Source organism: Muscardinus avellanarius (genome assembly GCF_963383645.1).
Source record: "Muscardinus avellanarius genome assembly, chromosome: 14".
Taxonomy (NCBI): domain Eukaryota; kingdom Metazoa; phylum Chordata; class Mammalia; order Rodentia; family Gliridae; genus Muscardinus; species Muscardinus avellanarius.
The window spans coordinates 52,440,817-52,512,905 of record NC_137800.1 but is presented as its reverse complement, the minus strand read 5'-3'; positions in this window follow the sequence as shown (position 1 = coordinate 52,512,905).

The window sequence follows — 72,089 nt, the reverse complement described above, 5'->3', positions numbered from 1 at the left end:
GATCCCGGCCTCGGAGGCCCCAGCACTGGCCTAGCCTCAAGGCAGGCTCCGATCCCGGACTCGCTGGCCCCAGCATCGGCCTAACCCCTTGGCAATCTCCGATCCCAGCCTCAGAGGCTCCAGTAGCGGCCTTGCCTCCTGTCAGGCCGTTGGCCCCAGCATCGACCTAACCCCTTGGTAGGCTCCAATCCTGGCCTCGGAGGCCCCAGCACCAGCCTTGCCTCATGGTGAGCTCTGAACCCAGCCTTGCTGGCCCCAACACCAGCATAACACCTCGGCAGGCATTGATCCTGGTATCGGAGACCTCAGTAGTGGCCTTGCCTCATGGAAGGCTCCAATGCCAGCCGCTGACCCCGGCACTGGCCTAACACCTTGGCAGGCTCTTATCATGGCCTCGGAGGCCCCAGCACTGGCCTTGCCTCACAGCAGACTCCGATGCTGGCCTCGCTGGCCTCAGCACCGGCTTAACCCCTTGGCAAGCTCCGATCCCGGCCTCAGAGACCTCAGTAGTGGCCTTGCCTCACGGAAGGCTCCCATGCCAGCCGCTGGCCCCAGCACCAGCCTAACCCCTCGGCAGGCTCCAATCCCAGCCTCGGAGGCCCCAGCACCGGCCTTGCCTCATGGTGAGCTTCAATCCCGACCACGCTGGCCCTGGCACTGGCCTAACCCCTTGGCAGGCTCCAATCCTGGCCTTGGAGGCCCCAGCACTGGCCTTGCCTCACAGCAGGCTCCAATACTGGACATTGGCCCTGGCACCAGCCTTGTCTCACGGCAGACTCCGATTCTGGCCTCGCTGGCCCCAGCACTGGCCTAACCCCTCGCCAGGCTCCGATCCTGGCCTCGGAGGCCTCAGTAGCGGCCTTGCCTCACGGAAGGCTCCGATGGTGGCCACTGGCCCCGGCATCAGCCTAACCCCTCGGCAGGCTCCAATCCAGGCCTCAGAGGCCCCAGCACTGGCCTTTCCTCATGGTGAGCTCCGATCCTGGCCACGCTGGCCCTGGCACGAGCCTAACCCTTTGGCAGGCTCCTATCCTGGCCTTGAAGGCCCCAGCACCAGATTGCCTCATAGCAGGCTCCAATCCTCGCCTCACTGGCCCCAGCATCAGCCTAACCCCTTGGCAGGCTCCAATCTTGGCCTCGGAGGCCCCAGTAGTGGCCTTGCTTCACAGCACACTCCAATGTCAGCCATTGGCCCCAGCACCGGCCTAACCCCTCAGCAGGCTCTGAACACTGTCTCAAAGCTCCAGCACCAGCCTTGCCTCATGGCAGGCTTCGATCCCGGCCTCACTGGCCCCAGCACTGGCCTAACCCCTCGGCAGGCTCCGATCCCAGCCTCGGAGGCTCCAGCACTGGCCTTGCCTCACGGCAGGCTCCAATCCCAGCTTTGCTGTGTCTGTTGCTGGCCTCACCCCTCAGCAGGCTCCAATCTGAGCACCCTCTTCAACCAACCAATTGTCTCACATTCTCAAGAGTGCGTGGTGGTATCATTCTGCCTCTGGGGTTATTATTTAAAAGGTTCCAGTTGTAATGCATCAGATCTCTGCCTCCCCTGAGTACTGGCCACTGCCATTGGCACTGCCTCCACCATTTCAAATCCTTCCCAAGCTCTTTTTCCACTCTGAATGTCGTCCAGTGTTCCTAAGCATGGGTTATGGTAGCATTTGACATTTGGTGTAATTTCTCCAAAAAAATAAGGTTGGTAGGATCCAATTTCTGCTTCTCCTGAATACAAGTCTCCACCACCATTGTGGAGACCGCTTTCAGCACCGCCTTTCTCCTTGGTCTCCACTAAACTTTCTCCTTACAAGTGATGTCCAAGATTCTTAACAATATTGAGAAACAGCAGTCTTCCTTCACAGGGAATTTTTCCATAAGTTTCAGTGCATTTGGATAAGTTTTGTCTGCATCTCCAGTGTCCTGGCATCTGACACAGCCTTCTTAACCCCTCTCCAATATTTTTCCTTTTTCTTTTTCTTTACCTTTTTTTTTAATAAGAGAAGACAGTATATGTGGTTTGAGGAGGTAGTGTAATCAGGCACTCAGTAGCACTGTGACCCGGTCAGTTTCCCCATGGGTCCAGCGTGTTCCGCGCTACTCCACCTGGGGCCCAGATTCCTGCAACCTGGGCCCCAGCTGTTCTGGGGTCCAGCGTGCCCTGCCTGGGCCCAGGGTCTTACTGGGCCTGGTTTCTCCAGGGTTCTGCTATGCGTGGTCCAGCCTGGGGCCCAGAGTCCCATGACCCGGGCCCCAGCTGGCGTGCCCTGTGCAACCCCTTCCCAGGACCCAGCGTCGTACTGTGGCCAGCTTCTTCAGGGGTCTGCGTTGGGTGTTTTAGAATATGCTGCTTTCTTTGCTTCTCATAATCCTGCAAAAAAACTGTTCTCTTGGGTCCATTTTAACAGAAGATAAATCATCAATGACAAACAATGGTAAATTGTAGTATTTAAATGTAAATCCAAGTTTATTCAAAATCAAATCTTTGTTTGCTAGCACATGATTTTTGCTATGTTTAAAACTAAATGAGATACTTGAAAATACAGCTATGTTTTATTTCACAGGGTACAAAACCATCTGCAAATCCTCAACTTGCTTTTGTGAGTGAAAAACATGAAAAACTCAACTATTTCAAGAAACCATCCAGGAAATGAAGTGGTAGAAGTTAGGTGAAAAAAGCCTATATTTAAATTAGGCAATTAAGAAGATGGCGACTGAGAAAAGTGGAGCTTAAGAGCCCTGCTAACAACAAATCTCCATTACCACAAAATCAGCACCTTTCATAGCCAGAAAACACCATCACCAGTGAAACAAAAAATCACCAGGCTCCAGAGAGAAAGTAGACTGAGAACAGAGCCACAGAGAAGATACACCGGCCTCACGCCCGAGGACGCAGCAGACGCGGCAGCAGCGCCATACTGCCGGCGGCACCGGCGAATTCACGGGACGGCTACAGCAAGCCGAGGTGAGCCACTGTGGAACAGCCAGGCAGGATTTCTCCGCGCAGAGAGCATCTAAAGCTCCCAGTGGCCGAGCTCAGCACACGCTGCAGGGATTCAGAGTGGAAATAAAAAACCAAGAAGAAATAAGCCAGCCCCACAGCCGAGGGCATAGCAGCAGCGCCATATTGCCACCGGCGGCAGCAGCACCGAATTCAGCGAGGCCAGTACAGCTACATCTGCTAACTCAAGAACAGTGAGTCAAATTGCAGGCCACAGAGGATAAATCCCAGTACTGTACTCCCTGGGACTTGACCCAGTGGGGGAGGAGCGGTGGCCGAGATATCACACCATTGGAGAACGTGCAACCTGGCACCCCCCACAGTCTAAAGCAGCCTCTATCGACTCTCTGGGTCGGTGACTCTGTGCTACAACCCAGTAAAGGAGTAGTGGGGTCTGAGATACTACAGACTCGAGATCCAGAACACCTTAAGTGAAGTCATAGTGACCCAAGGGAAGAACCCAGAGAAGGCAAAAACTTCCGAAATCATGGGAAAGAGGAATAATACTGGAGCAATAAATGCCCACAACCCCACAACATCAGAACCCGATAAAACAGAAAATCAGAGATTTCTAGAAGATCAAATCAGAAAAATAACTGTAGAAATAATAGAAGTGCTTCGAAAAGAACTCAGAGAGAGCCAAAAAGAGATAAAGGATGCAATTAATGAAGTAAAGGCCTCAATTCAAAGCACAAACAACCGATTAGAACACATGGAGAACAGAATCTCGCTCTTAGAAGATGAGCAATCCAAAAATGAACGCATAGTTTCTAATCTAGAAAAAAATATCCGACAGCAGGAATCTGATATTGAAGAAATATGGGCCCATTTTAAGAGAGCTAACCTAAGAATAATTGGAATAGAGGAGGGAAAAGAAAGTGAAACCAAAGGGATCAACAATCTCTTCAAAGAAGTAATAGCAGAAAATTTTCCAAACATAGAGCAAGAGGTCGATACACAGGTCCAGGAAACGTATAGAACTCCCTTTAGACAGGATCGGAGAAGAGGATCCCCACGCCACATAATTGTCAAAATGACCAATGTGGAAGCCAAGCAGAGAATCTTAAAGGCAACAAAGCAAAGGGCCAAGTGACATTTAGAGGCAAACCAATTAGAATCACTCCAGACTTCCCAAACCAAGTCATGAGAGCCAGAAGGGCATGGGGTAACATACTCCAAACTCTGAAAGAAAACAACTTCCAGCCAAAAATTTCCTACCCAGCAAAACTTTATATCAAATTAGATGGGGAAATAAGAAGCTTCCATGACAAACAGTAACTGAAGGAATTTATGTCTTCAAAACCAGCACTAGAGAAAATACTCAAAGAGATTAACTACAAAGAAGAAATAGGTAACACACTCCAGAACTAGAGAAACAAGATTTTCCATCCAACAGACAACTAAGATTGGTTATCTGTGGAGATTCATTATTTATGTTAGTCTTTTCCCTATCTCTAAAGGGTATTGTTTGCCTTTATTGTTGTTAATTTTTAGGATTTCTAGTTGGAATATTAATATACCTTCAGATATAGCAATTGGAAATATTTTATCCCATTCTATTAGTAACTGTTAACTCTGTTTACATTGTCTTTGGATATACAATATTTTTTTTTATTTTTTAGGGAGTTTGTATACTCCTCTGTTGCCTGTGCCATTGAAATCATAACCAAGAAATCACTGCCAATTTCAGTGTTGTGAAGTTTTATGACCCAGATTTTCTCCTAAAAGTTTATAGTCTTAAGATTTATATTTAGGTCTATTATCTATTTTGAGTTAATATTTGTATATGGGATTAGGTAAGGGTCCAATTTTATTCTTTTCCATGTAATCATTATTTTTAACAATATTTAGTTAAAAGATTAATATTTCCACCACCAAATGTTCGTGGAAACCTTGTCAAAAATAACTTGACAATATAGGGAAGAATTTAGCTCTAGGCTTTTATTTATCTCCAATGGTTTATCTATCTGCCTTAAGAATAGTACTACACTGTTTCAATTATTGTAGCTTTATATGGTTTGAAATCAGAAAATATATATCTTCTAGCTTTGTTCTTTTTCAAGATCGTTTTGGGTACCTAGAATCCATATTCCACATTCGGATAGATTTTTTTCTGAAAAATAAATATAAAAATATATGATAGTTTCACCTAAAAAATAGAAAAAAAAATATTCTCTGGTAAGAAAGGAAGTAAAAAGAAATATTGAAATGTTATCTTTAAGTCATCAAAAGCTTGGTATCAGACAAATGAAACTGTTATGTGATATTATCATTTTTAATTTTAGATAAATTGCCATAATACTAGATGTCAACTACTAAGCCAAACATGGGAGGGAGGGATAGGGAGAGAATGGGGTGGGGATTGGATGGGGGCTGACTGGGAAAAGTGTGCATGTATGTCTACAAAGTATGTATCCTACTATGATGTATGAATACAGTGCACCAACAAAAAAATAAAAAGAAAAAAAAAGAAAAAAGAAAATAAAAATAAATAAATAAATTAGGCAATTAAAAGGAAAATTTTATTCTTCAGCTTTATCTGGAAGGACCCAAAATAATCGGGTTATGAAGCTGTATCCCTTCCAGGCAGAGAGGCACAATAAAAGAGCCAGCATAGAGTTAGGATATGTCATCCTGTCTTCTTTCTAACTCTTTGAGTTTATAGTGCAGTAAGCCTTTAACTGCAGTGATCTAATGCTGTTCAGTGCAATTCCTGTTCAGTGCAATTCCATGTTGCTTCATGTTTACCCTTGACATCTTTTTTTATTTTTATATAATTTTAATTAGTCCATTATGATCTAAAGTGAGAGAATTGCCAAATAGTTGAATTCTCATTTCCCATTCAAGGCCATGATTGTTGGCCATTAAGTAGTTTGCCTTCTAATGATAGCAGGACTTTCATCTGGCCTGATGTTATGGCTTGTTCAATTAAGAGCACTGAAGCAGTGTGCACTTATTTATTCAACAGCACAGCTGTTTCCTTGGACAAGATTCAATTATGTGTGTGCTGATGATATTGGGAGAGTCCAGAATACACTGGGTGTGGTGGTGCATGCTTGTAATCCCCATGCTTGGGAGGTAGAAACAGGAGGATTTCACAGGTTCAAAGTCAGCCGCACTGGCTTAAGAGACCCTGTTTCCAAATAAAAAGTATAAAATAGGTCTAGGTCTGGGAGTGTAGTCTGGAGGTAGAAGGGATTCCAGGAATCCCAGTACCACCAATAAATAAATAAATAAATAAATAAATAAATAAATAAATAAATAAATAAATAAATAAATAGACAAACAAATAAATAAATGTCCAGAATACAATTTCCATTACAACTACAGTTCCTATTCTCCTTTCCAGTCCAGAAAACTATGGAATACTGACTCTGTTGTGTGAAATGATAATTTATCATTGTTAAAACTTTCAGAAATGCCTTGTGAAGCTTTTTAGGAAACAGACATCTAAAGTCATGGAGAAGACATTTTATATGTCACAAACACTATTATAATATTCTGTTATTTGTACTCTATGGCCATGCTGAAACAGGCCATCTCTCCTTTTCTATATGGTCTTTTTAGTTTGCTCTTATCTTGTTTTAGTTTGTCTCAAGTTTTATATTAACCAGATTTACTCTGGGAAAATATATTCAGGAGGAAAGCTTTAATACTAAGAGATATTCTGAACAAGCAGAGATAACCCAAGCTCATATATTTGGCCACATATTCCACTAAATTGATGTTATTCCCATGAAAAACAAAGTACTCACTAATGGTAACAATTAGCATTATACTAAATTAAATGCAATGGGCAGGCAAAAACTTTTGCTGGAATGGCTAAAAGAGCCAATGCTGATTGAGACCAGTATATCACAAGATTCACTAATTATGTCATTTTGTGTTATTATGGATTACAAAGTAAATTCTGTGACAAAGACAAATTAAAGAAATTTTTACCAGTTTTTTTTAAGTCAACCTATATCTTCCCTCTGAATTTAAATATAATCTCTCTAATATCTCTTGAGTACACATATTTAAACAATTGAGAACCACTTGCTTACATTACATATTTGCTAAAAGGGTCATTCCACTTATAGAAAAAAACTCCTATTTAATTATTTGTTGTTTTTATTTATTTTAAAATATAAAAAGTTAGTAAGTAGATTAGAAATTTCTACATGCATATTTACAAATGTGGGTCCACCACAGAAAAGCAGTTGGCTTAAGTATAAGAGAAATGCATGTGGCATAAAATGTGTGATTGTGTTATACAAGTCAAAAATGAGAGTAGTGAGAATACTAACTTGCAGAGCAGACAGTTGGAAGAATAGAGATTTGGGGAAAAAATTAGAAGACAAGAAACTAGAGGTTTTGAAAACATTAAGAAACTCGCAGATGAGTGTTATGTAAACTTCGGGGCAAAGAGATAATAACATGGATTGATTCAGACAAGAAAAATAAAATGATCTGATATATGTAGTATGAAAATGTAACTGAAAGCAGATGGAGAGATGGCAGCCGACCACACACACACAAAATGAGGACAATGAAGTCCCTTGGTCTTGTGAATGGAAGGTCAATTTTTATTGTATGAATAAAGATGGGGATATGAGGCAATAGAGATGGTGACAAGGAAATGCAAGATGGAATAATTTGCTGTCTCAGAGGCCCAGTGTTCATTCCAGGTGGAGCAGGAATTTACAGAGATAGATGTTTAGGCAAAAGACTTCGTTTTCTTAAGTACAAAGAAATTAAGAATAAAATTAGAAACAATACAACAAAATTAATTTAAAAACAGATGCATTCTGAAAATAAGTAAACACCAAAAATTTTAATTTGATTGTTTATTGCAGTGGTGGTACTGGGGATTAGACCCAGAGGTGACCAACTTTAAAACATTGTCTCAATAAGTTATCAGATGCTGGCCCAAAATCTGAGACTCTCTTGTAACAGCCTCCCAAATACTAGCACTAGGAAGTGTGCCACCACACCCAGCCCTACATTTTCTTCTTTATTTTGAAAAAGTTTTCTCTAAGTTGCAGAAGACCTCACTAAGTAGCTGAGGCTGACCATGAACCTGTGACTGGGATGAAAAGCATGTATCAAACCGGGCATGGCGGCCAATGCTTGTAAACCCAGCACTTGGGAGGCTGAGACAGGAGGATTGCACAGGTTTGAAGCCAGCTTCATCTACTTAGTGAGGCCCTTTGCAACTGAATGAGACCATGTTTCAAAATATAGAATTGCATTTTCACTTGAAGGTAGATTGCCCCTGGGTTCCATCCCAGTACTGAAAAAAAAAAAAAAGCATTCATCACCTTGCCAAGCATAATATTTTTTTTAATTGGAGAAAAGTTAAAACTAAATTAGAAAAAAACATTTTGAATAGTTTGTTTTAATTTCTATTCTGATTATACATATATACCTAGGGGTTATTAATTGATATTAGAAAAATTTTCTTTGTTTTAATTGTTTAATATTCTTTTTTAATTTTTTATTGGTGCATTATATTTATACATCATATTGGGGTAAAACTTGTGTGTACATACATATACACATACTGATTTAATCCCTAACCAATTCCCAGCCCATTCCCTCCCCATTCCTCCTTCCCTTGCTTGGCTCAGTGGTTGACTTCGATATGTTTATGTACATTGTGTGTTTTAGAGATTTTCCTTCTTCCCCCCTCCTTTCTACTCCTTCATGTTGTCTTGTTTGCTCCTCTATAGGATTTCCTTTTTCATCTACAGTTTCTCCTATGACCTATTTCTCCTTAGCTCTCACATATTAGGGAAAGCATCTGATTTCTTATTTTTTGTGACTGACTAATCTCACTTAGCATAATGTCATCCAGTTCCATTCATTTCCCTGAAAATGATGTAATTGAGTTTTTTCTTAATGGCTGAGTAAAATTCCATTGTATACATATCCCACATTTTTGTAATCCATTCATCTGTTGATGGACATCTTGGCTGGTTCCAGAGTTTGGCTATGGTGAATTGTGCAGCTATGAACATAGATACACATACATTAGTTTGGTAGTTTGGTTTTCTTTCTTTTGGGTAGATACCCAGAAGTGGTACTGCTGGATCAAATGGTAGATTTGTTCCCATTTTTCTGAGGATTCTCCATACTCTTTTCCAAAGTGGTTGCAATAATTTACAATCCCACCAAAAATGTTTTAGAGTTCCCACTTCTCCACATACTTGCCAGGATCTTTTGTAGTTGTGTTTTGAATGATGGCCATTCTAGATGGAGTTAGGTAAAATCTCAGGGTAGTTTTGATTTGCATCTCTCTGATTGCCAATGACGTTGAGCATTGTTTCATGCATTTATTGGCCATTTGAATTTTTTTCTTTCATGAAGTGTCTATTTAGTTCGCTTGCCCATTTTGTTATTGGATGCTTTGTTTTCTTAGTGTTGAGTTTCTTGAGTTCTCTGTATATTCTAGATGTTAGTCCTCTATCAGAGGTGTAGGTGGCAAAAATCTCCCATTTTGTTGGCTCTCGATTGAGGTTCTTGACAGTATCCTTTGATGAACAGAAGCTCTTCAGTTTCATGCAATCCCACGTATTTATTTACCTTTAAATTTGTTGTGCCTTTGGGATCTTGTTGATAAATTGTTTACCTGTGCCTATGTGTTGCAGTGTTGTACTTATGCTCTCTTCAAGGAGCTTCAAGGTCTCTGGTTTAATTTCCAAGTCTGATTCATCTTGAATTGACTCTTGTACAGGGTGAGAAAGTGGGATTAATTTCCAATTTTCTGCATATGGTTAACCAGTTTTGCCAACACCATTTGTTGCAGAGGCTATCTTTCTTTCATTGTATGTTTTTGACCCCTTTGTCAAAAATCAACTGGCTGAAAGTGTGTGGACTTGTTTCTGGGTCTTCTATTCTTCGCCATTAGTCTATGTATCTCTTTTTGTGCCAGTACCTAGCTGTTTTTATTAAAATGGCTTCATAGTATAATTTAAACTCAGTATTGTGATTCCTCCTGTATGGTTTTTGTTGGTGAGAACTACTTTGGCTATTCTGGGCTTTTTGTTATTCCAAATAAATTTAAGGACTGATTTTTCTATGTCTGTGAGAAATGATTTTGGTAGTTTAATGTGCATTGCATTAAATCTGTAGAGCACTTTTGGAAGGATGGCAATTTTAATGATATTTAGTATGCCAATCCATGAACATGGAAGATTGTCTTCAATTTCTTTTTTAGTGCTTTATAGTTTTCTTTGTAGAGAATTTTACATCCTTACTTAAGTTTGATCCTAAATATTTTATTTTTTTGTGGAAGATCCTGAATGGAAGAGTATTCTGAATTTATTTTTTAGTGAATTTATGGCTAGTGTACAGGGAAGCTTCTGATTTTTTTTATTAATTAATTTATTTATTTTTATTGGTGCATTATATTCATACAACTTATTGGGGTAAAAAACTTGTGTGTACAAACATGTACTCATCGCTGATTTAACCCCTACCCAAATCCCACCCCATTCCCTCCCAGTCCCTCCCTCCCTTGCTTGGCTTAGTGATTGACTTCGATATGTTTAAGTACATTGTGTGCTTTAGAGATTTTCCTCTTCCCCCCTCATTTCTCCTCCTTTAGGTTGACTTGTTTGCTCCTCTTTTCTCCCTAACTCTCACATATTAGGGAAAGCATCTAATTTCTTATTTTTTGTGACTGACTAATCTCACTTAGCATAATGTCCTCCAGTTCCATCCATTTCCCTGAAAATGATGTAATTGAGTTTTTTTTATGGCTGAGTAAAATTCCATTGTGTACATATCCCACAGTTTTGTAATCCATTCATCTGTTGATGGACATCTTGGCTGGTTCCATAGTTTGGCTATGATGAATTGTGCAGCTATGAACATAGATACACATGCATTAGTTTGGTAGTTTGGTTTCTTTTCTTTTGGGTAGATACCCAACAGTGGTATTGCTGGATCAAATGGTAGATTTGTTCCCATTCTTCTGAGGATTCTCCATACTGTTTTCCAAAGTGCTTGCACTAATTTGCAATCCCACTAACAATGTCTTAGAGTTCCCACTTCTCGACATCCTCGCCAGCATCTGTTGTTGTTTGTGTTTTGAATGATGGCCATTCTAATTGGAGTTAGGTGAAATCTCAGGGTAGTTTTGATTTGCATCTCTCTGATTGCCAGTGATGTTGAGCATTTTTTCATGCATTTATTGGCCATTTGAATTTCTTCTTTTGTGAAGTGTCTATTTAGTTCGCTTGCCCATTTTGTTATTGGATGCTTTGTTTTCTTAGTGTTGAGTTTCTTGAGTTCTCTGTATATTCTAGATATTAGTCCTCTATCAGTGGTGTAGGTGGCAAAAAATCTTCTCCCATTCTGTTGGCTCTCGATTGAGATTCTTAATAGTTTCCTTTGCTGAACAGAAGCTCTTCAGTTTCATGCAATCCCATGTATTGATTCTCCTTTTAATTTGCTGTGCCTTTGGGGTCTTGTTGAGGAAATGTTTGTCTGTGCCTATGTGTTGTAGTGTTGGACCTATGCCCTCTTCAAGGAGCTTCAAAGTCTCTGGTTTAATTTCCAAGTCTTTGATCCATCGTGAGTTGACTTTTGTACAAGGTGAAAAAGTGGGATTAACATCCAATTTTCTGCATATGGTTAACCAGTTTTGCCAACACCATTTGTTGAAGAGGCTATCTTTTTTCCAGTGTATGTTTTTGGCCTCTTTGTCAAAAATCAATTGGCTGAAAGTGTGTGGACTTGTTTCTGGGTCTTCTATTCTGCTCCATTGGTCTATATATCTGTTCTTTTGCCAGTACCATGCTGTTTTTATTACAATGGCTTTGTAGTATAGTTTAAAATCAGGTGTTGTGATTCCTCCTGCATGATTTTTGTTGCTGAGAACTACCTTGGCTATTCTGGGCTTTTTGTTATTCCAGATAAATTTAAGGACTGATTTTTTTTATGTCTGTGAGGAATGATCTTGGTAGTTTAATGGGCATTGCATTAAATCTGTAGATCACTTTTGGGAGGATGGCCATTTTAATGATATTTATTCTGCCAATCCATGAACATGGAAGGTCTTTCCACCTTCTAAGGTCTTCTTCGATTTCTTTTTTCAGTGTTTTATAATTTTCTTTGTAGAGATCTTTTACCTCCTTGGTCAAGTTTATTCCTAGGTATTTTACTTTTTTGTGGGAGATCCTGAGTGGAAGTGTTTTCTGAATTTCTTTTTCAGTGGATTTATGGTTGGTGTACAGGAAAGCTTCTGATTTTTTAAGATTGATTTTGTATCCAGATACCTTGCTGAATTTGTTGATCAGTTCTATAAGCCTTTTGGTTGAGTTTGTTGGGTTTTCTAAATATAGTATCATGTCGTCTACAAATAGTGAAAGCTTAAGTTCTTCTTTTCCTATTTGTACTCCTTTGATTTCCTTTTCTTGCCTTATTGCTCTGGCTAGAGTCTCTAGTACTATATTGAAGAGAAGTGGTGATAGTGGACATCCTTGTCTCGTTCCAGTTTTTAGGGGAAATTCTTGAAGTTTTTCCCCATTTAATATGATGTTGGCAGTGGGCTTATTGTAGATTGCCTTAATAATGTTGAGATATGTTCCTTCTATTCCAATTCTCTGCAGTGTTTTTATCATAAATGGATGTTGAATTTTATCAAATGCTTTTTCAGCATCTATTGAGATGATCATGTGGTTTTTGTCTTTGATTCTGTTTATATGATGAATTACATGGATTGTTTTTCGTATATTGAACCAGCCTTGCATCCCTGGGATGAACCCTACCTGGTCATGGTGAATGATTTTCTTGATGTGGTTTTGAATGCGTGTTGCTAGTATTTTGTTTAATAGTTTTGCATCCAAATTCATCAGAGATATAGGCCTGTAGTTTTCCTTCCTTGAACTGTCTTTATTCGGTTTGGGTATTAGTGTGATGTTGGCTTCATAGAATGTATTTGGGAGAGTCCCGGTTTTTTCTATTTCCCGAAATAGTTTGAGTAGTATTGGGATTAGTTCTCCAATAAAGGATTTATAGAATTCACTTGAGAAACCATCTGGTCCTGGGCTTCTCTTTGATGGTAAGCTCTTTATTGCTATTTCAATCTCTTTGATTGTTATTGGTTGGTTTATGTGTTCTATATCTTCTTGACTCAGTTTAGGAAGGTTGTATTTATCTAGGAAGTTGTCGATTTCCTCCAGATTTTCCATTTTGTTGGAGTATAGTTTTTCAAAGTAGTTACTGATAATCCTCTGGATTTCTATGCTGTCAGTAGTAATGTCTCCTTTTTCATCCCTTATCTTCATAATTTGGGTTGATTCTCTCTTTTTTTTAGGGAGGTTGGCTAGTGGTTTATCAATCTTGTTAATTTTTTCAAGAAACCAGCTTTTGGTTTTGTTGATTTTCTGTATTGTTTTTTTATTCTCTATTTCGTTAATTTCCGCTCTAATTTTAATAATTTCCCATCTTCTGCTGGCTTTGGGGTTCAATTGTTCCTGCTTTTCAAGGGCTTTGAGGTGTGTCATAAGGCTATTTATTTGAAGATTTTCTGTTTTTCTTATGTGAGCACTCAGTGCTATAAATTTTCCTCTTAATACTGCCTTCAAAGTGTCCCAGAGGTTTTGATATGTTGTATCTTTATTTTCATTTGTTTCTAGAAATTTCTTGATTTCACCTCTTACATCTTCTATGACCCATTCTTCATTCAAAAGTGTGGTGTTCAGTCTCCACATGTTTATGTTGTTTCTCTGGGTCTTCTTATAGTTGATTTCTAGTTTCATTCCATTATGGTCTGAAATGACACAGGGAAGTATGTAACATTTTTTAAATTTGTTAGAGCTCATTTTGTGTCCCAGGATGTGATCTATTTTGGAGAAGGTTCCATGAGCAGCTGAGAAAAATGTAAACTCTGCTGTAGTTGGGTGAAATATTCTATATGTGTTCAACAGGTCCATTTGGTTAATGGTGTTCTTTAGTTCTGAGACATCTTTACTGACCCTTTGTCTGGAAGATCGGTCTAGTATTGTGAGAGGTGTGTTGAAGTCTCCCAGTATTATTGTGTTGGGATTTATGTGTGACTTCATATCACAGAGTTTGATTTATGAAAGTAGCTGCCCCTATGTTTGGGGCATAGATGTTGATTATTGTTATTTCCTCTTGCTGGACTATTCCTTTTACCAGTAAAATGTGACCTTCTTTGTCTCTTCTAATAAGTTTGGGTTTGAAGTCTAATTTGTCTGATATCATAGTTGCTACTCCTGCTTGTCTTCGAGTACCATTAGCATGGATTACCTTGCTCCAGCACTTTACCTTGAGTTTGTTCCTATCTTTGCTTGTAAGGTGTGTTTCTTGTAAGCAGCAGATGGATGGATTCTGGCTTTTAATCCATTTTGCCACTTTATGTCTTTTTATTGGGGAGTTGAGGCCGTTTACATTCAGTGTGATTATAGAGAGATAATTTTTAATTCCCAACATGTTAAGATCTTATTTCTATTTGAGATACTGTTTATTCTTCTTTGCTTAGTTGTCTGCTGGATGGGAATTCTTGTTTCTTTGGTTCTGGCGTGTATTACCCATTTCCTCTTTGCAGTTAATCTCCTTGAGTATTTTCTCTAGCGCTGGTTTTGAAGACATAAATTCCTTCAGTTGCTGTTTGTCATGGAAGCTTCTTATTTCCCCATCTAATTTGATGGATAGTTTTGCTGGGTAGGAAATTTTTGGCTGGAAGTTGTTTTCTTTCAAAGTTTGGAATATGTTACTCCAAGCCCTTCTGGCTTTCATAACTTGGTTTGGGAAGTCTGGAGTGATTCTAATTGGTTTGCCTCTGAATATCACGTGGCCTTTTGTTTTTGTTGCCTTTAAGATTCTCTCCTTTGCTTCCACATTAGTCATTTTGACAATTATGTGGCGTGGGAATCCTCTTCTCCGATCCTGTCTAAAGGGAGTTCTATAAGTTTCCTGGACCTGTGTATCGACTTCTTGCTCTATGTTTGGAAAATTTTCTGCTATTACTTCCTTGAAAAGATTGTTGATCCCTTTGGTTTCACCTTCTTTTCCATCCTCTATTCCAATTATTCTTAGGTTAGCTCTCTTGAAATGGGCCCATATTTCTTCAATGTCAGATTCCTGCTGTCGGTTTTTTTTTTTTTTTCTAAATTAGAAACTATGCGTTCATTTTTGGAATGATCATCTTCAAGAAGCGAGATTCTATTCTCCATGTGGTCTAATCTGTTGTTTATACTTTGAATTGAAGCCTTTACTTCATTAATTGCATCCTTTATCTCTTTTTGACTCTCTCTAAATTATTTTCAAAAGTCCTCTATTATTTCTAAAGTTATTTTCCTAATTTGATCTTCTAGAGATCTTTGGATTTCTGTGTTATCAGATTCTGATGTTGTGGGGTTGTTGGCATTCACTGCTCCATTGTTATTTCTCTTTCCCATGATTTTGGAAGTTTGTGCCTTCTCTGGGTTCTTCCCTGAGTCACTACGAGTTCACTTAAGATGCTCTGGATCTCATGTCTCTGGTATCTCAGTCACCACTACTCCTTTACTGGGTTGTATCACAAAGTCTCAGACCCAGGGAGTCAATCAAGGCTGCTTAGACCGTTGGGGGTGCCAAGTTGGGCGTTCTCCAGTGGGGAGTTGTGACTATGGTATGATATCTCTGCCACTGCCACTCCCCCACTGGGCTGTACTGCTAAAATCTCCGACCCAGGGAGACTATCTGGGCAAGTCCCTGGGAATGCAGTACTGTGATTTCTTCCCTAGGGGCCACAATTTGACTCACTTTTGTTGAGTGCGCTGATGGAGCTGTAGTGAACTCGGTGGATTCGCTGCTGCCGCCACTGGCAATATGGCACCACTGCCACGCCCTCGGCCATGATGTGGCATATTTCTTCTCTGGTTTTGAACTCTGCTCTGAGTCCTTGCCAGTTGTGCTGTGCCCGGCCCTTGGGAGCTTTAGCTATTCCCTGCACCAACAAAACTGCTGACTGCTGCCCGGCTGTTCAGCACCTGCTCACCTCGGCTCACTGTCCACCCCTCCTCTCAGGTGCCTGGTGGCTGGTTGAGTGGGTTGGTCTAGGGCTGTCCGGTGAACTCACCGCTGCTGCCAGCAGTAAGATGCTGCTTCTGCATCCTAGGCCATGAGGCCAGAGTACCTACTCTCTGGATTTGATCTCTGTTTTGAGTCTCCCTCCTCTCTGGAGCCTGGTGCTGCTAGGGGAGATGTAGGCCGCGCCGCTCCGACCGCTCTGCACCGAGGCTCTGGATTCTCTACACTGCGGGTCTGGCCACTCCGGCTGTTCCGCGACGCAGCTCTGGCTGCTCTGGCTGCTCTAGCCGCTCTGTTCGGCTGCCCAGGCTGCTCCGCTCCGGCTGCTCCAGCTGCTCCACTCCGTGGCTCCAGCCTCTCCGCGCCGCCGCTCCAGCCAATCCGCGCTGCAGCTGTGGCTGCTCTGGCTCTTCTGGCCGCTCCGCTCCGCTGCTCTGAACCGCGGCTTCGGCTGCTCTGCACCGCAGGTCTGGCCACTCCAGCCACTCAGGCAGTTCCGCGACACGGCTCTGGCTGCTCCGGCTGCTCAAGCCGCTCCGCTCCGCGACTCCCCCCAATCTGCGCTGTGGCTCTGGCCACTCCAGCTGCTCAGGCTGCTCCGCTCCGCGGCTCCCCCAAATCTGTGCTGCGGCTCTGGCAGCTCCGCGCCGCGTGGGCGCGGCACTTCGGGCTGTTTTTTTTTCCGGTGTCTTGATTTTCCAGCCCTTTTTCTCTGTCCCTTTTATTTACCGTTTTAATTTCTTTGCTGGTGGTGTTTTCTGGCTCTGAAAGGCGCTGGTTTTGTGGTAGTAGAGTTGGATTGTTACCGGGACTTGTAAGTGCCGCTTTCCTCCGTCGCCATCTTCCCAGAAGTGGAAGCTTCTGATTTTTCAAGATTGATTTTGTATCCAGATGCTTTGCTGAATGTATTGATCAGTTCTATAAGCTTGTTGGGTATGGTTGAGTTTGTTGGGTTTTCTAAATATAGTATTATGTCATCTACAAATAGTGAAAGTTTGAGTTCTTATTTTCCTCTTTGTACTCCTTTGATTTCCTTTTCTTGCTTATTGATTGGGCTAGAGTCTCTAGTACTATATTGAAGAGAAGTGATGATAATGGACATCCTTGTTTCATTCCTGTTTTTAGGGAAAATTCTTGAAGTTGTTTCCCCATTTAATATGTTGTTTGTGGTGGGCTTATTATAGATTGCCTTTAATATGTTGACATATGTTCCTTCTATTCCAATTCTCTCCAGTGTTTGTTTTTTTTTATCATAAATGGATGTTGGATTTTATTAAATGCTTTTTCAGCATCTGTTGGAATGATCATGTGATTTTTGTCTTTGATTCTGTTTATATGGTGAATTACATGGATTGATTTTTGTATGTTGAACCAGCCTTGAATCCTTGGGATGAACCCTACCTGGTCATGGTGTATGATTTTTTTTTATGTGTTTTGAATGCGTGTTGCTAGTATTTTGTTTAATAGTTTTGTATCCAAGTTCATCAGAGATATAGGCCTGTAGTTTCCTTCCTTGAACTGTTTTTATTTGGTTTGGGTATTAGTGTGATGTTGGCTTCATAGAATGTATTTGGGAGAGTCCCTGTTTTTTCTATTTCACAAAATAATTTGAGGAGTATTGGTGTTAGCTATTCTATAAGGTTTCATAGAATTTACTTGTGAAACCATCTGGTCCTGGGCTTTTCTTTGATGGTAATCTCTTTATTGTTGTTTCAATCTCTTTGATTGTTATTGGTTGGTTTATGTGTTCTATATCTTCTTGACTCAGTTTAGGAAGGTTGTATTTATCTAGGAAGTTGTCAATTTCCTCCAGATTTTCCATTTTGTTGGAGTATAGTTCTTCAAAGTAGTTTCTGATAATCCTCTGGATTTCTATGCTGTCAGTAGTAATGTCTCCTTTTTCATCTCATATCTTCATAATTTGGGTTGATTCTCTCTTTTTTTTTTAGGTAGGTTGGCTAGTGATTTATCTATCTTGCTAATTTCTTCAAAAAACCAACATTTGGTTTTGTTGATTTTCTGTATTTTTTTCTTCTCCATTTCGTTGATTTCTGTTCTAATTTTAATAATTTTATGTCTTCTCCTGGCTTTGGCATTCAATTGTTCCTGCTTTTCAAGGGCTTTGAGGTGTGTCATTAGGTTATTTATTTGAAGATTTTCTGTTTTTCTTATGAGAGCACTCAGTGCTATAAATTTTCCTCTTAATACTAACTTCAAAGTGTCCCAGAGGTTTTGATATGTTGTATCTTTATTTTCATTTGTTTCTAGAAATTTCTTGATTTCACCTCTAATACCTTCTATGACCCATTCTTCATTCAGAAGTGTGGTCTTCAGTCTCCACATGTTTATGTTGTTTCTCTGGGTCTTCTTATAATTGATTTCTAGTTTCATCCCATTATGGTGTGAAATGACACAGGGAAGTATGTAACATTTTTTTAAATTTGTTAGTGCTCATTTTGTGTCCCAGGATGTGATCTATTTTGGAAAAGGTTCCTTGAGCACCTGAGAAAAATGTAAACTCCGCTTTTGATGAGTGAAATATTCTATACGTGTCCAACAGGTCCATTTGGTTAATGGTGTTCTTTAGTTCTGAGGCATCTTTACTAATCTTTTGTCTGGAAGATCAGTCTAATGCTGTGAGAGTTGTATTGAAGTCTCCTAGTATTATTGTATTGGGATTTATTTATGACTTCATGTCACAAAGAGTTTGATTTACGAAAATAGTTGCAACTATGTTTGGGGCATAGATGTTGATTATTGTTATTTCCTCTTGCTGAATTATTTATTTTACCAGTAAGATATGACCTTCTTTGTTTTCCTAATAAGTTTGGGTTTGAAGTCTAACTTGTCTGATATCATAGTTGCTACTCCTGCTCGCTTTCGAGTTCTGTAAGCATGGATTACCTTGCTCCAGCCCTTTACCTTGAGTTTGTTCTTATCTTTACTTGTAAGGTGTGTTTCTTGTAAGTAGCTGATGGATGGATTCTGGTTTTTAATTCATTTTGCCATTTTGTGTCTTGTTAAGATTTTATTTTTGTTTGAGATACTTTTTATTTTTCCTGTTTAGTTGTCTGCTGGATGAGAAATCTTGTTTCTTTGGTTCTGGTGTGTATTACCTATTTCTTCTTTGTAGTTAATCTCTATGAGTATTTTCTCTAGCGCCTGTTTTGAAAACATAAATTCCTTCAGTTTCTGTTTGTCATGGAAGCTTCTTATTTCCCCGTCTATGATAGATAGTTTTGCTGGGTAGGAAATTTTTGGCTGGAAGTTGTTTTCTTTCAGAGTTTGGAATATGTTACTCCAAGCCCTTCTGGCTTTCATGACTTGTTTTGGGAAGTCTGGAGTGATTCTAATTAGTTTGCCTCTGAATGTCACTTGGCCTTTTGTTTTTGTTGCCTTTAAGATTCTCTCCTTGGCTTCCACATTAGTCATTTTGACAATTATGTGGTATAGAGAACCTCCTCTCCGATCCTGTCTAAAGGGAGCTCTATAAGTTTTCTGGACCTGTGTATTGACCTCTTGCTCTATGTTTGGAAAATGTTCTGCTATTACCTCCTTCAAGTGATTATTGATTTCTTTGGTTTCACCTTCTTTTCCCTCCTCTATTCCAATTATTCTTAGGTTAGATCTCTTAAAATGGGCTCATATTTCTTCAGTGTCAAATTCCTGCTGTTGAATTTTCTAAATTATAAACTCTGCATTCATTTTGGAGTGATCTTCTAGCAGTGAGATTCTATTCTCCATATGGTCTAATTGATTGTTTATACTTTGAATTGAGGCCTATTACTTCAATGATTGCATCCTTTATTTCTTTTAGACTCTCTCTGAATTATTTTTGAAGATCCTGCATTATTTCTACAGTTATTTTTCTGATTTGATGTTGTAGAGATCTCTGAATTTCTGTGTTATCAGATTCTGATATTGTGGGGTTGTGGGCATTCGTTGCTTCATTGTTATTCCTCTTTCCCATGATATCATCTGTTTATGCCTTCTCTGGGTTCTTCCCTGGGTCACTACAACTTCACTTAGGGTGCTCTGGATTTCAAGTTTGTGGCAATCTCAGATGCCACTACTCCTGTACTGGGTTGTATTGCAAAATCTCAGATCTAGGGAGTTAATATAGGCTGCTTGAGACCATGGGGGTGCCAGGCTAGGTGTTTTCCCATGAGGAGCTGTGACTAGGGTATAATATCTCTGCCACAGCTACTTCTTCACTGGGTTGAACTTCAAAATCTCAGGCCCCGGGAGATTATCAAAGCTGTGCAAGTCCCTGGTGGTGCAGTACTGGGATTTCTCCTTTAGGGGCCGCAATTTGACTCTTGGTTGTTGAGTGCACTGATCTGTAGCTGTCATGGATTTGGTGAAATTGATGTTGTCGCTGCTGGCAATATGGTGCCACTGCCATGCCCCAAGTTGTGAGGCTGGATTATTTCTTTTCTGGTTTTGAGCTCCATTCTGAGCCCCTTGAGAGCATGCTGAGCCTTGCCCCTGGAAGTTTTAGATGCTCCTTGCACTGAAAAAACTGCTGAATTTCACCCCGTTGTTCTGAAGCTGCTCACCTAAGCTCCCTGTCCACCCCTCCTCTCTGGAGCCTGGTGGGTTGTTGAGTGGGCTGATTTGGAGCCATCACAGGCCCTGTGAATTTGCTGCAGCCACTGGCAGTATGCCGCTGTTGCTGCACCCTCGGCCGTGAGGCCAGTTTATCTCCTCTCTGGTTTTGAGCTCCATTCTGAGTCCCCCTCCTCTCTGGAGCCTGGTGCTGTGAGGGAAGATCCTACCGGCATGGTTCCACCATGGCAATATGGGCTGGTTTATTTTCTGGTGTCTGGTTGTTCTTCTAGCCCTATTTTTCTCTTTCCCTTGTATTTATAGTTTTTATTTATCTGCTGATGGTGTTTTCTGGCTATTAAATGTGCTGATTTTGTGGTAATAGCAATTAATTGTTAGTGGAACTCACAAACACCACTTTTCTCCATTGCCATCTTCCTGGAAGTTGCAAAATTTCTATGGTCCTATATATGCATTACTGTTGTAAAATGTTATTTAAATACATGTATACATGAATCCACATAAACAGCAGTCTATAAAACTGAGATTTGAATTATCAATACATCTTTCAGAAATATATTTTAATCTTCTTAAAGGCTATATATTATTTTCCTCAATATTTTTTCTGATGTTTTATATCTGCATGAGTATCTGTAAGCAAAAGCTCAAAGTGTGACTCTATAAAAGAGAACATTGCAACTGTTCCAGAGATAAAGGGAGGGAGAGAGAAAAAGAGCAGGAATGAGAATTGTATGTGTAGGATATAAACACTGAGAAAATCTTGAAAAAGCAGGGATCATTATTAAATTTCCCAATTCTGCCAAGTGTAATGCTTGGTTGAAATAGTTCTAGTAATTCCCAATGTAGGCAGTTATCTTGAAAGATATCCCAAAGTAAGAATAAAGAGAGAAAAGCAGACAGTCTTTTAGGCTCAGTAAACTCTCTTCCAAAAACCATAAAAAAGTATGGGGATTCTTTGGCAAACCATAATTTAAAAGGAATTTACATGCTTAAGATTTGCTTGCTATGTGCTGACTAATTAAAGCAGGAGTGGATCCTCAGTCATCCTTCCCAGCATCTTGTAGTGGTAGCAAAATTGCCAATAAATACAAGAGGTAAAGGCTACCTTGGAGCAAGAGCACCTGCTACTACCTTCATAAACCCAGAAACCACACTAAAACCCACCATGATTCTGTTGAAGTAAACAGAAGTATCTCATTTAAATACAGCTATCCAGAGTCAGAAAATATTTGCCAGATGAGAAACTGAATCTTTACTCTTAACCCATCAACACCTTTAGGAGTTGCCTCTAAGAGATCTGTGAATTGCCAAGCAAAATTTTCATTAGGTACAAAGTTAAGAAAAAAAATCAAATGTTTGATTTTCTTTCTAGGCAAATATATGCCTATTTTAAAATTAGCTGCTTCTATAAATTTAAAGACTGTTGTAAATTTTGTAATTTTTGGAATAACAATGGGTTCCACTTCTTGGTCAGCATCAGGATTTGACCACATTTTGAGTAAGAAAAGCACTGCATTTACAAACTCACAGGTGTTCAATGTGAAGGTCATTAGGACAAATAGTATTGTGAGCAATACTTCTCTGCATGAGCAATGAGACACGCATTTCTGTGTTGCAAATGTATACTCACAATAATTAACTTATGGCTCTTTTTCCTCAGCTCGGGTGCCAAAATGTGCCCATATCCCTTCACCCAGAACACTTTCAACCCCAAGGTAAAGTTGGAGAATGGTTTTGCTTTTCAGTGAATCACTTCTCTTCTCCTTGGTACTTGAGGTGAGCTCTAGGAGGTTCATAAATTTTACCTATCCTGATGAGATACTTAATTCTTCAGCCCCTTTGTAAGGAATTGAATATTTATAGCCAAAAAAAGTCTACCAGATACTTTTCTGCAGAACGGTTGAGATTTTATTTAAATTATTATAGATATAAAGAATGGAAGGGGAGAGGATATAAATAAAAACTTCAAAATTTTTTCTTCAAAAAATGTGTAGGAAAGCTGGGGGTGGTGGCATATGCTTGTAAATCCTGTGCTTGGGAGACTCAGACAGGAGGATTACACAAGTTCAAAGCCAGCCTCAGCTTCTTAGTGAGACTCTCAGCAACTCAGTGAGACCCTGTTTCCAAATAAAATATAAAATAGGTCTGGGAGTATATCCCAGAGGTTGAAAGTCCCTGGGTTCCACCCCTAGTACCACAAAAAATAAAATGTAGGAAAACATTTGGTGTTTGGAGGGGGGGTGTTACAAATCATAATTTATGGGTTAGGGGACCAGAAAAGGAAGTATCTGGGAGTCTGTGGTTGTCTGTTTAATTTATTGAGCTTCTTTCCATCTTCAGGATTCTTGGTATCACTGAATTATCTCATAGATCTGGTGTTTCCTGTACATTTTAGCCCAGAGAAATTTGGAAAAAAAGAAACAGAAGAAATTAAGGGTGTCTGCCACTCATCCGAAGTATAAGTGATTGGCTTCTCATCTCACACAGCAGAGACACCCCCGCCCAGAGACTGGCTAGACCCTTTGGTAGCAAAAACCACACTCACCAGATCTTCCAGAGATCCAGAGTTGCACTCACCAATACCAAAAATGAACAAACCCTCCCCAAGAGAGACTCCCCAGTGTGGCCACAGGGTTTCAAGTCGTAAGCAGTAAACTCCCAGGGTCTGGAATTTGCAGTTCTACCGAAGGTGGAGTGGAGTCTGCTGTTGGACACAATAGAAGCACAGATTAGCAGACAGCCCCCAGGGCCAATCAGGCAAGCAGGTCTATGGTCTGCAAGTCTCAGAGCCCTGATAGGAAGAAAGTTTCTCACCCAAGTGTCCTCTCACATATAATCTAAAATGGAAAGGGCCCAACAGCTCCCTAACCTCTGACTAGATGTGAATACCACCCTGTTCTGTTGTAACTGCCATTTTCGTCAAGTTGGCAGGATTGCTTTAGCTTTTATCAGCAGCCTTCTCATCACGTCTCTATGAGAACAGCAGAAATCTGGGTGCAACAACAACAAAAAAGCTATGTTTGATTAATGCACAAAATAATGCACTTCCATTCTGCCAAAGACCCATTTTCAGCACTCAACATTCTATATTTTCAGCAAACCATATTCTACACAGCCATCCTCTTTGTAACTTGTCATACAAAAGAATCAATAGATTTCCTGTCAAGATGGCTTGTAAGCAAATATAATTACTCTCTTCTGCACATGGCTCAGGTCCTGCATCATGGTGCAGCAAGAAAGTCTAAATATTGTGATTTACTCATGCAGCAGTTGGTCTTTTAAAAAATGATTTACTTTTGTACTTACCTGAAGGCTTGGAAATGTTTGCAGTGGCTAAGTGGTAGTAAAATTATGAAAGCACAAGATCTTCATTTCAGTTAAGTGCTGCCACTGACAGTGAGCACCTGTAGCCTTGGAAGCTTCCATGTGGAGATATTCATTGAAGAAATCATTTTTATTTTTTAGGTTTTATGAGTGGAGACAGATTAGGCAATATGGTGAGTCACAGAGTATATGGGGGGATGGTAGCACAATTTACATCATTAGCATTTTGGGGGAAGGAGAGGAATGGGTTGAAGGGACCCATTCTTTTGGGGCATAATATTGAAGGTACTGAGCAAGTTCATGGAAGTTGGGTTTAACTACTTTGTGTATTGTATAGTGAACATGCCCCAATAGAAAAGGGAATGATGAATTCTAGGTAATGACTAAACATTGGAATTAGGGGAATAACTAGAAATTACTGGGCCTGATTATTTCTCCATTAACTACTGTAAGGAAAGTGGGATTCCTCTTTCTCCTTTTTTTTATTGGAGTTCAAAGCCACTTTCCAGGGTTGATGACAATATACCAGGTCCTAAATCTGATGTTCAAGTCATGTTCTCAATACATATAACATTTAAGCGATGAAAAAGGCCATCTTCTAAATACATACAAGATTTTTCTATGAGATGTAAAAGATCTGGACTTCTCTTCCCACCATCTAATTTCTGTGATAGAATATTAAAGATTGTTTCTAGAGAATGGTCAGATATTTGGTTCCTATATTTTTGTTGTTGACATAAACTCCTAACTTATAGATACTTAAGAAATAGAAGCTTTTTCTGCTTAGCCTGAATTTTTCTTTTTCTTTTTTCATTTTATTTATTTATTTATTTATTTATTTATTTATTTATTTATTTTGGTGGTATTGGGGTTTCTGGAAGCCCTTCTACCTCCGGGATACACTCCCAGACTTATTTTATTTTTTGGAAACAGGGTCTCCTAAGCCAGCGCGGCTGGCTTTGAACCTGCGCGATCCTCCTGTCTCCTCCTCCCAAGTGCGGGGATTACAAGTGTGTGCCACCATGCCCAGCTACCCTGAAGTTTTAAAATTGGGGTTCAGAGAATTTTAATCTAAATATGACCTCTAAAAATAAATCTCAACAATTTCAATTTTAGCATTTGATAAAGACTTCCACACTGATGAAACAAATAACCACTCAAATGTTTGTGTCTAGATGAAAATGAGATCTATTAGGTTAAATAATAACAATGCTAAGGAGAAAATGAGTCTTAACAGTAACTTTAAGATAAAGAAGGGGATACTTTATATTATCAAATAAGATGATCTGAGAGGATGGGAGAAAGGAAGAGGAAAATTCTCTAATGTTCATGATTTATATTAAAAACATATCAAAGTCAATCACTAAGCCAAACATGAAAAGAATGGAGGGGGAGGAAATTGGGTAAGAGCTAATTGGGCAATGTGTGTATGTATGCTTCCACCATCTTGCAGTTCATTGGGATATATGACTACAAGGCACAAATAAAAAGTTATAAAAATAATGATGCAATACATATTTCAGAAAAAAACGAAGGACTACCATATTCTACCCTCTTAATATGATTCCTTCTAGAAAATATGCTGGTCTAAGGTTCCTACTGACTTCTGAAATCACAGTCTGCTTAGAACAAGTCAACTTTCATTAAAAAACAATATTTATTTGCTGGGTGTGGTGGTGCATGCTTGTAATACCTGCGCTTGAGAGGCAGAGACAGGAGGATCAAGCAGGTTTGAAGCCAGCCACACTGGCTTAAGAGACCCTGTTTCCAAATAAAAATATAAAAAAATAGGTCTGGGAGTGTAACCTGGAGGTAGTAGGGTTCCATCCCCAGTACCCCCCAAAAAATATTTATTTATCCATTAAGTTATTTAAATTATAAGCTAACTCTTGACTGTCAGGCAATTGGTTACCTTGAAGGGGCATTTGTTTGTGGGAATTATCTTCTTGGCCACTGCATAGTGTAGAACATTCTATTTACAATCCACTGTGTTTTGTTCTTTGACTAGATTATAGATAGTGGGCTCACTGGGGAGTCTTCACTGACTAGCAGAGGAAGCTAGCAACATGAAGCTGGGGACGGGCCAGAAGCTAAAATCATATTCTGTAAAAGCCTGTCATCTAGAAAACATACACTTGAAAAGTCATTTCCAGTATATATATACCAACTTGCCTGGAATCAGAAGCAATCTAGCTTCTTTGGGAAAAGAAGCATAACGCACTTATGTATTCTACAGAACTGTGTGTGTGTGTGTGTGTGTGTGTGTGTGTGTGTGTGTGTGTGTGTGCGCGCGCGCATCTGTGCTGATTTAACCAAGCTTTTTTTAGGGGATCTTTTTTGCTGATACAACTGGGTACTTCAGGGGGATTTTATAGTAAATGTGTGACTTAAATTTGATCATGTAAGATAAAAAGGAACTATACAGATGTTGAAAAGAGGAGAAGAGAAAAGACAAAAGGCGAAGAGACACGGAGTAAACTTAAGGTACCTGAAAAAATATAATATAGCATTGCTTTATTCTATAATAGTTATATAAACACTGAAAGAGAAAAAAGGAATGAAAAAAGAAGGGATGAAGCAAACAAGGGAGAGAATGAGGGAAAAAGAAAGGATGAAGAAAGGCAGAAAAATTACAACTGTGTAAACAGAGAAACAAAGAAATTATTGAGGCTGTATAAGTTGAAGAGCTTTGTCTCATTATAGATTATAGACTCTAGTGAATATTACAATCTAAATAGCCCGTTATATTCTCCACAAGATTCCTTTACCTTAAAATTCTAAATCAGTCTCAGCAGGGTTTTCATGAAACAAGTTTATTTCTGCTAATGTTCTTGCACATGAATGTTCCTCTTTATCTAGAGAAAAAAAAACAAACAAACCACTTAATCTCCATTTCCTGTGTATAGTGATTTGGCTTAGTGTAGAATGGGAATAGAGTGCTTCCAATTCTATCTTTCTCTCCACTGTTTCTTAAATAAAGGTGTTTTTTTTTTCCCCACTCTAAAGAATTATCACCAAGTACCAATTGGGAGAAAAACATGTTTTATGTCTATTTACATTCTGAGAAGTGTTTTGAGAAAGAATTATCTAATAGCATATGATGTCAGAAGAGAGAATGATTCAATATACTGTGGTTTAAACTGGAAAGTCCTCCAAAAGCTCATGTTAGGCAATGCAGAAATGTTCAGAGGTGAATGGTTGAATCACAAGGCTCTGATCTCATTGGTGGGTTAATCCACTTGATGGATTAGTAATCTGAATAGACTACTGGAAAATGGTAAAAAAAAAAAATAGTAAGTGGGGTATGTATGGCAGAAATGGGTCACTGAAGGTGTGAATTTAGGGAAGTATCTCTTTCCAGTCTCTGTCTTCCTCTATTTGTTTCTTTATCTCTCTGTCTCTCTCTGATTTTGTCTCTGTCTTGCTCCTCCCTGCTTCCATGAATGGAACAGATTTCTTCTAATATGTTGTTCTGTCTCATTCTAAGCCCCCCAAATGGAGGTGATTAATCATGGACTCAAATCTTTGAAACCATCAGCCATAATAACCTAACTTCTACTTAATTGTCAGGTTTTTTGTTCATAGTTTTTTTTTTTGTTTTGTTTTTGTTTTTTTTTTTTTTTTTGGTGGTACTGGGGTTCCTGGAAGCCCTTCTACCTCCCGAATACACTCCCAGACCTATTTTTATACTTTTTTATTTGGAAACAGGGTCTCCTAAGCCAGAGTGGCTGGCTTCGAACCTGCGTGATCCTCCTGTCTCTGCCTCCCAAGCACTGGGATTACAAGCATGTGCCACCACACCCAGCATTGTTCATAGTTTTGAAAAGCTGATTAACTCTATACCTTCTTTCAAAATATAACCTTTACCTGTTTACTAAATATTTAAATTATATTGTTGAAAGTTGATGTGCTCAGTATTATTTTTGCTCCCTGTTACAACTTAATTATCTTAAAATCCAGTATACTTGAAGGGACACCCTACACTGTGAGAGAGGAATATGGGACCAGCTTGGCCAGAAAAAACTGCAATTTACAATTACACTTCTTTTTCTTATTGAGGCTCACTACCTTTTCATCTATGAAGTACAAATATTATCTTTTATGATTTCAAAATGTGAAATTCCAGAGAATACAGTGAATGTTAAGCTGTTATTGGTCAGTTTCATTTGATGTATAGTTGAGTCATTTTCTTGTGAGACAATTTGGTGAGACAGGAAAAATAAGAAATTCACATGTTTGATATGGAGACTAGTAAGGAAGGCATGAGTGACAAAACTGAAATGATTAAGAGTTCTAAGAAAAGTTTTGGTATAAATTCTTGCTGGTGTTATAGAAAAATAATATTTTAAAGTTAAATTTAATCCAAGTTTTATGCCAAAATCTCAGCTTACCAAACTGGAAAATTTCATTACCCTGTGTGCAATGCTTTAGGAGGAAAATTAAATTAATTTATTACAATTTAAAACTTTTTAAAAATCTATGCATATTGTCATACATCTTAATGAGATAAAAGATGGTAGATGCATACATGCACACATCACATATTTTTGTTGTTTTTCTTGTTTATTTTTAATGCTGGGAATAAAATCCAGGGATTCATACATGCTAGGTAAACACCTTGCTGCTAAACTATACCCCAAGTTTGAAATACTATATCATTGCCCTGTTTTACAACTATTTCTCTCAAGTGTCATATTTGAGAGAACATGCCAAGAAAAGTCACACCTTATTTATTTTCCAAGTAGAATTTATTGATTACAAGTCCACTTTGAATTATTAACTTTAGTTGAAAGGATTAGAAGCCAGATTAAGATTTCTCTTAAGAAGAGAATTCTTCTGTCACTATAAACTACATTATGATGTAAGACTAAAATGTACCAATAAAAGTATATTAAAAAAAAAAAAACACAAGGAGATATGACCATGGAAAGCAGCCTTATCTCTAGTCCAAAAGTTTCTAGTTATCCTTTCCATATACATTTTGGGCTTTTTTAGTCAGTTCCCTAAAATCATGTCATAAGATTCATTATGAAGACTCGCTATATAGCTATATTTGTATTTTTATATATTGTACTGGGCTTTTTCTCTGTTGGACCCATGCTTAATGTACTATTTATGTAAGCTTTAACTTATTGAATTAAAAGTATGAAAATTTAAGAGTCAGTCAAAGTAGTCACATATCAGAAGTTTAACATCCACTTAGTTTAAGGCCTACTCTACCAGAAAGCACAAATTCCATCATGACAGGATGTTCAGAACTTTTCTAATGTGTAGTACTTTTCTAAATCAAGCTCTCAGTTTTCTTATTGTTTAATATGCTAATGTAAAATCTCACCACATTATCACCACATTGATTTATTAATATATTAAAATTTTTGTTAAAATAGACCAATAAGTAAGCCTTATGTATTTTCATTGAAGCTTAACTTGTTCACATTTTGGAGGAATTATCCTTATTTGAAATATTTATTTATTTACTTATTTATTTATTTATTGCAGTACTGGGAGTTGAACCTAGAGGAATCTATCTCTGAGCTACATCCCCCAGCCCTATTTTTTTATTCTTTATTTTAAAACAGGGTGTCAATAAGTTGCAGAAAGCTTCACTAAATGCCTGAGGCTGGCCATATTACAGCATGTGCCACCATGCCTGGTTAGAAATTATTCTTTAAATTGAATATTATTGTAATATCCAAAGCTATCATATTTAAACATAGTCATACTTGTTGTTGTTGTTGTTCTTATTTTGCATCTATCATTGCATATTTTTGCTTACTCATATTGATCTTGTAGCCAATAAATGCTTCTGGCATGAAATGGAATTAAGACTAGTTAATTTTAGGTAACTGATATGCCTAATTATAAATTCATTTTCTGTTAAGTTTATTATTGTAAATTTTGTCCCATAATACTAATATTTCTGTTATGGTTGTAACTGTTATTCTTTGGAGGAACTGTTCCCAGGGACCTCTGTTAGGCTCCCAGAAACTGTTCTTGTAAATGCGGGTCTTTGTGCAGAATTAGGATAGATATACGCTAGTCTAAACTCTTGCTGAAGATTTAAATGAGTTTATTATTACAATTATAGAAATAAAGAACATAGTTACAGCCATATAAAATTGCAGTATGGTATATGGAGGTGGCCCAAAATGAAGTCATTGAAGATACCTGAACACAGAGTATTTTTTATAGCCAGGCTTCTGACCCAACTAGATCTGCCCTTTCTCCAAGGCAGGGGTGCAGGTCTTTTGATAGACCAGATCTGTCTCCATAACAGACCCCCATGCCTTTTGTTGCATTCCAAAATGTGTCAAGTTGCTTACTGGGAATCTGAAATCCCCCCCTCCATACTTGAGGAAGTTTGCTCCTCTTAGAAATGTAAAAAGACCATAGTCTTTTGGGTTTATCCTATTCTCTCAGTAATTATCCCGGTGCCTAGAAATCTGCAGCCCTTTCCTTGAAGCTCTTGGTTTTATTTTTAATAACAAATATATTTTGAAAGTTGAAAATCTTTCCCAATACTGGTACATTAATACATTTTGAAACCTCTTTCCAATACTGATACAATTTCAAAAAATTTTTGTAAGTTTTCTCTGATAGCCCATATTTGATTTTGATCTCTCTCTCTCTCTCTCTCTCTCTCTCTCTCTCTCTCTCTCTCTCCCTCTCTCTCTCTCTCAACTGGAATGTCTTTAGTTCCAAATAAAAACTACCTACATAAATCTCACTTAAATAAGAAAAAACTTCAAAGTTACTGATGTAGGAGTGTGACACTGTCATCGGTGTCTTAGGTTTCTTTATCTCCAATGTGCTTTTCCAGCTCCATCATAAAATCATTTTTCCTCATGGTCAGAAAACAACAGCCAGATGAATATCAGAACAGCTTCTTTCTTAAGTTACATATGTGGGGGCCAGAATAGCCTTCCACATCTCTTTCTTATGAGTTGAAGATTGTGCTAGAAGCTTCCAGAAAAACTCTCTTCTAGTCATATTGATCAAATTTGGATAAAATATCCATTTGTTAACCACCTTTAACAAACAACTTCTTACTTAGACCAGTCATGAACACACACATAGGTGAGAGCAGAGGTAGTTTCCTTTGAAGAAAGATTTTTTTATAAAATAAAGAAGTAAATAGATATTGATTCATCAATCAAAAATTTATATTGCAATAATTCTTAGTAATAGGATTGACATATTTTAATGTTATTACTTTATCCATATATATATATATATATATATATATACATATATATACATATATACATATATATATGGAGAGAGAGAGCCAAAGATACCTCAAAAGATCACTTTTCAAAACAGCCTCCATTTGATAACTAGAGGCTAAAAATTAATTTTAAAAACCAGATACTGCTCATAGAATTCAGTATTTTTAAAATTTATTATGGTGTGTGATATGTTAAAACCTGGAACTCAGATAGATAGTGCATGCTTTGTTTTTTTTTTTATTTTTTATTTTTTTGTGTGTGTGCTACTGGGGATGGAACCCAGGGACATTCTACCTCCAAACTACACCTCCGCCCCATTTTATTATTTTTTATTTTATTATTTTATTTTATTTTATTTTTGGTGGTACTGGGGTTCCTGGAAGCCCTTCTACTTCCGGGCTACACTCCCAGACCCATTTTATACTTTTTTATTTTTGGAAACAGGGTCTCTTAAGCCAGCGCGGCTGGCTTTGAACCTGCATGATCCTCACACCTCCAAAGCGTGGGGATTACAAGCATGCGCCACCACACCTGGCTTATTCTTTATTTTTGAAACAGCATCTCACTAAATTTTGGAGGGCCGCACTGAGTAGCTAAGGCTGGCCTGAACCTGCTATTCTCCTGTCTCAGCCTCCCAAGTACTGGGATTATATGTGTGCTACACCATGCCAAGCTAATGCCTGCTTTCTTAAAAGCTTATATTTTAATTTAAGTAGGGGAAGTTAACTAAATAACAAGTTATTAGCATATCAGATTGTGATAAATATGGAAAATTTGAAGCAAAATAGGAAAAGAGGTTGTGATGTGGTAGAAGATTGCAGTTTAAACTGCATAATTAGTTTCAAAACTCAATAAGAAGAAAGTAAAGATATGGAGTAGATAATGATAACTGAAAATTCTCAGAATATGGAAACAAGAAATTCAGTAGTCAGAAAGAAAGCCTGAATGATTGAAGTTAAAGGGGAATAGCAGAGGAGGAGGTAAAAAAAGTGAAAATGAGAAAAAGCTATAAGTCATAATGAACTATAATAATATGGGCTATTTTGATAGATTTGGCATTTTATCTCATGAAAATGAGAATCACTGGAACATCTTAACTTGACATAATCTAAGCTATATCTTGAAAAATATATTTTTGTGTACTGTGTTTTGCAGTTTTAGGAAGATGAAGGCTGACTTGGGAATTCACTTGAATGATTGACCATTGTGGAGATCCAGGAAAGAAAGAAGGTGAGATGGAGGCAAGGTAGTGGCAGCCCATGTTTTGATAATAGGTTAGATTCTGAACACCTTTGGAAGGTAGCAATAATAGTGCTTACTGACAAACTCTACATAGATGTTAGGGGAAAAAATAGACTCATCCTAGTCCTATATATCTAAAATAATTGAGCTGCCTTGAACCAAAGGAGAAAAACTATAAGAAATTTAGGTTCAAGGAGAAAAGTAAAATTGTGATTTTATGTACATTAAGTTCAAGGCATTAAAATAGGGGTATCCATAAGTAAAAGATTATGCAAGTATAAAATTTATAGGTGAAAGCCATAGAGATAAAATTTGGAAGTTATCAAAGTACAAATTGGATAATTTATCCAATTGTTATGCCACTTTTTTTTTTGCGGGTTGGGATGGAATCCAGTTGCATGTGACCTCTAAGGTACATCTGCTGCCCTATATTTTAATCCTTTTTTTAAATTTTTTTAAATTTTTTAATTTTTTTTACATTTTTAAAATTTATTTTATTGGTGCACGGTATTCACACATCATAATGGAATAAAAATAATACTTATGTAGACATACATGCACACATCGCCCAGTTAGCCCCTACCCGATCCCCACCCTGTTCCCTCCCCATCTCTCCTTCCCATGCTTGGCTTAGTGGTTGACATCTAGTATTATAGCAATTTATCCAATATTAACATTGATAATCTCACATAACTGTTTCATTTGTCTGATACCAAGCTTTTGATGACTTAAGGATAACATTTCAATATTTCTTTTTGCTTTCTTTCTTAGCAGAGAATATTTCTTTCTTTTTCTTTTTTAAGGTGAAACTATCATATATTTATTTATTTATTTTTCACAAAAAAATCTATCCTGATATGGAATATGGACTCTAGATACCAAAATGATCTCGAAAAAGAACAAAGCTAGAAGATGTATATTTTCTGATTTCAAACCATATAAAGCTACAATAACTGAAACAGTGTAGTACTATTCTAAAGGCAGATATATAAACCATTGGAGTTAAATAAAAGCCTAGAGATAAATTCTTCCATATAATGTCAAGTTATTTTTGACAAGGTTTACATGAAAGGTTTACGTGGAAGAAATAATTATCTTTTAACTAAATATTGTTGAAAAATAATAATTACATGAAAAAGAATAAAATCAGACCCATACCTAACACCATATACAAATATTAACTCAAAATATATAAAAGATCTAATTATAAATCTTAATACTATAAACTTTTAGAAGAAAATCTGGGTCATAAAACCTCACAACATTGAAATTGGCAGTGATTTCTTGGATATGATTTCAATGGCACAGGAAACAAAAGGGTAAACAAACTCCCTAAAAAATAAAAAAATATATTGTATATCCAAAGACAATGTAAACAGAGTTAAAAGTTACTGATAGAATGGGATAAAATATTCCAAATGCTATATCTGAAGGTATATTAATATTCCAACTAGAAATCCTAAAAATTAGCAACAATAAAAGCAAACAATTCAATTTAGAGATAGGTAAAAGACTAACATAAATAATGAATCTCCAAAGATAACCAATCTTAGTTGTCTGTTGGATGGAAAACCTTGTTTCTTGGGTTCTGGTGTGTGTTACCTATTTCTTCTTTGTAGTTAATCTCTTTGAGTATTTTCTCTAGTGCTGGTTTTGAAGACATAAATTTCTTCAGTTTCTGTTTGTTATGGAAGTTTCTTATTTCCCCATCTAATTTGATAGAAAGTTTTGCTGAATAGGAAATTTTTGGCTGGAAGTTGTTTACTTTCAGAGTTTGGAATATGTTACTCCAAGCCCTTCTGGCTCTCATGACTTGGTTTGGGAAGTCTGTAGTGATTCTAATTGGTTTGCCTCTGAATGTCACTTGGCCCTTTGTTTTTGTTGCCTTTAAGATTCCCTGCTTGGCTTCCACATTGGTCATTTTGACAATTATGTGGTGTGGGAATTCTCTTCTCTGATCCTGTCTAAAGGGAGTTCTATAAGTTTCCTGGACCTGTGTATAAACCTCTTGCTCTATGTTTGGAAATTTTTCTGCTATTATTTCTTTGAAAATATTACTTATCCCTTTGGTTTCACCTTCTTTTCCCTCTTCTATTCCAATTATTCTTAGGTTAGCTCTCTTAAAATGGGCCCATATTTCTTCAATGTGAGATTCCTGCTTCGGATTTTTTTTTCTACATTAGAAACTATGCGTTCATTTTTTGAATGATCTTATTCTAAGATCAAGATTCTATTCTCCATGTGGTCTAGTTAGTTGTTTGTACTTTGAATTGAGGCCTTTACTTCATTAATTGCATTCTTTATCTCTTTTTGACTCTCTGAATTCTTTTCAAAACAACTCTATTACAGTTATTTTCCTAATTTGATCTTCTAGAAATCTCTGAATTTCTGTTTTATCAGGTTCTGATGTTGTGGGGTTGTGGGCATTAATTGTTCCATTGTTATTCCTCTTTCCCAGGATTTCGGAAGTTTGTGCCTTTTCTGGTTCTTCCCTTGGGTCACTATGACTTCACTTAAACTGCTCTGGATCTCGAGTCTGTGGTATCTTGGTCCCCACTACTCCTTTACTGGGTTGTACAGCAGAGTCTCAGACCCAGGGAGTCAATCAAGGCTGCTTTAGACCATGGGGGGTGCCAGGTTGGGCATTCTCCTATGGTGTGATATCTCTGCCACCGCCACTCCCACAATGGGTCAAGTCCCTGGGAGTCAGTACTGGGATTTCTCCTCCAGGGCCCGCAATTTGACTCACTGTTGTTGAGCGCACAGATGTAACTGTAGTGGACTCGATGAATTCGTTGTTGCTGCTGCCGGTGGCAATATGGTGCTGCTGCCACGCCCTCAGCTGTGAGGCTGGCATATTTCTTCTCTGGTTTTGAGCTCTGCTCTGAGTCCCTGCAAGATATGCTCTGCCCAGCTCCTGGGAGCTTTAGATGCTCCCTGCGCCGAGAAATCTGCCGAATTCCACCTGGCTGTTCTGCAGCGGCTCACCTCGGCTCGCTGTCCGCTGCTCCTCTCTGGAGCCTGGTGGGCTGTTGAGTGCGTTGGTCTAGATCTGTCCGGTGAGCTCGCTGCTGCTGCCAGCAGTAAGGTGCAGCTGCCATGTTGTTGGGCGTGAGGCCAGTATATCTCCTCTGTGGCTCTGAGCTCTGCTTTGAGTTCCCTTCCTCTCTGGAGCCTGGTGCTGCAAAAGAAGATGGTGCCTGCTGCTCCACGCCATGGCTCCGGCTGCAGCACTGTGGTCTGGTTTCTGGTGCCTCATTTTTCCAGCCCTCTTTTTCTCTGTCCCTTGTAATTGCATTTTTTGTTTCTCTGCTGATGGTGTTTTCTGGCTATGAAAGGCACTGATTTTGTGGTAATAGAGATTGGTTGTTAGCGGGACTCATAAGCCCCACTTTCCTCCATCGCCATCTTCCCGGATTGTCAAACTAATCCTTTTTTTAAAACACAGTCTCACTAAGTTGCAGAGAGCCTCACTAAGTAGCTGAGGCTGTCCACAAACCATGATCCTCTGGTCTCAGCCTCCCGAATCTGTGTTTACAAGTGTGAACCGCCACACCTGGTTTTTTATGCCACTTCTAAATCCTAGGTGAATGCACAATTTTAAAAATTGTGAAAATGAAGAATTAGCAAAAAGTGTAATTAGAGTCAGTGAGAGAGAAATGAAACTGGGTGAGGGCTGAGTACATGAAAGCAATGAAAGATTTATGAGAAGCCAGACTTGGTGATACATGCTTGTAATTCCAGTACTTGGGCGACAGAAACAGAAAGATCTCAGGTTCATGGCCAACCTCAGTAATTAAATGAGACTCTCCTCAATTATGTGAGACCCTGTTACAAATAAAAAATTAAGCTGGGGTGTATCTCAGATGTAGAATTCCCCTGGGTTCCATCCCCAATAACAGGCATGCATGCACACATGCACACACACACACACACACACACACACACACACACAATTTTCCAGAAGAAGGCAGTATGCTGATATGTCAAATTAAGGAATAATATTTTGTTTTATTTTATTTTTTATTTTTTTATTTTATTTTTTTAATTTATTTTATTGGTGCACTGTATTCATACATCATAGTGGGATACAAACTTTTGTAGACATACATGCACACATCGCCCAGTCAGTCCCCACCCGATCCCCACACCATTCCCTCCCCAGCCCTCCTTCCCATGCTTGGCTTAGTGGTTGACATCTAGTATTATAGCAAATTATCCAAAATTAAAAATGATAATATCACATAACAGTTTCATTTGTCTGATACCAAGCTTTTGATGTCTTAAAGATAACATTTCAATATTTCTTTTTGCTTTCTTTCTTACCAGAGAATTTTTTTTCTATTTTTTAGGTGAAACTGTCATATATTTATATATTTATTTTTCAGAAAAAAATCTATCCTAATATGGAATATGGACTCTAGGTACCCAAAACGATCTTGAAAAAGAACAAAGCTAGAAGATATATATTTTCTGATTTCAAACCATATAAAGCTACAATAATTGAAACAGTGTAGTACTATTCTAAAGGCAGATATATAAACCATTGGAGTTAAATAAAAGCCTACAGCTAAATTCTTCCCTATATTGTCAAGTTATTTTTGACAAGGTTTCAACGAACATTTGGTGGTGGAAATATTAATCTTTTAACTAAATATTGTTAAAAAATAATAATTACATGGAAAAGAATAAAATTGGACCCTTACCTAATCCCATATACAAATATTAACTCAAAATAGATAAAAGACCTAAATATAAATCTTAAGACTATAAACTTTTAGAAGAAAATCTGGGTCATAAAACCTCACAACATTGAAATTGGCAGTGATTTCTTGGATATGATTTCAATGGCACAGGAAACAGAAGAGTATACAAACTCCCTAAAAAATAAAAAAAAATATTGTATATCCAAAGACAATGTAAACAGAGTTAAAAGTTACTGATAGAATGGGATAAAATATTCCAAATGCTATATCTGATGGTATATTAATATTCCAACTAGAAATCCTAAAAATTAACAACAATAAAGGCAAACAATACAATTTAGAGATAGGTAAAAGACTAACATAAATAATGAATCTCCACAGATAACCAATCTTAGTTGTTTGTTGGATGGAAAATCTTGTTTCTCTGGTTCTGGTGAGTGTTACCTATTTCTTCTTTGTAGTTAATCTCTTTGAGTATTTTCTCTAGTGCTGGTTTTGAAGACATAAATTCCTTCAGTTTCTGTTTGTCATGGAAGCTTCTTATTTCTCCATCTAATTTGATAGAAAGTTTTGCTGGGTAGAAAATTTTTGGCTGGAAGTTGTTTTCTTTCAGAGTTTGGAATATGTTACTCCAAGCCCTTCTGGCTCTCATGACTTGGTTTGGGAAGTCTGTAGTGATTCTAATTGGTTTGCCTCTGAATGTCACTTGGCCCTTTGTTTTTGTTGCCTTTAAGATTCCCTGCTTGGCTTCCACATTGGTCATTTTGACAATTATGTGGCATGGGGATCCTCTTCTCTGATCCTGCCTAAAGGGAGTTCTATAAGTTTCCTGGATCTGTGTATCAACCTCTTGCTCTATGTTTGGAAAATTTTCTGCTATTACTTCCTTGAAGAGATTGTTGATTCCTTTGGTATCACTTTTTTTTCCCTCCTCTATTCCAATTATTCTTAGGTTAGCTCTCTTAAAATGGGCCCATATTTCTTCAATGTCAGATTCCTGCTGTTGGATATTTTTTTCTAGATTAGAGACTATGCGTTCATTTTTGGAATGTTCATCTTTTAAGAGCGAGATTCTGTTCTCCATGTGGTCTAATTGGTTGTTTGTGCTTTGAATTGAGGCCTTTACTTCATTAATTGCATCCTTTATCTCTTTTTGGCTCTCTCTGAGTTCTTTTCAAAGCACTTCTATTATTTTTACAGTTATTTTCCTGATTTGATCTTCTAGGAATCTCTGATTTTCTGTTTTATCGGGTTCTGATGTTGTGGGGTTGTGGGCATTCATTGCTCCAGTGTTATTCCTCTTTCCCATGATTTCAGAAGTTGTGCCTTCTCTGGGTTCTTCCCTTGGGTCACTATGACTTCACTTAAGGTGCTCTGGATCTCGAGTCTGTAGTATCTCAAACCCCACTACTCCTTTACTGGGTTGTATCACAGAGTCTCCGACCCAGGGAGTCGATAGAGGCTACTTTAAACTATAGGGGGGTGCCAGGTTGCACATTCTCATATGGTGTGATATCTCTGCCACCGCCACTCCCCCACTGGGTCAAGTCCCAGGAAATACAGTACTGGGATTTCTCTTCTGTGGCCCGCAATTTGACTCACTGTTCTTGAGTTCGCAGATGTAGCTGTACTGGACTCATTGAATTCGCTGCTGCTGCCGCCGGTGGCAGTATAGCGCTGCTGCTATGCCCTTGGCCGTAAGGCTGGTTTATTTCTTCTTGGTTTTGAATTCCACTCTGAATTCTTGCAGCGTGTGCTGAGCTCAGCCACTGGGAGCTTTAGATGTACCCTGCGCTGAAAAATCCCGCCTGGCTGTTCCGCAGCGGCTCTCCTCGGCTAGCTGTAGCCGTCCGGTGAATTCGCCGCTGCCTCCGGCAGTATGGCACTGCTGCCGCATCCTCGGGCGTGAGGCCAGTGTATCTCCTCTGTGGCTCTGAGCTCTGTTCTCAGTCCGCTTTCTCTCTGGAGCCTGGTGATTTTTTTGTTTCTCTGGTGATGGTGTTTTCTGGCTATGAAAGGTGCTGATTTTGTGGTAATGGAGATTGGTTGTTAGCGAGGCTTTTAAGCCCCGCTTTTCTCGATCGCCATCTTCCCGGAAGTGACCCAATATTTTGGATAATGGAATATTGAGAAGGGTTTAGAAAGATAAAAGTCTGAATGGATTATGTCTAAGAAAAGAATGGAGAAAGAACTATTATACATGGTAGTGGAGACAATCATTGCAGGTAGTTTTGCTGAAAAAGAGGGAAAAGCCCATACTGTTGATGTCACGCATGTTGTTAAGAAGAACAAATATAGTATACTTGTGTATTAATAAAAAATATGGAGAAAAGAGAGAGTGAAGAATGATGACAATAAAGAAAAAAACATTATAGGCATTATAATTATACAACACAAATGTCCTTTAGTTAAAGATATGAAATGACAGATATTTAGTGTACACTTGTACATATAAGAAGCTAGGGAATGAGTCACCCAGAGATGCCTACAACATCAAAGAGCAGGAGGAGATCCAGGCATGGTGGCACACCCTTGTCATCCTAGTACTTGGAAAACAGAGACAAGAAGATTGGAGGTTCAAGACCAGCCTCAGCAACAAAGAAAGGCCCTCAGTAACTTATAAGATATCCTGTTTCAAAATAAAAATAAAATAGAGAGTGGTGAGTTGGCCTGGGTCACCCTCCCACCTCATGCCATTTTGGCATGGGGCTGTAACTATTTTCTGTATTTCTATCTTTTTAATAAACTTCTTTAAATCTTCAGCAACTAAAAATAAATAAATAAATATAAAATAAAATAGGGCTGGGAGGTGGGTATATCTCAAGGTAAAATGCCTGGGTTCAATTTCCAGTATGACATCACACGAAACAAGGAAGCAGCAGCATGCAAATATCTGTTTCTTCAAGGCATATAGGCCATTTACAAGTAAATGATAAATATTTAAATGAATTTTAAACCCCTAAAAGTCAGTTTTCTGCTTAAAAAAAGCCCAAAATTATACTGAATTATATACTCATAAGAGTATTTATGGATCAGGTGAATATTAGTTTATTATTAATTTAAGAATATAATTAAAATCTGCAAAAATAAATAAGAAAGGGTAGAAAGTCCATTTAAAGCACACAACTATTCTCTGGGATATAACACATGTTAGGCAAGAAGTCTTAAAATTAATAAAACTAAAGTCACATCAAAAATCTTCTCAGCCAAACGTTTTGGTGCTTGCTGTATTTCCAGTAGGTGGGAGGCTGAGACAAAAGAATCAAAGGTTCTCAGCCAACCTCTGCTACTTAATAAGGCCCTTGGCAAGTTAATGAGACCCTGTTTCAAAATAAAAGATAAAAAGTAGGCCTGGGAGTGTACCTTAGAAGTAGAATACCCCTGGTTTTCATCTCCAGTACTGCCAAAACAAACAAATAAAAATCTTTTTCATACAAAAAAATAATTTTAATTTACATTCACTAATTTTATAGTCTATGATAGTTGTAAAAATAATAGGCAATATCTCATATGTCCATAGACCATAAGCCATAATTGAGTTATTACTTAATTATACTTTTAAAAATTTTATTGGTGCACTATAGTCTCACATCATAATGTGAATTATGTTGACAATGACATATATTCACACAGTACTTGGTGCCCTCTGCCTCCCCACTTCTCTTTTTCCCTCTCTCCCAATACTGAGTGTCCAGGTTAACAATGTTATATTCACATGTATACACCTACTCAAATATAGATTTTCCATCAATTAGCTGCAACCTTCTTCCTCCCCTACCCTTTCTTTCTGGCTTTGCTGAGTTTTTGTTTGTTTGTTTGTTTGTTGGGGTTTTTTTTGGTATTATCTGGAGTCCTTCTGGTATTCCTAATACTTCCTACTTGAATATATTAGAGAAAACACATGTCCTTTCTCTATGTGCTCAGCTGATCTCTCTTAACATAATATTCTCCAGGTCTTTCAATCATATTGCAAATTACATAATTTTGTTCTTCTTTATTGCTGAGTAGAATTCTATTGTGTGTATTTCCTATAATTTTGCAATGTATTCATCTGTTGATGGAGACTTAGGTTGGTTTCATATTTTGGCTATTGTAAATTTTGCTTCTATTAACATACATATAAATATGTTGATGTAGTTCTCTGATTTCAACCCCTTTGAAAAGATACTCAAGAGTGGTGTAGCCTGATCATATGGTGAATCCATTCCCTGTTTTCCAAGGAATCTCCATACTGATCCCCATAGTGGCTGAACTACTTTGCACTCTCACCAACAGAGTAAAAGAGTTTCTGTTTCTTCACATCCTTGCCAACATTTGTTGTTCTTTACTTCTTCATGATTGCCATTCTGTTTGGGGTTAGATGGAGTATCTGTGTAGTTTTGATTTGCATCTCCCTGTTGACTAATGATGTTGAAGTTTTTATGTATCTATTGGCAATTTGTATCTCTTTTTTTGTGAAATGTCTATTCAATTCAGTTGCCCATTTCTTAATTGGGTTATTTATTTTGCTAGTGTAGAGTCTTTTAAGCTCTTTGTATATTCTGGATATTAGCCCTCAGAGTAGTAGCTGGTAAAGATCTTCTACCATTCTATAATATTTCTCTTTAGGGTCTTGATGAAGAGAAACTTTTTAGTTTGATGCCATCCCACTTGATAATTCTTTTTTTTTAAACTTCCAGTTCTTTGGAAGTCTTGTTGAAGAAGTTACTACCTGTGACTTTATGTTGGAGTGTTTGAACCTATATCCTCTCTAATAGCTTCACAGTCTCTGCTCTGATTTCCAGGTCTTGGATCCATCTAGAGTTAATCTCTGTGCACAATTATATATAAGATTTTAGTTCCATCTTTTTACAAATGGATAGACAGTTCTCCCAGCATGATTCATCAGAAAGGCTGTATTTTCTCCAGCATATAAATTTTACCTTTATGTCAAAGATCAATAGACAATATGTGTGGGGTTTTTTTTGTCATTATGCCAATACCATGCTGTTTTATCTACTATTCTTCTGTAATATAATTCAAAGTCAGGTATTGTGATGCCTCCGGCATTTTTCTATTGCTGAGAATTGCTTTGGCTATTGTTTTTTTCCCTCCATATTAAATTCATGACTAATTTCTCTAGATGTTTAAAGGATATCATTTGTATTTTGATAGGAATTGCATTGAATCTATAGATCACTTTTGGCAGGATGTTCATTTTGATTATATTTATTTTGATTATTCATGAGCAAGGAAATGTTTTAATCTTCCAAGGTCTTTTCAATTTATTTCTTTAATGTTTTATAGTTTTCATTGTAGAGGACTTTTATGCATTTTGTTAGGTATTTTTCCTAGGTATTTTATTGATTCTGAAGTTATTATGAGTATAATTGATTGACTGATTTCTTTCTTTCTTTCTTTCTTAATGGATTTATTTTTGGCATATTAATTTTTTTAGGTTGATGTTGTATCCTATTACTTGCTGAATTGGTTAATGAGCTCTCATAGTCTTTTAGTTGAGTTTTTTGGGTCTTCTAGATTAGGAATCATGTCATCTGCAAACAAGGATAATTTAAATTCCTTTTATCCTATTTGAATTCCTTTCATAATTTTGTCTTGCTGCATTTTGTCAAGGACAATGGAGTCGTGAGAGTGGGTTTTCTTGTATTTTTTTCCTAATTTTAGAGGGAGTTCTTGCATTGTTCCCCATTCAATATAATGCTGGCTTTGGGTTTAGTATATATTGCCTTAATGATGTTGAGATACATTCCTTCTATTTAAGTTTTCTGCACTGTTTTTATCATACATGGGTGCTAGATTTTGTCAAGTGCTTTTTCAGCATCTATTTATATGATCATGTGGTTTTTGTTCTCAGTTCTATTTATGTGGAAAATAACATGTATTGATTTGTGAATGTTAGATCAGCCTTGCTCTCCTGGAATTAAATCAACTTCATCGTGGAGTACAATTCTCTTTATTTGGTTTTGAATGTGTATAGCTAGTATTTTAGGATTTTTGCATCTATGTTCATCAAAGATATTGGTCAGCAGTTTCCTTGAGGTATCTTTATTTACTTTGGGTATTAATGTGACACTGATCTCATAGAAGGATTTTGGAAGAATTCAAGCTCTTTTAATTTCCCAGAACAAGTAGTGAAGTATTGGGATTTGTTCTTCTCTGAAAGTTTTGTAGAATTCAACTGGAAATTTGTCTGGGCCTGGGCTTTTCTTTGATGCAGAATTCTTTTTATTGCCATTTCTATTAGGATAAGCAGCCCAGTCATGCCAAAGATGGCGCCTCTCCAGCTTCTCTTCCGGATTGTGCTGGCTACAACATAGGCAGCCAAAGGGGGCACAGGATGCCCAACAACCAGTCCCCTGATAATACACTCACTGGGGTATGACCCACTCAATCAGTAAATGCCCCATACTTCATGCGATCTTCTGCTGTGAGTGGAAGCCCCCTCCTTTTCAAAAAATCCCCAACTGCCTGATATAAAAGGGAGCTGGGCTGTCTTAATAAAGCTTTTGCTTGCTTGCTTGCTTGCTTGCTTGCATATCTCCAATGGCTGGCCTTGATTTTTCTGTGCCGGACTTCCACTTTCATTGGTGCCAAAACCCGGGAGGGAGACCCCTCTATCTAGAGCACTCCCTCCTCCTGGCTCTCCCTTGGCTGGCTGTCCTCATCCTCCTTTTTGGGTGCTTGCTCTCCACATCCACCACCACTGGCCATCTCAACCATCTCTGTCACTCCGCTCCAGCTGGGTAAGTCCCCCTTAGGCTATCTGCCTGAGTCTGGCTATAGCAGGGTATCTGACCATGATTGTCCAGCTCTACCCTGACACCAGGTTTGGGGGGAGACTGCACCCCACCACAGCCTTCAAGGCTATGGTGGACTCCCATGATAGTCTACTGCTTCCTTTAATTACAAGATAACATGAAGGAATAACAGGCCCTGCTATTCTTTCCACTCTCATCCCTTCCTCCTCCTAACACTCTCCATTCTGATAACATTATGATACCGTCCGACCGACACCATCCGACTGATAAAGTCCAACCAATAATGTCCGTCCAAAAATCCTGGTGCTAGGTGTCCCATGACCTCTGGCTCTGGCCTAGGCAGACCGTTCTTGGGTGATGACCTGAGGACATCTTCAGCCTATCCGACCCTACTGAGTTCTGGGAGTATCAGCCATCTGGGGATGCCCATTTTGGTCCTTTATTCCTTTACCGGTCCGGGACGTACTGTTCTCTCTCATTCATTCCTCCTCAAACACTGGAACTCTCTGTTCTCTCTCTCTCTTATCCTTACCTTACCCTCTCTCTTTTAACCTCTCCTTCCCTCTTTCATGACCTTTCACCATGGGGGACTCTTCTTCCATCCCAGATACTGCTCATTTAAGGTGTCTACTTAATCATTTAAGCTGTCTGTCTCTTACCCCAGATATTAAACCAAAATTGGCCTCATTACCCTCTGGACAATAACAACCATTGGCCTCCCGAGGGATCGCTTGACTCTCTACTCCTCCGTGATTTTTTAAATTACTGTGAGCTTGCAAAAGGGTGGAAGGAGATCTACATTCTTACCCTGATCTGTGTTTTTCCTGCACCCCCAGCATGTTCTGTTAGCCTGCAAACCCGCTGTAATTCCCTTTAAAAAACCTTCCTCTGTTATTATTCCTGAGTCAGATATTACTGCCTTTGACCCAGCAAATGAACCCCCTCCCCTTATAGGCATGCACTTTCAGCACAAGCATCTTTTTATCAGTCGCCTGCTTTCCCACAAACTATATCTTCTCCTCCACAGGGACCTCCAGCATGCTTATCACTTTCTCAGCCACCTGCTCTCCCACAAACTCCAGCATGCTTATCTCTTTCTCCGTGTTCTGCTCTCCCACAAACTCTACCCCTTCTGGCAACCTTCATCTTCTCTCTACTGCCCCCATTTCTCAGATTTCTCCCCAACCAGCCTTTAGTTCTCTGTTAACAAGATCACGTGCTGAATCTCACTCTCAAGCCTCAGCCACCCCCATGTCTTTGGTCATGGCTCCTCTCCATGAGGTGGCTGGGACCGAGGGCATAACCAGAGTTCACATCCCCTTCTCCATGGCAGATTTATCACAGATTCACTCCAAGTTAGGCTCCTACACCTCCAACCCTAATATCTATATCAGAGAATTCTGTTATATCACTCAAGCCTACGGCCTCACTTGGCATAAACTTTAAAAGTGCCACTGTTTGTATTGATGTCTTAATTTCAATGATTGCAACCTTATATCTTTCAGGCTATCTTTGTTTTTCAGAAATCCAGTATTATTTCTACTGTCATGCCCAGTCATGCCAAAGATGGCACCTCTCCGGCTTCTCTTCTGGATTTTGCTGATTACCTCATAGCCAGCCAAATGGGGCACGGGATGCCCAACAACCAGTCCCCTGATGATACACTCACTGGGGTATGAGCCACCCAATCAGTAAACACCCTGAACTTCATGCGATCTTCTGCTGTGAGTGGAAGCCGCCTCCTCCCAGCTGCCTGATATAAAAGGGAGCTGGGCTGTCGTAATAAAACTTTTGCTTGCTTGCTTGCTTGCTTGCTTGCTTGCTTGCTTGCATATCTCCAATGGCTGGCATTGGGTCTTTCCTGCGCTGACCCTTCATTGGTGCCAAAATCCTGGAGGGAGACCCTCTATCTAGAGGACTTCCTCCTCCTGGCTCTCCCCCCGGCCGGCCTTGTCCTCCTTTTTGGGCGCTCGCTCTCCACACCCACCACCACCAGCCATCCCGAACATCTCTGTCACTCCGCTCCAGCTGGGTAAGTCCCCCTTAGGCTATCTGCCTGAGTCTGGCTATAGCATGGTATCTGACCCTGATCATCCTGCTCTACCCTGATGCCAGTCTTGGGGGGAGACTGCACCCCACCACGGCCTTCAAGGCTACGGTGAACTCCCATGATAGTCTACTGTTTCGTTTAATGATGGGATAATGAGAAGGAAGAACAGGCCCTGCTATTCTTTCCACTCTCATCCCTTCCTCCTCCTAACACTTTCCATTCTGATAACATTCTGATACCATCCAACTGATAAAGTCTGACTACCATCTGTACCATCCATCCGACTGATAAAGTTTGACCGACTACCATCCGACTGATAAAGTCTGACTACTGTCTATCTGAAAATCCTGGCGCTAGGTGTCCCATGACCTCCAGCTCCAGCCTAGGCAGACTGTTCTTGGGTAATGACCTGAGGACATCTTCAGCCTATCTGAACCTATTGGGTTCTTGGAATAATCGGCCATCTGGGGATGCCCATTTTGGTCCTTTATTTCTTTACCGGTCCGGGACTTACTGTTCTCTCTCACCCACACCTCCTCAAACACGAGAACTCTCCATTCTCTCTCTCTCTCTCTCTCTCTCTCTCTCTCTCTCTCTCTCTCTCTCTCTTCCTATCCCTCTTATCCTTACCTAACTCTCTTTTAACCTCTCCCTCCCTCTTTCATAGACTTTCACCATGGGGGCCTCTTCTTCCATCCAGGATACTGCCCCTTTAAGGTGTCTACTTAATCATTTGAACCATCTCTCCCTTATTCCAGACATTAAACCTAAATTGGCCTCATTACTCTCTGGACAGTAACAACCATTGACCCCCCTGAGGGATCCCTTGACCCTCTACTCCTTCGTGATTTAATTACTGCGAGCGTGCAAAAGGGTGGAAGGAGATCTACACTCTTACCCTGATCTGTGTTCTTCCTGCACCTCCCAGCAAGTTCTGTTAGCCTGAAAATCTGCTGCAATTCCCTCTAAAAAACCTTCCTCTGAAACTCTCCCTGAGTTATATGCTGCTGCCTTTGACCCGGCAAATGAACCCCCCTTTGTAGGCATATGCCTTCAGCACAAGTGTCTTTTTCTCAGCCCCCTACCTTCCCACAAACTCTATCTCCTCCACCACGGGCTTCTCTAGCATGCTTATTACTTTCTCAGCTGCCTGCTCTCCCATAAACTCCCCCACCTTGCCACAAATTTCTCCAGCACACTTATGTCTTTCTCCGTGTTCTGCTCTCCCCCATCAACAAGATCTTGGGCTCAATCTCACTCTCCCTCAACTGCCCCTGTGTCTTCGGTCGTGGCTCCTCTCCATGAGGTGGCTGGGACCAAGGGCATAGTCAGAGTTCACATCCCTTTCTCCATGGCAGATCTGTCCCAGATTCACACCAAGCTAGGCTCCTACACATCCAACCCTGATATCTATATCAGAAAATTCCGTTATAGCACTCAAGCCTACAGCCTCACTTGGCATAAACTTTAAAAGTGCCACTGTTTGTCTTTTAACATTTAGATTTCAGCTGGGATAACAACCAACTTTTAGCTGACCAAGGTCAACACTGGCTGAAGCTCTTGGCCATCAGAAGTTTACTCTCATTACATATTATTTCATGTGGCTTAAATTTTTAAAGGTTTAAATTTATTAAAAATTTAAAATTGTCAGTAAGATTAATACACTTTGTTTTCTTCAGGCTAAGACAACTACCATTGGCTTCCTGATAATAGATGTTTAAATTGTAATATCATTCTGAGAATTTATTTTGTTTAAATGATGGTTTAATCTACTGGCTGATTATTAAGCATCAGAGGAGACAAACACAAACACAGGGACAAGCCCATTTAATAGCCCTGCATTGGGTAATAAGTCTTTGCCCCTCAGAGATACCAAAGGCTTTTCATACAGAGAGAGAAAGGGGCTAATGGCTTGGTACCTGCTGGTACAAAGGTGCCTGATTTCCTCCACTCCTGAAAGGAGTCCATCTGCATCTGGGCTGTGCCATCTCTGTAAAGAGAAAAATACTGGAAAGCATGTTGCCCTCAACTCTGAAGGGAAGTGAGGTAATCTGCTCCCATCGTGGCTGCCCTCAAAGACTGAAGACTGAAGCTGCCTGAGGCTTGGCAAACCTCCCTCTGATCAGCCCTCTAGCCAGCAAGAGAAAGCCTGGGTAGCTCCTGAGGCATCAGGCAGAATATTGATTTTTTTTTTATACAGGGCTTAGTTCTCTGCTTGCTTTGTCTCTTATAGAGTTCTCTTCTATGGAGACCTATTCTTCTAAAAATTATGCAGAATCATTTCAAAATGTAAATTCAAGAAGGGAATTATGGCAGAAAGGAACTAGTGTGTAGGGATGAGAGAAAGATGTAAAGAAGGGAAATTTTGGCAAGGAAGGAAAAGCAAGCCGCAGAAGGGCTGAGCATGTTAAAAATGATTGTGTAGAATTAAGTTTATGTAAGGACAGTGAAAGTAAGATAATTTCCTGTGTTTCTGTTTTCTATGGTTATCTATATATAAATCAGTATTTAAAAAAAAAAAGAGAGAGACCTCAAGAAGCTTATCCAGACTCTCTTGGTCCCCAACACAAAAAATGAAATTATTTCCTTCCTGGGTCTTGCTGGTTATTTTCAGGCCTGGATTCTTAACTACTCCCTTCTTGCCAAACCTTTATATGAGCTGGCCAAGGGCCCCCTTCAGGAACCCCTGGGCTCCTCCCCTTCACATGCTTTTCATCTCCTACAAAAGGCGTTACTCTTAGCCCCAGCTTTATACCTCCCAGACCTGAAGAAACCATTTATTCTATACATACATAAAAGAGGGGGACAGGGCCTCAGAGTTTTTGGCCAACAGCATGGACCCACCTTTGCCCCGTCGCATATTTGTCCAAACAACTAGATTCCACAGTCAAGGGTTGGACATCATGTCTTTGTGCCTTGGCAGCAGGCCACCTTCTACAAAAGGAAGCCTACAAGCTTACTTTCAGAACACCCTTAACCGTTTTATCTCCACATCACCTTCAAGACTTGCTCTTCTATAAAGGCTTACAGACTTTACCTCCCTCTAGAGTCTTATCTCTCTTAGTTTCTTTCCTTAAAAATCCCTCCCTTTCTTTTGAGGCCTGCCAACCTTTAAATCCTGCCTCCTTACTACCGGAGGCCACAACCAACCATAATTCCCCCATACACAATTGCTGTGAAGTTTTAGAAAATTTTATTCTTTGTCCCTCAACCATCTTGGGAGAGGCATTAAAAGATCCTGATTTTACTTGGTTCATTGATGGGAGCTCTTTCCTTTTGGATGGGATATGGAGGGTGGGCTATGCCATAGTCTTATCCACTGAGACAATTGAGGCCCATCCTCTTCCTGTTAATACCACCAACCAACAGGCCGAGCTAATGGCGGCTATCAGAGCCTGTACATTAGTAGCACAGAAAACTCTCACCCTGGACACAGACTCCAAATGTTTACCACATCTTAGTTTCACATGCTGCAATTTGAAAGGAATGTCATCTCCTCAATCCTAAGGGATCAGCCATTATTAATTCTAAACTGATAGTCAAACTCCTCCAAGCTTCTATCCTCCCACAGCAGTTAGGTATTGTTCACTGCAAGTCTCATCAGACTGACCCATCCCCAATAACCCAGGGAAATTCTAGGGCTGACCAGGCGGCATGGGAGGTGGCCCAAAAAACTTATCAACCCCTTCCCTTTGTACTGTTATTACATGATGCTGAGGACCTACCTTCGCCAACCCCTAATAATTCAGACTCCCCCTCTGATTCCAACCCATCCCATTCTGATCTTTTACAATATCTACATTTCTTATTTAATCAAATCCATGAAGTCTTAAGATATTCCTGTAGTCGTTCTTCATTCTTACACCTAAAGATAAAAAATTCCTTCATCCGATTATATCCACTCCCCTTAGACCTCAAGCCTTTCCAGCGCACCAGGCAAGGAGACATACTCCAGCTGCTGGTTTGCAAGTGGAGTATACCAATATACCCAGGGTTAAGAGATTCAAATACCTACTTGTCTTCATTGACACTTTCTCAGGATGGACTGAGGCCTTCCCAACCTCCAATAAAAGGGCTTCTACAGTCTCTGATCTCCTAATTTCTCAAATTATCCCCCACATTTGTATGCCTTCCTCTTTACAATCTGATAATGACCCTGAGTTCACTTCCCAAATAACTCAATCTGTAGCCCAAGCATTATCTCTGCCTTGGCATTTTCATTGCCCATACCGTCCTCAAGCATCAGCAAAAGTAGAAAGTTCTTTTTTTATATATCCTCTGCAAATTTTTTTGAATTTATTTTTATTGGTGCATTGTAATCATACATCACATTGGAATACAAGACTTGAGAGGATATAAAAGCACACATCATTCAATTAGCCCTCATCCCATTCCCTCCCCCTCCCTCGATCCCATGCTTGTTTGGTGATTAACTTTGATACATATGTTTATGTACCTCCTGCTTTTTAAAGAGGCTTTACCCTCCCTTATTCCATACCCTCTGATTGGTCACCTTAATTGCTTCACTATAGGGCCCTTTCTATAGCTTGACCACTTCCTGTTGCCCCTTTCCTCCGTTATTGCTGATTAGGGGAAACATCTGGTTTTAATTTTATGAGATATTTCTCTGTGCATGCCGCATTCCTAATATCGATCCCACTCTTGATGGCCCCAGTTGTGGCCTGGCTACCCGGTGGACTGATTCAGACCTCACTGGCTCAAGCAGCGGCCTTGCCTCGTGGGAGGCCCCGATTCTGGTCTCGCTGGCCCCGACACTGGTCTAACACCTCAGCTGGCTCCAATCCCAGCCTCGGAGGCACCAGCACCGGCCTTCCTCATGGCAGGTTCCGATGTTAGCCGATGGCCTCAGCATCGGCCTAACCCCTCGGCAAGCTCCAATCCAGGCCTCGGAGGCCCCAGCACTGGCCTTGCCTCACAGAAGACTTCTATGCCGGCCAGTGGCCCTGGCACCGGCCTAACCCCTCAGCAGGCTCTGATCCCAGCTTCAGAGGCCCCAGCAACAGCCTTACCTCGCGGCAGGCTCCGATTCCAGCCTTGCTGGCCCCAGCACCGGCCTAACCCCTCGGAAGGCCCGGATACCGGCTTCGGAGGCTTCAGTAGCGGCCTTGACTCATGGAAGGCTCCAATGCCGGCCAGTGGCCCTGGCACTGGCCTAACCCCTTGGCACACTCCAATCCCGGCCTCAGAGGCCCCAGCACCGGCCTTGCCTCGCAGCAGGCTCCAATGCAAGCCGCTGGTCCGGGCACCAGCCTAACCCCTCAGCAGGCTCTGATCCCGTCCTTGGAGGCCCCAGCACCGGCCTTATCTCACAGCAGGCTCCAATGCCAGCCTCGGTAGCTCCAGCACCGGCCTAAACCCTTGGCAGGCTCTGATCCTGGCCTTGAAGGCCTCAATAACGGCCTTGCCTCACAGAAGGCTCCAATGCTGGCTGCTGGCCCCGGCACCAGCCTAACCCCTCAGCAGGCTCTGGTCCCAGGCTCGGAGGCCCCAGCACCGGCCTTGCCTCACAGCAGGCTCCAATCCTGGCCACGCTGGCCCCGGCACCGGCCTGACCCCTCAGCAGGCTCCAATACTGGCCTCGAAGGCCTCAGCACCAGCCTTGCCTCACAGCAGACTCCAATCCCAGCCTCGCTGGCCTCAGCACCGGCCTAACCCCTCGGAAGGCTCCGATCACAGCCTCAGAGGCCTCAAGAGTGGCTTTGCCACATGGAAGGCTCTGATGCAGGCCAGTGGTCCCGGCACCAGCCTAACCCCTCAGCAGGCTCTGATCCAAGCCTCAGAGGCCCCAGCACTGGCCTTGCCACACAGCAGGCTCCGATCCCGGCCTCGCTGGACCCAGCACCAGCCTAACCCCTCGGCAAGCTCCGATCCTGGCCTAGGAGGCCTCAATAGCTGCCTTTCCTCACAGCTGGCTCCGATGCTGGCCATTGGACCCGGAACCGGCCTAACCCCTCAGCAGGCTCCGATCCCGGCCTTGGAGGCCCCAGCACCGGCCTTGCCTCACAGCAGGCTCCGATCCCGGCCTCGGAGGCATCAATAGCAGCCTTACCATGCAGAAGGCTCCGATGCCAGCCAGTGGCCCCGGCACCGGCCCAATCCCTCAGCAGGCTCTGATCCCGGCCTCGGAGGCCCCAGCACTGGCCTTGCCTCGCAGCAGGCTCCGATCCCGACCTTGCTGGCCCCAGCACCTGCCTAACCCTTCGGCAGGCTCCAACCCCGGCCTTGGAGGCCACAATAGTGGCCTTGCCTCACAGAAGGCTCCGATGCTGGCTGTTGGCCCCGGCACTGGCCTAACCACTCGGCAGGCACCTATCCCATCCTCAGAGGCCCCAGCACCGGCCTTGCCTCATGCCTGGCTACGATGCCAGTTGTTGGCCCCGGCACCATCCTAACCCGGCTCTGATCCTGGCCTAGGAGGCCCGAGTAGTGGCCTTGCCTCACAGCTGGCTCCAATGCCAGCCATTGGCCTTGGTACCAGCCTAACCCCTCGGCAGGCTCCAATCCCGGCCTCAGAGGCCCCAGCACCAGCCTTGCCTCATGGCAGACTCCAATCCCAGCCCTGTTGGCCCCGGCTCTGGCCTAACCCCTCGGCAGGCTCCGTTCCTGGCTTCGAAGGCCCCAACACTGGCCTTGCCTCATGGCATGATCCAATCCTGGCTTCACTGGACCCACCTCCAGCCTAACCACTCGGCAGGCTCTGATCCCTGCCTCAAAGGCCCCAACACTGGTTTTGCCTCATGGCATGATCCAATCCCTGCTTTACTGGCCCCAGCACCAGTCTAACCACTCAGCAGGCTCTGATCCTGGCCTCAGATGCTCCAGCACCGGCCTTGCCTCATGACAGGCTCCAATCCCAGCTTTGCTATGTCCGTCACCAGCCTCACCCCTCGGCAGGCTCTAATCTTAGCACCCTCTTCGCCCAACCATTTTTCCCACGTTCTCGAGGGTGCATGATGGTAGCATTCTGCCTCTGGGGTCATTACTTCAAAGGTTCCAGGTGTAATGCATCACTTCTCTGCCTCCCCTGAGTACTGGCCACTGCCATTGCCACTGCCTCCACCATTTCAAATCTTTCCCAAGCTCTTTTTCCACTCTGAATGTTGTCCAGTCTTCCTAAGCATGCGCGACAGTAGCATTCAACCTTTGGTGTAATTTCTCAAAAAAATAAATAAATAAAGTTGGTAGGCTCTGATTTCTGCTTCTCCTGAATACAAGTCTCCACCACCAATGCAGAGACCACTTTCAACACCTCCTTTCTCCTTGGTCTCTGCTAAAGTCTCTCTCCTTACAGGTGATGTCCAAGATTCTTAACAATGTAGAGAAGAAGCAGTCCTCCTTAGCGGGGAATTTTTCCAATAATTCCAGTTCATTTGGATAAGTTTTGTCTGCATCTCCAGTATCCTGGCATCTGCCACCTCCTTGACCCCTCTCCAATATTTTTCTTTTTTCCTTTTCTTTTCCTTTTTTACAGGGTCCTTCCAGGTGGAAAGGGGTTTGCCTAGGGGTGCCCTGCCAGCACCTCCCCACCTGCCCAGGGTCGAGGCCAGGGGCCTGGACCACAGGGTCCTTCCGGGTGGAGAGGGGGTCACCTAGGGGTGCCCCGGCCAGCGCCTGCCCACCCGCCCAGGGTCGGGGACAGAGGCCCAGACCACAGGGTCCTTCCGGTTGGAGAAGGGGTCGCCTAGGGGTGCCCCACCAGCGCCTGCCCACCTGCCCAGGGTTGGGGCCAGGGGCCCGGACCAAAAGTAGAAAGTTCTAATCGCACTCTTAAAGAAATTTTCACAAAGCTGTCTCTGGAAACACATTTAGATTGGATAAAATTACTTCCCTTGGCTCTTTTATGTGTTCGAGGCTTACCAAAAAAACCCCTCCCTTTTATCTCCCTTTGAGATTATGTTTGGCTGCCCCTTATTCCCCCCAGGAATTTCTCCTCATTCCAATGTCTTTCCTACTCAAATAACCTTTCCTCTCTTATCCCATCTCAGATCAGAACTTTGGAAATATCAAGACTGGCTACTCCCTGTCCCCAAGCAGGCACCCACCATCTCCTCGTTAACCATAGAACAACAGGTCTATTTCAACCCCCCAGGAGACAAACCTACCTCACAACTAAATGGGATGGCCCAGCTCAGGTTATCCTATGTACTCCTACTGCTGCAAAACTTAAGTGGAATGATAACCAATATACTTCCTGGGTTCATATTTTTAGGCTCAAAGCGGCTCCAGAACATATCCAACTGCCTGCTTCAGCAGCTTCACAAAAAGCCCCAAACACCTCAGGATAATAAACCAACTTATATGTCCACTATCTCCTCCCATAATCCTCTAAAACTCCAAATATCTTGACTTTGTTTGGAGACTCCCATATCTGAAAAAAACTACCTTTTTGTATTCACTAGTTTTATATAATCTTTCCCTCCCCTTTTGTCTAGAGATTCAAGGTTCAGCAAACCTACACCAAAGAGAAGACAATGGTCACCAAACTAGCCACAATGGCTGATTGCCCCCTGGTGGGATATTCTCATAGTATATAACTAGCCTTCCCTTCTATCATTAAGCTATTTCATCAAGCTACCTGCCCTTATTTTTGTTTTCTTTTTGACCAAACTGAAAGTTTTTGCTACAACCCAAATTGGGATAATGTATATGGTGGATGCCCATACTGGTCATGCAAAATCCACAATACCTATCTAGGAAAACTAGGATTAGAAATTTTTAAATTTGACCCCAAAACTAAAACCTACCTCTATACTATTCCTGACCCTTGGGATCCAAGATGGGCTTCTGGAGTTACAGCCAAGGTTTACTGCAACGGATATGTCTCTACCCCTTGTGATTCACTTTATTTCTTCTGTGAATATATATATATCCACTGGCACCCAAATTTCACAAGTTTCCACAGATATCCAACATTAAGCTCAGGTGATACTTAACTCTCTCCAAAAAGTCTCTAACTCCGCTCCATCTTCCTCTGCATATACATGGTTTCAGTTAATTACAAAAACTCTATTGGTTCTAAATCTCATCTCTCCCACCTTGAGCCCCTTTATGCTCGCTTGCCTGGACCTTGTGAGCTGCAGTTTCTATAAATGCCTCTCAGTATGTCTTCACCTCTCAAACTAATTTATTTCATATTCCCCAAAATATACCCTTATTGGAACCCAATGACAACAATATCACCCAGACAGAGTTTGCATTTTTGTGACATTACCTTCCTCTCAAGATCCCACTTGTCAGCACATTATCACTCTTGCCAGTCCCAGTTATACCCAACAAGGCCATTTCTTCTGGTGCAGCAGTACTCTCAGCAATGTCATATATCCCAACTCCACCACTCCCTGTTTCTTGGTCACGGTGGTCCCTCAACTGACTCTCTACAGCTATGCTGAACTACAATATCTGATTACCCCACCCAAGCTTACAAAAAGGACTGCTTTTCTCCCGATTCTGGTTGGGGTATCCTTAACCTCCTCACTCATTGGAAACAGATTTGCAGGAGGGGCCCTGGGATATGCCTTATGGGACACTGATGATTTAGGCAATAAACTTGAAAGTGCCCTCACATCAACTGCCGAATCACTCTCAGCATTATAGAACCAGGTTACATCCCTGGCCCAAGTAATGCTTAAAAACCATAGGATTCTTGATCTCTTGACAGCTGAAAAGGGTAGAACCTGTGTTTTCTTACAGGAAGGGTATTGCTATTATGTTATATTATGTTATGTTATAGTAGAACAAAATATACTCAGGCTTAATGAGCTAACAATAAGATTTAAAGGATACTTACATGGATATGGCCCATCGTGGGTCCACTTTTTATTATATTTGTTGCCTGCATGTTCTTACCCTGCATAACTAAGCTCATACAAAACCAGGTAAATGAAATACTAATCAGACTTTTAACCAGCTTCACCTTAGAAACTACTAGCTTCTAAACTTGGAAGATACCAATTCCCAGGGATGACTGACAGTATACAGAGACAGATCCCTTCATGATGAAGACTTATGATACAAGCCCTCCTGGAAGATAGCTGGATGATACCTCCTATCCACCATCCTGATGACTGGCCCATGTCTTTGTGGGATCTATATCTTCAAGGATATCTTTTGCCCCAACAAAATTTACTTTTTATGGCTGGACTTGGGGGCTGCTTTCCCTACTCCTCCCAGCCCCTTCCCATCGTCACCCCTTCTCAGCAGAAAGTAGAATGATTATCCGACGCCCCCTGCCCCTAAAAAAGCAAAAAGGGAGGAATGTTAGAATAAGCAGCCCAGTCATGACAAAGATGGTGCCTCTCCGGCTTCTCTTCTGGATTGTGCTGGCTACCTCAGGCAGCCAAAGGGGGCACGGGATGCCCAACAACCAGTCCCCTGATAATACACTCACTGGGGTATGAACCAATCAATCAGTAAATGCCCCATACTTCATGCGATTTTCCGTTGTGAGCGGAAGGCCCTCCTTTTCAAAAAATCCCCAGCTGCCTGATATAAAAGCGAGCTGGGCTGCCTTAATAAAGCTTTTGCTTGCTTGCTTGCTTGCTTGCTTGCTTGCTTATCTCCGATAGCTGGCATTGGGTTTTTCTGTGCCAGACTTCTACTTTCAGTTTCAATTTCTTTGCTTGATAATGGTTGGTTTAGGCTTGCTCTATCTTCTTGGTTCAGATTAGATAGGTTATATGTGCTTAGAAACCTACTGATTTCTTCAATTTTTTCAGTCTATTGGAGTATAAATTTTCAAAATAGTTTTGATAATCCTTTGATTTTCCTGTCTGTGTCTCCTTTTTCATTTCAGATTTTAATGATTTGAGTTGATTCTCTCATTCTTTTAGTTTGGTTGGTCAGGGATATTCCAATCTTATTAATTTTTCCCAAAAAACAGCTTTTTGTTTTGTTGATCCTTTGTATTTTTTCTTTATTTCATTTATTTTTGCTCTACTTTTAATTATTTTCTACCTTCTCCTGGCTTTGTAATTAGACTGTTGCTGTGTTTCTAGGTCCTTTTACATGTGTCACTAGGTCGTTTACTTGATATCTCTCTGTTCTTCTTATATGGGTCCTCAGTGCTATAAACTTTCCTCTTAATACTCCCTTCACATTATTCAATAGGTTTTGTTATCCTGTGTCTCTATTTTCATTTTATTCCAGATTTTTTTTAATTTCTCTTCTTACTTCTGATCTTATGCAATTTTCACTCAGTAGTGTCTCATTCAATCTCCATGTATTTAAATAATTTCTTTTGTCTTCCTGTTATTGACTTCTACTTTCATTCCATTGTGATCTGAAAATATGCAGAGAATTATATTACATGTTTTGAATTTGCTGGTGCTTACTTTATGGCCCAGGATGTGATCTATTTTGGAGAAGGTTTCATGGGCACCTGGGAAGAATGTGTACTCTGCTGTTCCTGGTTGAAAGACCCTGAATATGTATATCAGGTCTAGTTGGTATATATATTTCTTTAATTCTGAGAGTCTTTAATCATCTTTTGCCTTGAAGACTGATCTAGTGGCATGGCATGAGTGGTGAGTTGAAATATCACAATATTATTGTATTTGGGTTTATTTGAGAACTGATGTCCTGGTGGTTTATATGGATGTACTGACATTTGGGGCATGAACATTCACTATCATTATATTTTCTTGCTGAATTGATCCTGAGCCCAGGAACAAGAATGGAAAGTGCGGAGTCCAAGATGGAAAAATGCAGAATCATGCACTTACTTGGAACTCATTTACAGTGACAACTGCCACCATGACACCTGAGCACAAAGAGGTTAGAGAAAAGAGAGGGGTAAAAACAAAACACTCATAAAGTGGGTCCAAAACTGACAATAGGTTATGGAGAAAATGAGATATATTGAAACATACTCCATAATCTACTACAGTGAACAGACATTCAGGCCCTATATGTTTAAATTAGCAGTACTGCACTTTTTTGTTGTTGTTGAGATAGAATGCCATTGGGTTCAATCCCCAGTATCACATAAATAAATACATAAATACATAAGACACAAACATATAAATAAAATGCTAATGTCAGATTTCATAGAAATAGATAAAATTTTATATTTTTCTATGAAATATAAAAGACTCCACATAGCCAAAACAATTTTTTAAAATTTTTTATTGGTGCACTGTATTCATACATCATAATGGGATAAAAAACTTGTGTAGACATACATGCACGCATCGCCCAGTTAGCCCCTACCCAATCCCCACCCCATTACCTACCTCTTCCTCCTTCCCATGTTTGGCTTAGTGGTTGACATCTAATATTATAGCAATTTATCCAAAATTAAAAACAATAATCTCACTTAACAGATTTGTTTGTCTGATATAAAGCTTTTGATCACTTAGAGATAACATTTCAATATTTGTTTTTGCTTTCTTTCTTACCAGAGGATATTTTTTCTTCTTTTTTTAAGGTGAAACTATCATTTATTTATTTTTTTTTTGGAAAAAAATCTATCCTAACAAGAGATATGAACTCTAAATACCCAAAACAATTTCAAAAAAGAACAAACCTAGAAGATGTACATTTTCTGATTTCAAACCTTATAAAGCTACAATAATTGAAACATTGTAGTACTGCTATAAAGGCAGATATGTAAACCAGTGGAGTAACATAAAGAGCCTAGAAAAAAAATTCTTCTGTATATGGTCAAGTTATTTTTGACAAGGTTTCCAAGAGCATTTGGTGAAGGAAATAATAATATTTTCACTAAATATTGTTGAAAAATAATAATTACATGAAAAAGAATAAAATTGGATCCTTACCTAACACCATATACAAATATTAACTCAATATAGATAAAAAAAAAACTAAATGTAAATGTTAAGACTATAAACTTTTAGGATAAAACCTTGGTCATAAAACTTTACAACACTAAAATTGGCAGTTATTTTTTGGATATGATTTCAAAGGCACAAGCAACAAAAAAATAAACAAACTTCCTAAAAAATAAAAAATTGTACATCCAAAGACAATGTAAACAGAGTTAAAAGTTACTGATAGAATGGGATAAAATATTTCCAAATGCTATATCTGAAGGTATATTAATATTCCAAACAGAAATCCTAAATTAATAACAATAAAAGCAAACAATACAATTTAGAAATAGGTAAAATACTAAAATAAATAATGATTCTCCAAAGATAACCAATCTTAGTTGTCTGTTGGATGGAAAATCTTGTTTCTCTGTTTCTGCTGTGTATTACCTATTTCTTCTTTGTAGTTAATCTCTGTGAATATTTTCTCTAGCGCTGGGTTTGAAAACATAAATTTCTTTAGTTTCTGTTTGTCATGGAAGCTTCTTATTTCCCCATCTAATTTGATAGAAAGTTTTGCTGGGTAGGAAATTTTTGGCTGTAAGTTGTTTTCTTTCAGAATTTGGAATATGTTACTCCAAGCCCTCTGGCTTTCATGTCTTGGTTTGGTAAGTCTGGAGTGATTCTAATTTGTTTGCCTCTGAATGTCACTTGGCCTTTTGTTTTTGTTGCCTTTAAGATTCTCTGTTTGGCTTCCACATTTGTCATTTTGACAATTATGTGGCATGGAAAACCTCATGCCACAGTGGGGATCCTGTCCAAAGGGAGCTCTATAAGTTTCCTGGACCTGTGTATCGACCTCTTGCTCTATGTTTGGAAATTTTTCTGCTATTATTTCTTTGAAGTGATTATTGATTTATTTGGTTTCACCTTCTTTTCACTCCTCTATTCCAATTATTCTTAGGTTAGCTCTATTAAAATGGGCCCGTATTTCTTCAATGTCAGATTTCTGCTGTCTTATTTTTTTTCTAAGTTATAAATTACACATTCATTTTTGGAATGATCATCTTCTAGGAGCAAGATTCTATTCTCCATGTGCTCTAATTGATTGTTTATACTTTGAATTGAGGCCTTTACCTCAATGATTGCATCCTTTATTTCGTTTAGACTATCTCTAAATTCTTTTTGAAGGTCCTATATAATTTCTACAGTTATATTTCTGATTTTATCTTCAGGAGTTCTCTTAATTTCTGTGTTATCAGGTTCTGATAATATGGGGTTGTGGGCATTCATTGCTCTATTGTTGTTCCTTTTTCCCATGATTTCAGAATTTTGTGCCATCCCTAGGTCACTATGACTTTACTTAGGGTGCTCTGTATCTTGAGTCTGTGGTAATTTTAGCTGCCACTACTCCTTTACTGTGTTGTATTGCAAAGTCTCAGACCCAGGGAATTAATAGAGGCTCTGCAGGACCGTGGGGGTGCTGGGCTGGGCATTTTCCCATCAGAAGCTGCGAGTAGGGTGTGGTATCTCTGCCACCGTTACTCCTTCGTTGGGTTGGACTGCAAAATCTCCGACCCAAGGAGATTATCAAAGCTGCGCAAGTTCCTGGGAGTGCAATACCGGGATTTCTCCTTTAGGGGCCACAAATTTACTCATGGTTATTATGCGTGATGATCAGGATCTGTCATGGGGTGTGGTGAACTCACTGTCACTTCTGGCAATATGGCGCTGCTACCATGCCCTCAGTCGTGAGGCTGGCACTGCTGGCAATATGGTTCCACTGTCACTCCCTCAGCCGTGAGGCTGGTGTATTTCTTTTCTGGTTTTGAGCTCTGTTCTGAGTCCTTGGAAGGCGTGATGAGCTTGGCCACTGGGAGTTTTAGGCATTCTTTGTGCTGAAAGAACTGCTGAATTACACCCGAATGATCTGCAGCTGCTCACTTCAGCTCCTTGTTTACCTTTCCTCTCTGGAGCCTGGTGCTGTAAGGGAAGATGGTGCCGGCATGGCTACATGGCTGCATTGTGGGCTTCATTTCTTTTCTGGTCTCAGGTTGTTCTTCTAGTCTTTTTTTCTCTGTCTCTTTTGTTTACATTTTTATTTCTCTGTTGTTAGTATTTTCTGGCTATGAAAAGCACTGTTTTTGTGGCAATAGAGATCGAGTTTTAGCAGGACTCATAAATGTTCCTTTTCTCGGTCCCCATCTTCCCGGAAGTCCAGCCAAAGCAATCTTGAGCAAAAGAAGACACATTAGAGGTATCACATGGTAATGTATGTAGAGAAATGTAACAAGTGATGTGTGTGTACCTTTTATTGCTCTAAATCTATAAAATATGATGAGCCATGCACCAATAATAATACTTAAAGAACAAAAATGTAATAAAGCCATTTTAATAAAACAAGTATAGTACTTGCATTAAAAAAGACAAATTGAAAAAAAAGAATAAAGAAATAAGCCCAGGAATAAGGCAACTATTAACTGTCAATTGATTTTTGAACAAAGGTGGCACCAAAAAAAAAAAAACTTTAATAAATTGTGTGGGAAAACTGTGTATCCACAAACAGAAAAATGGAACTGGAGCCTTACCTTACTCCATATATAAAATCAACTCAAAATAAATTAAAGCCTCAAATTTAAGACCAGAAATTATCTATACTAAGTGAAAAAGCTTCATAGAAGAGATCTGGCAATGATTTATTTGAAAGGACTCCAAAACCACAAGGAACAAATCAACTCAAAATAAATTAAAGCCTCAAATTTAAAACCAAAAACTATCTATACTAAGTGAAAAAGCTTCATAGAAGAGATCTGGCAATGATTTATTTGAAAGGACTCCAAAACCACAAGGAACAAAAGCAAAATGAGGTAAGACTACATCAAAATAAAAATCTTCTGCATGGTAAAGAAGACATTAACAATGAAAAGGTAGGCAACATTTTGGAATGCAATATTTTCCAGTCCTGTATTGGTAAGGGGCTAGGATCCAAAATGTTAAAAAAAAAAAAAAAGTAAAACATCTCAAGAGCAAGAAAACAAGTTACTTGGTTAAAAAGTGGAGAAAATCCCTAAAAAGACATTTTAAAAGAAGAAGAAAGGAGAAGAAAGGAAGTAAGGGAATGGACCACGCGGATATATTTTTAAAAGGCACCATATCTTTAACTATCAGGAAAATACAAATTAAGAACACAAGGAGACATTACTTCAGTTCTATTAAAATGGTTATCATAAAAAATATGACTCAGCCGGGCGTGGTGGCGCACACTTGTAATCCCCGTGCTTGGGAGGCAGAGACAGGAGGATCACAAAGGTTCGAAGCCAGATGTGCTGGCTTAAGAGACCCTGTTTTCTAATTTTAAAAAAGATATAAAAATAGGTCTGGGAGTGTAGCCCAGAGGTAGAAGGGTTTCCAGGAACCCCAATACCACTAATAATAATAATAATAATAATAATAATAATAATAATAATAATAATACTCAAAATAAGTATCATCAAGAATGTGGAAGAAAAAGTTATTTATATATTCTTGGTGGAAATATAAGTAGTAGAGCCATTTTGGAAAATATTATTTTTTTAAAATTGTTCCTATGCAGCTTATTTTATTTTTGTGTAATCAAATAACCAAGAGGGATTTTCCATGCGAAGAAGAAGAAGAAGAAAAGAAGAAGAAGAAGAAGAAGAAGAAGAAGAAGAAGAAGAAGAAGAAGAAGAAGAAGAAGAGGCAAATCAGAGCACTTCTTTTATTAAAAGGAACAGTACAGCAAGAAGATATAATGATAGTAAATATTTATGCCCCCAATGTGGGTGCAACCACATTTGTAAAACAAACCCTTCTTGACATCAGATCTCAAATAGACCCAAACACAATAATTCTGGGAGACTTTAATACACCTCTCGCAGCACTGGATCGAACTTCAAGGCCAAACATGAGTAAAGACTCCTTAGAACTAAAGAAAACTATAAAACAAATGGACCTAATAGACATTTATAGAATATTTCAGCAAGGAACTATAGAATACATATTCTTCTCAGCAGTCCCAAATAGACCACATCCTGGGACACAAAGAAATCACCAGCAAATTCAAAAGATGCAATATAATTCCTTGCACCTTTTCAGGCCATAATTGAATAAAAGTAGAAATCAACAACAGGAAACTTAAAAGAAAGTATTCAAATACATTGAGATTGAATGATACACTATTTAATGATGAATGGTTAAGAGCAGAAATTAGGGAAGAAATAAAGAAATTTATGAAAACAGAGACACAACCTACCAAAATCTATGGGACACTAGGAAGGCAGTATTAAGAGTAAAGTTTATTGCATTGAGTGCCCACATAAAAAGGACAGAGAATCACCAAGGAAAGAACCTAATGACGCAACTCAAGGACCTAGAAAGTCTGCAACAGTCTACTACCAAAGCCAGCAGAAGACAAGAATTTATTAAAATTAGAGCAGAAATAAATGAAATATAGAACAAAAAAACCCATTCAAAGAATCAACAAAACAAAAACATGGTTTTTTGAAAAGATTTATAGAATTGATAAACCCATGGCCAACCTAACTAAAAGAAAAAGAGAATCAACTCCAATTATTAAAATTAGAAATAAAAAAGGAAACAGCACCAAAGATAGTGAAGAAATTAAAAATAGTATCAGAAACTACTTAAAATTTTTATTTATACACCAATAGACTAGAAAACATGGAAGAAATTGATAGATTTCTAAGCACAGTTAACCTACCTAAATTCAACAAAGAGGACATAGCAAAGCTAAACAAACCAATAGCAACCAAAGAAATAGAAATGCCAATAAAAATTCTTCCATGAAACAAAAGCTCAGGCCAAGATGGGTTTCCAGCTGAATTCTACAAAACATTCATTGAACAACTAATATCAATATTTCATAACTTGTTCCAGGAAATTGAAAGAGATAGAAATCTCCCAATTTCCTTCTATGAGGTCAGTATCACATTAATCCCCAAAACAAATAAAGATACTTCAAGAAAAGAAAACTACAGAACAATATCCTTAATTAACATATATGCAAAAATTTTAAACAAAATACTAGCTATATGCATTCAAAAACATATAAAGAGAATAATACACCATGCCCAAGTTGGTTTCATCCCAGAAAAACAAGGCTGGTTCAACATATGCAAATCAATACATTTTATTCACCACATAAACAGAACCAAAAACAAAAACCACATCATCATAGCAATAGATGCTGAAAAAGCATTTGACAAAATCCAACACCCATTCATGTTAAAAACACTGCAGAAAATTGGAATAGAAGGAACGTCTTTCAACATCATTAAAGCAATATACTGACAACCCAAAGCAAACATTATATTGAATGGGGGAAAACTGCAAGAATTTCCTCTAAAGTCAGGACCAAGACAAGGATTCCCACTATCACCACTCATTTTCAATATAGTCCTTGAGACTCTTGCCACAGCAATAATACGAGAAGGAAGTTAAAGGATATCACACAGGAAGATAATTAAAATTATCCTTATTTGCAAATAACATGATCCTTTATCTGGAAAACCCAAAGAACTCAACCAAAAGACTTTTAAAGCTGATTTACAAATTCAGCAAAGTTGCAGGATACAAAATCAACCTAAAAATATCAGTGGCTTTTCTTTACGCCAACAATGAATCCACAATGAAAGAAACAAAGAAAACAATTCCATTCACTATAACCTCAAAATCAATAAAATACCTAGGAACAAATCTAACCAAAGATATAAAAGACCTCTACAACAAAAACTATAAAAAATTAAAGAAAGAAACTGAAGAAGACCTTGGAAGATGGAAAGATCTCCTGTGCTCATGGATAGGTAGAATAAATAATATCAAAATGGCCATTCTGCCAGAAGTGATCTATAGATTCAATTCATTTCCCATTAAAATACCAGAAAAATACTTCATAGACCTAGAAAAATCAATCATGAAGTTTATATGGAAAAAGAGAAGAGCCAGAATAGCCAAAGCAATTCTCAGCAATAAGAACTATGCAGAATGCATCACAATCCTGGACTTCAAATTATACTATAGAGCAATAGTAGTAATAACAGCATGGTACTGGCACAATAACAGGTATACTGACTAGTGGATTAGAATAGAAGATACGGAAACAAATCCAAACAATTTTAGTCAATTAATCTTTGACAAAGAGGCCAAACACATATGCTGGAAAAAAGACAGCCTTTTCAACAAATGGTGCTGGGAGAACTGGCTATTCATTTGTAGAAAGAAGGAACTAAATCCTTACCTCTCATCATGGACAGGAATCAACTCAAGATGGATCAAAGACTTAGAAATCAGACCAGAGACTGAAGTTATTAGAGGAGAGCATAGGCTCAACACTACAACATATTGGCACAGGCAGTAACTTTCTCAACAAAACCTCCAAAGCTCAGGAAATTAAAGCAAGAATTAACAGATGGGATGGCAACAAACTAAAATGTTTCTTCTCATCAAAGGAAACCACCAGTAGCCTAAAGTGGTAGCCTACAGAATGGGAGAAGATCTTTACCAGCCACCACTCTGATAGGGGGCTAATATCAAGAATATACAAAGAGCTCAAAAGACTTTTCAGTAGTGAAACAAACAACCCAATCAAGAAATGGGCAATTGAACTGAATAGACATTTAACAAAAGAAGAGATATAAAGGGCAAATAGATACACAAAAAGATGTTCTCCATCATTAGGCATTAGGAAGGTGCATATCAAAACTACACAGAGATTCCATCTAACCCCAGTAAGAGTGGCAAGCATAAAGAAATCAAATAACAACAAATGCTGGTGAGGATGTAGGAAAGAGGAATTCTTTTACATTGTTGGTGGGAGTGCAAACTAGTTCAGCCACTATGGAGATCTGTGTGGAGATTCCTAAGAAAATTGGGAATAGATCCACCATACGATCCAGCTCTACCACTCCTGGGTATTTTTTCAATGGTGTTGAAATCAGAGAACTGCAACAACATATGCATACCTATGTTCATAGCAGTACAATTTTTAATAACCAAAATATGAAACCAACCCAGGTCCCCAACAACAGATGAATGGATTGCAAAATTATGGGAAATACATACAATGAAATTCTATTCAGCTATAAAGAAGAACAAAATCATGTCATCTTCAAGAAGATGGAAAGTCCTGAAGAGCATTGTTTTAAATGAGATCAGCCAAGAACAGAAGGAGAAGGGACATATGTTTCCTCTAATATGCCCAAACTAGGGAATATAGGGGATACCAGAGGGACTCCAGATAATAGAGAGGAATTCACAGCAAACTTTAAATGGAAAGACAGGAGAGGAGGAAGGCTGAACTTGAGTAATGAGGGTCTACATCTGATTATGTGTAAAACTATAAATATGGCATTGTTATCCTGGACAATCATTAGTGGGAGGAGGGAAGGGAAAATGGGTGCAGGAGCGGGAGGGCACCAAGTACAGTTTAAAAGTATACAATTGGGGGACTTCCGGGAAGATGGTGATGGAGAAAAGCGGGCCTTATGAGCCCCGCTAACAACCAATCTCTATTACCACAAAATCAGCGCCTTTCATAGCCAGAAAACACCATCAGCAGAGAAACAAAAAATGTTATTTCAAGGGACAGAAAAAAATAGGGCTGGAAAAATGAGACACCAGAAACCAGACCACATTGCTGCAGCTGGAACCACAGCGCAAAGCGGCGGGCGCCATTTTCCCTTGCAGCACAAGGCTCCAGAGAGGAGGGGAACTCAGAACGGAGCTCAGAGCCACAGAGGAGATACGCCGGCCTCACGGCCATGGACACAGCAGCAGCGCCTTACTGCTGGTGGCAACAGCGAGCTCACCAGATGGCACCAGACCAACGTACTCAACAGCCCACCAGGCTCCAGAGAGGAGTGGCGGACAGCGAGCCGAGGTGAGACACGACGGATCAGCCGGGAGAAATTCGGCAGATTTCTCGGCACAGGGAGCATCTAAAGCTCCCAGAGGCTGGGCTCAGCACACCTTGCAGGGACTCAGAGCAGAGCTCAAAAACAGAAAAGAAATGCACCAGCCTCACAGCCGAGGGTGTGGCAGCAGCGCCATATTGCTACCAGCTACAGCAGCAGCAAATTCACCAAGTCCACGACAGCTCCATCTGCACACTCAAAAACAGTGAGTCAAATTGTGGCCCCTAGAGGAGAAATCCCAGTACTGTACTCCCAGGGACTTGACCCAGTGGGGGAGTGGTGGTGGCAGAGATATCACACCATAGGAGAACGCCCAACCTGGCACCCCCCATGGTCTAAAGCAGCCTCGATTGACTCCCAGGGTCTGAGACTCTGCGATACAACCCAGTAAAGGAGTAGTGGTGACTGAGAAACCACAGACTCGAGATCCAGAGCACCTTAAGTGAAGTCGTAGTGACCCAGGGAAGAACCCAGAGAAGGCACAAACTTCTGAAATCATGGGAAAGAAGAATAACAATGGACCAATGAATGCCCACAACCCCAAAACATCAGAACCTGATAAAACAGAAATTCTGGGATTTCTAGAAGATCAAATCAGGAAAATAACTGTAGAAATAATAGAGGTGTTTTGAAAAGAATTCAGAGAGAGCCAAAGAGAGATAAAGGATGCAATTAATGAAGTAAAGGCCTCAATTCAAAGTACAAACAACTGATTAGACCACATGGAGAATAGAATCTCGCTCCTAGAAAATGATCATTCAAAAAATGAACGCATAGTTTCTAATTTAGAAAAAATAATCCGACAGCAGGAATCAGACATTGAAGAATTATGGGCCCATTTTAAGAGAGCTAAACTAAGAATAGTTGGAATAGAGGAGAGAAAAGAAGGTGAAACCAAAGGGATCAACAAACTTTTCAAGGAAGTAATAGCAGAAAATTTTCCAAACGTAGAGCAAGAGGTCGAGACACAGGTCCAGGAAAGTTATAGAACTCCCTTTAGAGAGGATCAGAGAAGAGGATCCCTATGCCACATAATTATCAAAATGACCAATGTGGAATCCAAGCAGAGAATCTTAAAGGCAACAAAAACAAAGGGCCAAGTGACATTCAGAGGCAAACCAATTAGAATCACTCCAGACTTCCCAAACCAAGTCATGACAGCCAGAAGGGCTTGGAGTAACATATTCCAAACTCTGAAAGAAAACAACTTACAGCCAAAAATTTCCTACCCAGCAAAACTTTCTATCAAATTAGATGGGGAAATAAGAAGCTTCCATGACAAACAGAAACTGAAGGAATTTATGTCTTCAAAACCAGCGCTAGAGAAAATACTCAAAAAGATTAACTACAAAGAAGAAATAGGTAACACACACCAGAACCAGAGAAACAAGATTTTTCATGCAACAGACAACTAAGATTGGTTATCTTTGGAGACTCATTATTTATGTTAGTCTTTTACCTATTTCTAAATTTTATTGTTTGCTTTTATTGTTGCTAATTTTTAGGATTTCTAGTTGGAATATTAATATACCTTCAGATATAGCATTTGGAAATATTTTATCCCATTCTGTCAGTAACTTTTAACTCTGTTTACATTGTCTTTGGATATACAATACTTTTTTATTTTTTAGGGAGCTTATTTACCCTTTTGTTGCCTGTGCCATTGAAATCATATCCAAGAAATCACTGCCAATTTCAATGTTGTGAGGTTTTATGACCCAGATTTTCTTCTAAAAGTTTATAGTATTAAGATTTATATTTAGGTCTTTTATATATTTTGAGTTAATATTTGTATATGGTGTTAGGTATGGGTCCAATTTTATTTTTTTCATGTAATTATTATTTTTCAACAATATTTAGTAAAGAGATAATTATTTCTCCACCAAATGTTCATGTAAACCTTGTCAAAAATAACTTGACATTATATGGAAGAATTTATCTCTAGGCTTTTATTTAACGCCAATGGTTTATATATCTGCCTTTAGAACAGTACTACACTGTTTCAATTATTGTAGCTTTATATGGTTTGAAATCAGAAAATATATATCTTCTAGCTTTGTTCTTCTTTGAGATTGTTTTGGGTATCTAGAGTCCATATTCCATATCAGGATAGATTTTTTCTGAAAAATAAATAAATAAATGTATGATAGTTTCACCTAAAAAAAAAAAAAGAAAAAAAATATTCTCTGGTAAGAAAGAAAGCAAAAAGAAATATTGAAATGTTATCTTTAAGTCATCAAAAGCTTGGTATCAGACAAATGAAACAGTTATGTGAGATTATCATCGTTAATATTGGAATAATTGCTGTAAAACTAGATGTCAACCACTAAGCCAAGCATGGGAAAGAGGGATGGGGAGGGAACAGGGTGGGGATCGGGTAGGGGCTAACTGGGTGATGTGTGCATGTATGTTTACAAAAGTATTTTCTTTATACCATTATGATGTATGAATACATTGCTCCAATAAAAAAATCAGTTATAAAAAAATAAATTAAAAAAATGTGTACAATTTATTTTCAATAAAAATTTGTATAAAATAAATAAAATAAAATATAAAAACAGTGATAACAATAAGTACATGAATAAAATGCAGTATATATACATTATGGGATATTATATAAATTAAAAAACAATGGACTCAAGATAATGGAAGGGAAATCTCAGCAAAGTTTGAATAGAAAACTAAGAGAGGAAGGAGGCTGAACTTGATTGATGAGTGGCTGTTTCCAAATAGTTGTAAAGGTACAAATATAGCAAGGTTAGCCTGGGTATTAAATATCGGAGGGGGGGAAAGAAATGGAGGGGGGAGAGAGCATCAAATACAGATTAAATGTATAACATTTACTTTCAATAAAAAAATTTAAAAAAATAAAAAATAAAAAACAATGGAGAGATTCAAAATGGCGACTGAAGGACACAGCTCTTCTCAGTAGCTGAAATAAATAAAGTTCAACTACTTAGAAGGCAGTGTCTTAACCAACAAAACAGACCCAGGTACCTCGGCGGAAGGAATCCAGAAATCCTAAACTCGAGATCCACTGCCAAAAAAGAAAAAAGAAAAATAGAAGAAGAAAATTCGGGCATCAGACCTGCTGAAGACACAACCTGGCCACCCGCCAGTGCCAATGTGGGTTGCCGGCCCAAACTGCTTTCCCTGGTCCTGACTGATACCACCATGACAAAATAACCCAAGAGACTGCAAACGGTCATAGAGGCTCATCTTAAGCAGTTAGCTGCTCCAATGTCAGAAGCCTGTGTGCTCACCAAAGACAGGAACACAGCGGCACAGTGAGTCCTGCAGACACCTGGATCAAGGAAGCCAGGTGCTTCCAGAGAAGCTGAGGGTCTTAGCATACACCTCAGGTCAAGCACTGGCCCTGGGTGTCTGTCCCCCACCCCAGAACTCAGGACTGTCCTCATGCACCCTTTCTGCGCCCAATTGCCTATGCTTGTGCCAACCCCACCCATAAAATCGGTGCTTACCTTTGGCGCCTAGATACCGTGCCCTGCTGGGGCCCTGCCTGCTTCCCAGGCAGCCAAAGCTCTGTGTGTCCATGAGATATCCTTGCACTCCTAGCCCATGCACCAGGTCCATCAACAGCGTGTATGCCCGCTGCACATCCTGGACTCTAATGCTACTGTTGTGCACCCTGCCAGAGCCAGAGACCAGTGCTGGACCCTGAACTAGGCCTGTGCCCCCAGAACAATGTGTGCCCACCCTGCACCCCTGGCCCACCGCTGGGTGACTGCTCCTGCCCCACAGCTGGAGATTCAGTTCTAGTCTAGAGCACAGCACTGTGCACTCTGGCCGAGCCCAGAACCAGGCACTAGGCATCTGTGCCCACTCACGCCAGGATCCAGTAATAGCCATGCATCCAGCCTGCACCCTGGGAACTGGCAGTGAACTGGCAGTAATTGTGTGTGCCAAGGGACCCCACAGCAACCCTTTCCCCAGAGTGCATCTTGGAATCACACGAGCTAGCCCAGTTAGAATTTCCAGAGACACAGGAAAATTCATCAAGACTCAATACCTGCACAGGGCCTCAGAGGGAGGTTCCAAGACTATTTTGGACATCCTCCACCCCTGCGGTAGGGAAGCTCAGGCCTGAGTCTAGGGTAGTGAGTGCAGAGGTGCTGACTACAGGTTGGAAATACACAGAACCTGGGAATTGTACAGAATTTATTAACAGTGACACCAGACATCCTGACATATAAACCCAAAGTTGTCAAAAGAAAGAAAGGTGTCCAAACACACAGAGATTAATTTAAGAAGATGAAAAGAGAGTACAGAGAAAATTAAGAAACATTGGATTATATTCTGAAAGCTACCACAGCAATCAGACATTCAAATATTATATGGACCTGACCCCATATTCATAAATAAGTAGGACTGTTCTTTTTTCTTTTTTTGCTGTTGATGTTCTGTTTTGTTTTATATTGCTTTTCTTTTGTTATTCTTGTTGCTGTTTTTATTTTCCCCATCATTCTTTTACTTCTACTTGTTTTTTATATATATTTGATAGTTTGCTTTGTTTTCTGATTTGATAGTCACTAGATCTTTTTATTTTATTCTTGTCCTTTTCTACTCTTTCTTCCTCACTAACTTATCTACTCTTTTCCCCCAAAACATTCTCCCATAATATACATCCTTGTTTAATACTCAAAATGTTTCATATTTTCATACTTACTCTACTAATTACAAGAGTCCTACTAATTAATTCTCTCTCATTCTCAGCAAGATATTACCTTATCATACTTAAAGTCTTTCTAAACCTAAACATAGACTCTACCTAATCTGAATCCTATAGGCATCACCATATCTCCTCCCCACATCACCCAACTCTCAACACTGAAAAAACACTGCTGACCTGCCAATACCTCTAAACTCCTAATACTAAGATTGGATTAAACATAATACTCACAAGCGATAGGTAGAAATCAGAAAAACAGAACTGAGAATGCTGAAAATACGAGAACCAGGAATAATGAAGAGACAACAAAAATCATGAATACTGACCTATAAGAAATGCAAGAAAGGAAGTTCAGAATCTTAATCTACAATATGATGAAAGGGTTTTAAACAAGTCTACAGGAAATGAAAGAGGAAATTGAAACACTAAGAAAGAATCAGAAAGGGGTCAGGAATGAAATGAAAGAGTCAACAAATGAAGACAACAATAGAAAGAATTTCTGGAAGATTAGATAAAAGGGAAAGTAGAATATCACTGTTAGAAGACAGTTCATTCAAAAATGAAAACACAGTCAACAGCATTCAGAAGTACATACAGCAACAAACCCTAAGCATCGAGCAAAAATGGGACAATATGAAGCATCCTAATTTATGGATAAAAGGCATTGAAAAAGGTATAGAACTACAGACCAAGGGCATCTGTAATCTCTTCAAAGAAATAATTTCAGAGAATTTTCCAAACATTGAAAAAGCCTTGGATC